This window comes from Rhinolophus ferrumequinum, chromosome 14 (genome assembly GCF_004115265.2).
Source record: "Rhinolophus ferrumequinum isolate MPI-CBG mRhiFer1 chromosome 14, mRhiFer1_v1.p, whole genome shotgun sequence".
Classification (NCBI taxonomy): Eukaryota; Metazoa; Chordata; class Mammalia; order Chiroptera; family Rhinolophidae; genus Rhinolophus; species Rhinolophus ferrumequinum.
This window is the reverse complement of record NC_046297.1, coordinates 55,093,472-55,165,560: the sequence shown is the minus strand read 5'-3', so window position 1 is coordinate 55,165,560 and position 72,089 is coordinate 55,093,472.

The window sequence follows — 72,089 nt, the reverse complement described above, 5'->3', positions numbered from 1 at the left end:
GCTACTTTTTCCTTGCCCTCTTCTGAAAATCTGTATGACATCCATTCATTTCTTCTGGTAACCAGTATAAACGTCTCTTGAAACATAGCAAATGAGTAATACATTTCATGACACGGAGCCAAACACCGTGCAGATTCTCTTACCCTCTCTCCATGGAAAGATCATTCCAAGTAACCTAGCAATTGTACCTCCTTTCTGATCTCACCTTTGCTAAACTCCCCCAAATATCGCTGCAATTCTGGTTCTCTTTCCTCTTCCCCCACTTCCAACTTTTTCAGTCTAGGGTTTTCTGAGTCAATAGCTCCCAAGCACTGCTAAGGTAAGTAAAGTTAATCTTTCTCTGCTCTTTCTGTTTCCCTCTCCATTTGTTTTCTAGCACCTACGAGAAAAATACTGAAATAAGAAGATGAAGAAGGCGCAAACATTTATGAGCTTTCTTTCTGTGTCTTCTGCCTTTGTCTCTGCCTCTCTTCCTCTCACTTGCTCTCATTTATCTACATGTATTTTGCAGGAAGTACGAATTGCAGTATTTATAACCCACCACTCCTTTTCACTTGGGTGGGCCCTGACAATTGGAAAGATTTGCCGTAGCAGAAGGCACAGTTGTTATTGAGCTTTACATGACCAAGGGTTGAAAGGTTGAGTGACACCATGACACAGTCACCTTTTTTGGCTTCTTGGTGAGGCCTCACCATAGATGCAATCACTTAGGACCACTACTGTCTTTAACTGCTTGTTTTAGAAATTAAACATTATGGTTAATTCAAAAGGAACTAAAAACACCCAAGTAAGATTTAACATCTGCCATCAACACCTCAAAAGAAAGTATCTGCTTCCTTTTTCCATGTATGGGAATGACTCACACCTCATCTCAGATGGTTGTCAGGCTGTCAATGACTATGATGAGATTGTCTGGTTTCCCAGCTGAGAAGACTTAAAGGAATTGTGATGGGGTAGCAGCCCCTCATATTACAGTGATGAGCAAGCCTACAGGGAGATTTTTATTAATTTTCTGTGCCTTGCATTATTTAACCAGCCACCTAATGTTCTTGTCATGTAGTAAATTCAGAAAATTACTATTTGCTGAAAATTTGCACTGCTTCAATTTATGCAGGGACATAAGACTGTTTCCTGAGTCTGGAGTACTTCTGAGTACAAGAGAGAGAATCTGGCTATGTTTGATTTCACGTCTATCCAGTCACATTTTTAAGCTGCCAATTTTTCTTTTCTCAATTTTGTCACTTAATGTATTGACCCAACTTTATGAGTCAGGAAGATAAATAAGGCAACCAATGATCACTTATTTTTCATGTAGAGAAACAGAGTCTGATTATCCAAATGATCTGAGGCTATAGAAGAAAGTAGAGCCAGATCTTTGAAGACAATGTGAAAATCTTCATGCCTGGAATTGCATTCGATGTTCATTGTTGCCTCACGAACCTGGTTCTTATTAATTTACTTCACAGATGAGACAAAAACTCCACAGACTAATTTTTCGCTCATTTGTTGCTTTATAGATAAATCAGCCTTAAAAATAATTTTGTTGATTCGGACAACGGTCCTATAATTGCGTTAACCTAACTCTAGTTAGTCTACATGCAGCCAGTTTTATAGCAATTCAAAATAAGCAAAGCTCTCTACAGCCAGTATTTTCTTTTTCCATTGTAATTCCTACAGTACATTGTTAATAGTTTTGTTTTATTGTGACTGCACAACCTGTGTTTACTGCTAGGGTTGCCAAATAAAATGCAAGAAGCCCAATTGAATTTAAATTTCAGATAAACCATGAATAAATTTTAGTATAAGTATGTCCCAAAAATTGTATGGGAGATAATTATACTAAAAAATTATTCATGTTTTACCTGAAATTCAAATTTAACTGAGTGTTCTGTAACTTTATTTGCTAAATATGATAACCCTACTTACTGAGTTATAATTCCATGTAATTTTGTTGTTTTCGATAAATATATAGATTTAACTTTTCTGTATGTTTTTATATAAGTAAATCAACAAATTAGGGGAAAATCTTATTTTAGGGTACGTTTTCTGAAGATGCTCCTTTTGGGACACAACCACATCTGTGCAGAAGCCCACATAGTCCACGGATGAAAGTGCGTCCTGCAGCCCCCAGGACTGCCTTCCCAGCTGATGCTGCAGGGTGTGAAAACAAGTGGATTTCACTAAGCCCTGACAAAAATGCAGATAACCATGAGCAAAATAAATATCTTTTCGTCGTTGTTTTGAGTCACAATTTAGGGTTGGTTTGTTATGCAGCAATAGAAAACTGATACACCAGATGATAATTTTCAGAAAATCTGAGTGTTTCCAAGTTCTCTATAGCAGCACATTTACCAACCATCTCTTCCAATAACACCCGTTTACATCTAGAAAATGTTATATGTTCATGTTTTAAGTTATTTTAATTTATTGTAAGGTATCACACACAACATTTTTTAAGTCACCTCGTACCTATAGGCTTTTAATACAAACTAACACTGCCTCCTTCCCTCTTATCTCTCATTTAACACCTCAGTTCTATGTCTGTCAACTCTTTGAGTTATTTCTCTTGATATTTGCCTACATATTTCTAAATAATATCTATAAACTACCATTTCTTGATTGATCAAGTGTAGTTATTTATCATTTTCTTTCCTCTATTGTCAATGAAGATCTTGCCCTGCTTACCTCATTCACCCTTTCTCAGTCTGTCCCATCCTGTCATTGTATCACAATCTGCTTTAATATATGTGCAATGTGTGCATGGTAAATAGTATTCAATATTAAACCAAGTAGTATACAATGCTTGCACATTTTATTTTGAATGGAATTACTCATTGCTTCTTCTCTTTCATTTTTTAAACTCTTAATGTCAGACAAATTCTTTTTATGCACTTCAGTAGAGGTGTTAAATGCTTCTCAGCACCAGTTTTCACAGTTTATGTGTTCTTTATTGTGTTTCTTGGAAATAGGAGTTTTGCAGCCCTAGTGTTGAACAAACAATGGTGAATGACCAGAAAGAATACACACCAGGTCCGGGACAGTGTTTATTGGGAGAAAACTTGCAGTCAGGAGCAGAAATAGGTTATGGCTCCGCTATTGGCCACTGCCTTCTGAGACCTCGCAGCAGATTCTAGGCCAGATGTCAGGCATTGGGAGAGGGAAACTGGCCTTTGAGCCTCAGTGCTTTAGCGACATGATTAGGAGAAGCCCCCGCCCCTACTGTAATCAGGTGTGATGATTCAAGCCTTAGGGTTGCAGCAACGACGTGGTTGACCGGTTGCTTTCAGCAGTGACCTGCCATCTCTGTACTCTACTAGGCTAGTACTTGGTCATCGTCAGTTTTTATGGAGTAAGTTTAGGTATCCAGTGGTCCTGTTCTGCAGGATGTCAACTTCCTCTCTGGGACACCATCCTTCACGGAATCTGTCTTAGACAAGCTAACCTTTATTTCTGTCCTGGAAACTTCCTACCTAATTATGAAGTGGTTATTCTCTAGACCTGCTGCACAGCTCACTCCATCCATGAGATTTACTTCTGATCTTATCTTGGGAATCAACTTGTCCAGTCTCCTGGGTTGGGGTGAGTGTTTCCTGGGCCTCATATCCTTTTATTTATTTATTTATTTATTTATTATTTTCCTGGATAAGTTCCTCATTTTAGTGAGATAAATTCTCCAGTAGCTTTCCAAGAAAGTTTACAGGGCAGAAAAAATTTTCTTGACCATCTAAACATTTGAAATTATCTTTTTTATACTCTTGTTTGATGGATTGACTGGCTAAGGCATTTTAGATTGATCTTTATTTCATTAGGATTTTTTTTATACATTACTCCATTATATTTTATTTTCCAATATGGCACTTGAGAAGGCAGATGTCAATCTGATTCCCTAGTTTGTGAAATGACCAGGTTTTTGTCCCTGGAAATGTATAGGATTATTTGTTAAATTTCTAATACTCTAAGACTTTATGATGATGTGAATTTCCCCCTCCCTCCCCCCCCATTTATCAGGCTTCATGTTCAGTAAGAGAGTTACATACTTCGGGTTCAAGAAATCGTTTTATATTATGCTTTGAAAATTTCCTCTTTCATCACCACTATTTCCTTTCTTCTTTGACCTGCTATTTGTTGGATGTTGGATCTCCTGGAAGGATCCTTTAATTTATTTTCTATTGTCTACTTTCTGTTTTGTTGTTCTGAGAGAGTTCTTGATTTAATGTTTATCCGCTTCAGTTGAATTACTAATTTCAGCCTTCACATTTTTAGGTTCCAATTATTAATTCTTTTCTACAATTGTTTCTTGTTGTATACTACGATATTCTTATTTCCTCGATTCAGCATTTTCTTTTTTTCTCTATTGAAGGTTATTAATTGTGCATTCTTTGAGGTTTTTCTTTTAGTCTCTACATCATCTGTTTCCCTTGAGTGCCTGGATTTTCCTGTTTATTTGTTTTGGTGTTTTGTGATAGAGCTTTCCTCAAATATCTGACCATCCTTGACTATCTATTCACATCTAAAATTGGGCACTTAAAACTATTGGTTAGCACTGTGCGCCTGTAGGGCAATCAGATGGCCTGCGTCTTTTAATTCGTTATTTTTCTCTGTGGTAGTTGGTATAATCAGAAGGGAATCCTACAGTCTTCTGTCTAAAGGGTAGGTGTGGTTGCTGCTTTCCTGGAGCTGGAATCTTTCAGTAGTACTTTCACTTTAGTCCTTTGTTTTCAGTATTGACTTTAAGTGACAACTTTGTGCCTAGGCTAGTGAGGCAGAGCTTCTCTGGTTCAATTACCCATGAGCAGTGGTTTCCAAACATTATCATACATTAGAATCACCTGGAAGGCTTGCTACACTACAGATAACTGGGTCTCACCTGCAGAGCTTCTGATTCAATAGGTCTTGGATGAGGCTGGAGAATATGCATTTCTAACAAGTTCCCAGATCTGGGGCCTAAAGACCACAGTTTGAGAAACACTTCGCTAGAGCATCATCCTCTGTTTACGCATGGAGGTGAGTGAGAAGTCCTTAACTCGTCTAATTTGTACCACTTTTAGATACTCCCTGTGTTTCACCATCTCAGACTTCACTCCCGATCTCAGTAATACCTGTGGCTTCTCATTCCTGAGGCTTTCTGGGATTCTTTAGGAGTAAATAAGGAGAATTCTATTTTGGCCTAGTCTCCCCTTGTTCTTTCCACGCACCTTACAAAAATATCGGATTGACTTACATGCTCGCTGTTAGATGATTTGTCATTTCCGCCTCCCTACCGCCCAAACCTTCCGTCTTTATATTCTGACGATAAGGCGAATGGCCTCGTTTTCATTGATGGTGAAGTCTGAGTGTCTTGGCTTTTTCTTGTTTGCGATCTTGGGGGTATATTTTGAAGGAAGTAAGCAGGAGAAACTTCTTACATCATTTAGATAGAGTGATATTTTGAGTAGAATTGGGAGAAGAAGCATTTTTGCTCCAGTCATTTTGAAACAGTTGAGCAAATCCACTATATTTTGACGCTTACTAGCTGTACTTTTAGAGGGTATTTTTGTGAGACTTGTATTTTTGGGGGCGGGGGGGGGTGTAGTATCATTTGAAAACTGGAAATTCATGGCGTATAGTAACTTCTAGTTACTACAAAATAGTCAATTGACCAGAAAAAAAACATTTACAATTGACCGAGAAATAGTTTATACTTAAGAAGTACTTAGGCTTCTGAACTGCCCTGAAAATTCCAGCTAAAACAATGATTTTGCACTTCTATTTTCTTATCAATTTTTCAGACTGTTTATTTGGTTAATGCTCATTCATAGCAAATTTCAAAACATGAAATGCTTTCTTAAATGTCTAGAGCTGTGCTATTTAATGCGGTTGCCGCTAACAATATACGACTATTTAAATTGAAATTAATTAAAATTTAGTTCTGCAGGCACATTAGCCTCATTTTTGTTAGTCACACATGGCTAGTGGCTACTATAATGAATAACTCAGATATGGAAAATTTCCATCATTGAAGAAAGTTCTATCGGACAGTACAAATATAAAGTCTCCTTTATTTACAGAAGGAAAAAAAAGGAAAAGAAAGAATGCCTGACTATGAATGAAAACACTCTTTTGTCAATCTTATACATTTTACTCAGGAGCTTTTGTTTGAAAATACTAGTGTCTTGAATGTATGTTCAAAATGGTGAAACGCTACATGTTTGGCTCGATAGTGATAATGTGGGAGATGGAAATGATTTACTCCAAAATGCTGGATGGATTTGTGTTAAATCATTCACATGCTATTAAGGTGGAGATATCCTCATGGGACGGGAAGCTCACCTCCCACCCCAGCCCACCCTATCCATTTCCCTACCTGGTTAGTGTCAGGAGATGTGTTGAAAGGCTGAGCCACTGCAGGTGTGCTTTGTCAACTGGGATTCTAACTCAGAGTTTCTCAGATCAACACAGTGTGTGGCTTATGTGCAAAGTGCCTGCTTTCAGCTGGGAAGTGTGTGCATCAAGGGTAAATGGTGGGTTCGAAGGATTCTGGCTGTATGTTTGTTGACCTTCAGATCCCAATTTAATTGTTTATTGATCAAATAAACATTAGAGGCTATTTATTGTGTCCCAATGGGGAGCTATTATCCCAGCCAAAGGGTGATAAATATGTTTGTCTTCCTGTGGGTAATTTTTGAAATGTTAAAAAAAAAAAAAAAAGTCTACTTAAACTTGCCAATGAAAATGAAACATTTCTAATAATTATTTGCTCAATAAAACATATGTACATGGAAACAAAACTGCCTTATTTCAATATTACGGAAAATATTCTTTGTAAATCAGTAGGGGGTAAATCAGAGGTAGGTAGATAGGATAGATGGATAGATAGGTAGGTAGATAGAAAGAAAATAATTAGATAAAGTGTTGATTTAGATAGAAAATAGAAGTGTTGATTTAGGTGTCAGAAACATAATTATATTAATTGTATTATTTTATTAATTACCTTAATTAATGCCATTTAGGTGTGAGGTACTTAAATTTTTTCTTTCTAGTTGCTTGCAAAGATGATCTCAGAACATTCTCTAAAACAGCTGCAGTTTTTTGTTTTTTTTTCTAATGATAGAAAACAACCTGGCTGTCCAAATTATGTTCCATACTGTTGGGTTTGTTGCAAGACTCATGATCTCTACCTTGGTTGTGAATGCCAAGGTTAAGTGTTACTATGAAGAGTCTTTGCTTAGAATGGGTAGAAACAGCTTTCCTGCTAGGTGTCTCTAAGGAGGTATACCTTCTACCTATCCCACCCCTATTTGCTGGTAAACACTCTTTTCAGTGAATGGGATAATCACATACTGCTTAGATTTAGGGGAAAAACAAACAAACAAACAAACAGGGAAGACTCATTCAAAATCACTTGGAATGTTAAAATTATACCTGCAGATAAGCTGCAAACAGCAAGGTAAATATCATGGCTGAATTACCTCTATATCTTAGTCAGGATATATGTGTCTTTTGTTTCTAGAGCCTATAGTAGTAGCAGACAAATATCAACCATAAACAGGTAGAATAGCAGTAGTGATCATTATTGAATAGTTGATATATACTAGGCACAGGGTCAGATGCAGTATGCATAATGCATTAATCGTACTTACAACTTCCAATAATCAATGTTCTTTTCCATTTTACAGAAAAGAACATTGAAACTTATTTTTAGCGTCTTACCCAATGTTCCAGCTAGTAGGTGATGGTGTCCAGGACCGAAATTTGTCTGACTCTATAGCTCATTTCCTTAGTCACTGTTTCTGGGATTCAATATAATGAATAAAATAGAATTTTGGACTGTTAGGATCATGGAGTTTGGAATACTGTGTAGATTAGAAGGTAAACACGTTTAAATGAGATTGTTTTTTAAATTCTTAGGAAAAACAGAATTTCTAGGAAATACAGTGAATCTCTGATGTATCCCAAACACCTAAAATAATGTCTGGCACACAGTGAGTGTGCAGTGAGTACGTATTGAATTAAGAAAGCATATTATTTAGGGTCACTGTATAACTGTTATAATGTGGGGAATACTAGGAGGTCTTTAAGCTGATGTATACAGATTTTTTCTTGCATGAGAAAAACATGCAAAAAACATAGCCTGGTTCATGTAATTACTACATAACTCAGAGAATCTGTTCATACACATGTGTATATCTTCCCTTATTAGCTATAAATCAGTGACTTTAGAAGCTCTCTGGAAGACAATATGTATTACATTAAAAGACAATCCTATCTTTAATTAGTAGGGACTGCTAAACTTAGAGACTGATATTGTTGAATAAAGCAAGTCCATTAGTATGAGCCTGTAATAGACACTTTAATTTTAAATGTCCTCTTTGCCTCAGGATGGTGTTTTACTTTACTTTATTTCACATAGTCTTAAAGAAGTGAACTATTCTCTAACATAAGATTGATTTCTTTCCAACTGTGACAATAAACGTCCTAAATATAACTTCCTTTTTGTTAAACTATACCTGTCAAGTTTAACATATATCTCCATGATTATTTAACAATTCTTAAACCACTTCAATATTTTACATCTTAATTTGGATAGTGGAGTAATGTCCTATGCCTGCTTTAATAGATTACCACAAATTTAGTGGCTTAAAACAACATAAATTTAGTATTTTACAGTTCTGGATATCAGAAGTATAAGAGGTAGGGTGAGGAGGAGATCTTAAGAGCTCTGTGCTTGCTAAATGGCTTTAATCCATGGGTCTCAAAGGATTAAAATCAAGATTTCGAAAGGCTATGTTGATTTCTGAAGGCTCTAAGGGAAAACCCATGTTCTTGCTTTTTTTAGCTTCTAGAGGCTGCTTACATTCCTTGCCCCCTCCCTTCCATCTTCAAAGCCAACAATGGCGAGTGGAGTTTTTCTCAGATTGTATCACTTTCATACTGATCTCTGTCTCCCTCTTCAATATTTAAGGACACTTGTGATTATATTGGGCCTGTCTGGATAATCCAAGATAGTCTCCCTAGTTTAAGGGTAGCTGATAAGTGAACTTAATTCCATCTGCTATGTTGATTTCCCTTTGTCATTTAAGATAACATATTAACATGTTCTGGAAATTACGGCATGGGCATTGTTGGAGGGCCAGTAGTCTTCCTACCATGGGTAGAAGCAAGAATATGGAGGAGTTAAGTAACAGACTTGCATTAGTTCCCAACACTGTATCAGCCATTTGATCTTGAGTGAGTTATTTAGCTTCCTTGAGTTGTCTGGAAGGCAAAACTGAGTTAATAAGCACTACTACCTGGCGATATCATGAAGATGCTCTAAGCATCAGATAATTCAGGAGCCTTTAACCCATGAAAGAGAATTATCTTGTTCACTTTGCCACCCTATTCAATCTGAAAAACCTTAAAAACATATCGTAGTCTACAGGATTTTTAGTTAGCCTTTATTTTTTTCAAATGAATGGGGTAAAATTCATCCATTTAATAACTTCTTTATAGCTCATTACCTAATCTTGTCTAAAAAATTATTGATTAATGGCTTCTTATCTGTCTTTTTATTCATCAGTTCACTATACAGATACCACATTGTTCTTGAAGAGACAAGATTAATGAACTTGCGACAATTAGAGAAAAAAATGATGGATAAATTGTGCTGACCAGGGATACAATTAAAGTTCAAGAAAGAGATGTGTAAAGAATGATCTAATTGCTGGAAACCTTAATGCAACATAGAGAGTATTAAAATAGACTTTCAAGTAAAAGGAACAGATTCAGCAAAAAATGAAAAATAATAGATGAGAGACTGAACATCATATGTGGGGGAAGGCAAGTAGAGGAAAGGAAGAGAGCTATCTGCCAGAGTAGAGGCCATGTCTGTTAAAGTCACAGTACTGTCTAACATGGCTTATGGAACTGTGTCATTAAAAAAAAAAAAAAAAGCCAGACAGGAAAGTTTAAAAGAAAAGGAAGACACTGAAAGTTCTTGATCAGGAGATGATGAAGATGAATTGGGAAAGAGATGAGCTTGTAGAAACCAGAGACAAGAATGCAGTTGAGACATTATCTTCTTCCTCCCTTTTGTTCCTAAACAAAAATTGGTATTGACCAACGCATGAATCATTAGAGCTAAATCCCTCCCTTTCTCTTTCTCTCTCCCTCATGCATTTCTGCTTATATTAGAACTTTTAGGGGAAAAAATGTGTTCCATTGGCAGACTAAGAGGTACCCTGAGACATATTAACCTTTTGTAGAAATCATTATGAGGGAGTGTGGGGAGAAGAAAGAAGAGACATTGTTAAACAAAACAAAGCAAAACTCTGCACTTATGATGAATTTGTTCTTTACAATCCGATGTGGTCTATATTTGTGAATTTTAATTCAATGATTTTACCTAGAAAGAGTATGTGTTATTAGAATTCGTCTATTACTAACCAGCGACCTTTATAAAAATAATGAACTTTGAAGAAGCCCAAATTTCTTTATTTTCACTATTAGACTCATCATACTCCTCTAATAGGGGTTTTATGAGGATTTATATAGACGACCCAGCTCCACTAGTGAGCATAGTTTCTGAAAAATTTCTGGGGAGTAAGAAGGGAACTCACTGAGAGGATATGGGGCAACTCACATGACTAAAAGGAGAGCGAGGGGGGAGGCCAGTTGGTTAGAGCATGGTCTACCGTGTTTCCCTGAAAATAAGACCTAGCCAGACAATCAGCTCTAATTCATCTTTTGGAACAAAAATTAATATAAGACCCAGTCTTAATTTAACGGTAATAATAAAATTAATATAAGACTGGGTCTTTATAATATAATATAATATAATATAATATAATATAATATAATATAATATAATATAATATAAGGCTGGGAAAAGGAAAAGTGAGAAAGTGAGATACACACACATATACACACTCACACATATACACATGAGAAGGAATGGTGGATAGGATATTATGGATAACCAAATCGAACCTGGCTCTATATCAAAAGTAAGAAAAGTTTAATACTTGTGTGATTTAAAATTTATTTAGCAAAAGTAAACAGATCTGCTCAAAATAATTAGCAAACAATTCAAAGGCAATGCAAAAGCAAGGTCAAAGTCTATATAATTGGCAACTCCATGAGCAATCCTCAGCACATCACTGCATTCAGAGTAAATAAAATCTTACTATTGCAGGCAATTTTAATCTTATACTGCATGATGCAAAGCAACAGATCTTAAAATCCTTTTTATTCATTAGTCTCCCTTAGGGCGGCATGTCTCTGTCCCCAAAGTTTCCCCAAACTGCTCTTCTTAATCTCTCCCCCACCACTTCCCTCTCCCTCTTTTTTTCTCCCTCTTACTCTCACTCTCTCCTTCCCTTTCTCCCTCTCCTTCCCTCTCTGCCTCGTGTTTGATATCTATTTGTTTCTCTTCAAAGTACTCTGTTTCTTCTCATGCAGATATTTCAAGCCTTCCTGCTTTTTCCAGTTCTGTTTTTCTACCTTTTGTTCTAAAAACAAGCAATGCTGCCTGTTCCTTGAAGTCAGAGCGGAGATGTTAGGCTGTAGGTACTTGTCCTTTTAATGATTCCGTTCCACAAATCTGAGACCATCATACAGATAGTACATGTGTATGTTGAGGAAAGTCAAGATGAAAAGTCGTATCTTGTTTATTATATCTCTTCAGCAACTACTTAACATAAGATCTGACTCAGAGTTAATATTATTAAATTGGATTGTTGAGAAACAGAATTTCAAGGTTTTAAGGACTCAGATTATTCAGCAGGTGCAAACATAGGAACTATTCTTTGAATGTGTTTGGCAGCTGTAAAGCAGTGCTAAGGTATTGCAGAAAGCTTTGCAAATTAGTGATGGAGAAAAATAGCAATTATTTAAGAAACTTTAGTAGTACCCTCACTGTCTAGTTTCCTCACATGAATGGAATATTCAAGAATCTGGCAGGAGATGGGAAAAGAGAAGAATTGAAAGTGAAGGAAGGAGAAGGAAGAGGGTTTAAATATGTCTTCCACCACCAGTGCTATCATTCCAGACTTTCCCTAAGTCTCAGGCACCAGACCAGGTCATTTCATTCCAGACTGTGTGAACAAATACCACACGTGTGGTACCATGTGCTAATGTGGCCCATCTATCTTTATGTATGTATCCATAACAAATACTATTGTAACAACAATACCATCTTATTTCAAAAGAGTATTGAGTAGTTTAGCTAAGGTTATATGGCAATCTAATTATAGAGTTTCCTTTCAGTGAAATTCTAGTAATGTGTTTTTCAAGAGACCAGATACTAAAACTCTTAAGAGGTTTGAAGAATATCCCTATGACGGGAAATAGAAAAACACATAGAGTGAACATAAAATGTAAAAGATCTGCAAAAGAAAAATTCTGAACAACTCCTTAAGATACTTTTGTGCTGCATAAATATAAAGGATTGTCCTCAGAGTATTTGCATACAATATAAAACTGATAACTAAGAGTTGAGTAGCAAGATGTTCTTCTTTCTGGAGTACTGCAAATACACCTTGGAGCATAAAAACTGAAAGGTAAAGGTGGAACACATTCCCGTAGCAGAAATGCAAAAGAACCATGGCTGGGAGCCACTGTTTCACTTTTCCAGTAGTTGTTAGAAGCTTTTGTGTGTTCTTGTCCCTGCATCAAAAGCCTGAAATCTATGAGCTCTAATGATAGATTTACACTGGGATTCAAAAGACAGCCAAAATGCAACAATGTTCTCAGGTTGCTAATCACAGGCACTAATTTAATACAATGAGAGCCAAGATCAAGATTATAAGTGTTTAAGGCCCCCAGCTACAGCCGATAGGACTAGTTAATGCAGCTTCAGTTTTGTTCACATTCAAGCTCAGGAAATTGTGTTTCATCCATTTGGAAACAACACCTTGGAAACATTAAATAAAGGGCAGGAAACCACATACCAGCTGAAGAAAAGAAGCAATTCCTGAGCAAAGTCTATGTACAGGTGATGTCTGCCGGACTCAGGTCCACCAGACGAGAGGGTCGGAGAACCTGAAAACTAATGTGAGAAACTTCAAAGCCTTACAAAGTCAGTTTCCAGTCAATTCTATGTGTTGGTATGATTCCATTTTTGCATACATTAATCACAGAACTATAATAATTTCCTGCTAGGTTTCCAAATTTAGAATCTGGTTCCGCCTTCCAGTCTGGACTAAGATCTTTCTGATGCAAGTCAAGTATTTGAAGGAGCTGACAGCACTAACCTCAACCCACCATGTTTGATCTGCTTCTTGTCTCTCATTTTCTTAAAAGCATTGCTCTCCGATTTTTCTCTCTTGCCTGCTTTAATGGTAGATCTCCCCAAAAATGTATACTCTGGGTGGCTTTGGCAAAATGCTTTTATGCTTTCTCTCTTACAGAATAGCCTGAAATTGTTAGATCTGGATTCAGTTTAAAAGGCACAAATACGGCGTGGGGGGGCGGGGGGGAGGGAAACAAAACAAAACAAAAAAATGCCAGAAGGAATTATTTTGATTTTCTCAAAGTTCATCATATATATGAACAGACATATAAGGAAGAAGAGCCTACTTTCTTGATCATTGTTCTAAATAAATATTTTAAATGCAAAAATCTGTCTTATACGAGGAAAACTTGCAATTTGCTAGCTATTTCTGAAGGCATCAACCCTAAATGTTACACAACAATTTTTTTTTATAATGCTTCATATGTCTCTATGACAGGATCAGGGACCATTAATTCGTCTCAAATCCCTCTCAAGCTGATCTCCACACCCTCATTGTTGGAGTTCCAGTTGAAGATTTGATTATTTCTTGCTGGGGTTATGACAATGGCTTCCTTGTGAATCATCTTACGTCTAGCGAGATTCTAGTGGCAGCATCTTTCTTTCCAAATAGTTGGCATGGCACCCATAGTGTTTCATGTGCTTTCCTTGCCAATACCCCAGCCTTTTTTGTACCATTGCCCCCAAACATGGCTACTTTCACTGGCTCTCTTGCCATGGTGTGGCCTCTCGTGGCAGAAACACTTCTGACTAAAATTCCATTTCGCCAAATCTCTGCTAACATTTACGTATCCCTCCAGACGTAGCTCAGTATCACCTACTCACCCAGTGAAAAATACAAAACATAGTAAAGGTTAATGGATACATATTTAGGTCAGTGATAATATTAACACTAGTCTGTTTCCTCTAGTGAGCTGTGCTTTTCCTTTTACACCAAGCTTCCTGTAGAAGCCTAAGTATTGTGTCATTTTGCACAGAAAGATGGGGTGAAATGGCACATAATAGGAATTATAATAGAAATTATAGACACTGAGACAAAGCGCCAAAATTTTAGAAAAACAGTAGATGACAGAGAGAACTATGACCCCCTAATAATTCTCTGAGAAAGGGATGTGACCTTGGAATTTTTTACAGTACGTGGGATAGGAATGCAAGTCTTACTATGTGAAGAGTAAAGAAAAGAGTGACCCCCTAAAGGTAGATGACTTGGGAAAACACAGGTGGCAGACATTTGGCTTACACATCCATCCATCTAACAATTCATCGGCTACTTATCATTTAGCTATCATTATTATTATTTGATATTTGAGGGGAAGGGACTTGTGGAAAGTTTAGTTTTTCCTCATGCTTATTAGTAATGGTTGAAAAGAGCAATTTTCCTAGGAGCCAACGCCATTGTCTTTGTTGAAATCTAAACTTTCCTTGTTGACTCCCTGAGGTCTTCCTCTTTGAACCCAAAACAGAGACCACATATTTTCCCTGGTGTTGACTCTAACTTCCCGTGTTCCTGATTCTACCAGCTTATGAGAATGTCTGTTTCCACAATTTTATTCTTAGTTAGCCAGCACCAGGCCAACCTGAAAAATGTCCCATATAATTTTCTTGTGAGTGAAAGAAATGGCTTAAGATAATGGGTGTTTGTTTACTTTCTTTTTTTTATTACTATTAATTAGTATTGGTGGGGTCCAGAAATTGGACACCCCCAGACACCACTGTTCAATGGTGAATTGGTACAAACTTTTTGGAGGAAAGGTACAATATGCTAACAATACTTCCTTTCTGTTGAATTTATCTTAATTGGTATTTAAGAATGTTTACAACAGTTGTCTCATAAACTTGTTCTTTGCATGATTTTTTGCATGTTGATTTTAACAGTAGAAACTGCAAATAACCTAAATGTTAAAAGAGAAGATTAGTGCAATAACTTGTGACACATCTATACAATGGAAAATTGGCAACTATTTTTAAAGGCTGTTGAGTGAGAGAAAAATTCTGAAATGATACATGCCAATAAAGAATATTAAATTCTTTATAGCTTATTGATGCAGTTCATGTTTTATTTATTTACTTAGTTACTTATTTGCTTACATGTATGTGTATTTTTTAATCTTTCCAAAAATGAACCTTATGTTAGTTAGCTAACAATATCTTTTAAATTTGCTTGAGTGGTGTAAAGGAAATCAAATTCACGGTGAAGCTGTCGGAGCTAAATCTAGATAAAAGTAGAATAGAAAGAAGGGCTGATTTCTGTGTCCCTGTTAACTTTTCCAGCTACATTCATATTCACAAGACATGACACCACTAGGCCAGATTTGTACATCACAACGTGAAGTGGAAAGTAAGCAAGCAATTAATTATTCTGTTCTATAAAGACAGAGAAGAGAGGAAGTGGTTTACCCAAAGCCCCTTCGGTGCTGATAACAGTCTTCATGAACAGAGTGCTAATCTGTGATTCAGTATTTGCTCAATTTTGTATTCTTTATAAAACAAGAGTGGTGTGTTTTTGTTTTTAATAGTCATCCAATTAAGGATTTGCAATCCTCTGCCTCTACTTGGCTTGTGAAAATTTGTCCTGTCACAGTTTATTAAAGACTTACACCAAATATCTTGCCCATATGTCTTGCCCTAATGTCACATCCGTTTCAGCAGACTAATAATATGTACTTAAGATCTAAGGGCTTTATGAGAATTGGCAAATGAACATTGAGTTTGAAGCAATTCTGTGCATTCCACTCTATATATGAGCATGATGTATTGCAAACTAAACATTTGACCATCATATGCAAAGTCACTAGCTAGCCTCATGTAAAAATGCCTATGAGGCTACAAAAATATAATTCTCTGAAAAGAATCCACTACCGACGTCCCATTGGATGCACCTGAATGATAATATGGAATAGATTGTAGTGGCAAAAACTATGAAGTTAACGTGGTTGAAGCTACTATAGGAATTTTTAAAGCACCTACTAGAAGTTTTGTGCACTAGAAGTCACATGTAAAACATCTTGAGGTTGTGAATCTTAATGATAGCTTTTCCAATTTAAAATTGGAACAGTCTTTTAAGGTGACTAATCGCTGACAATAGCTTGGATTGTTCATGCTTATGTGTGAATCTTGGTCATGGAATTTGGTACATCAGATGAAATTCACTGAATAATGACAAGAACTCTGTTCCACTTCAAGTTACATAAGTTTGCTCTTAGAAAACCAGCAAATGAGCCTATGTATAGAAAAGAATACACACTCACACACACACAAACACACAAAGCTAAGCTCCATGTGCGATATTTTGACAGAATACAAATATAGCATGGTCAGTGTCAACTCTGTACTTAATCTTAGTTTATTTACTTAAGCAAATATGGTAAAAGATCCAAGCACATAATGTCATGGCAAAATTTAGAAGGGAATATTGGGGTCAAAACCTCCTAAACATATTTCATCTGATTTCACACCCATGAAACACTGGTTCTGAAACCACGCACAACCATGAGAGATCAACTGTGCCTTCAAGATAAGTTTTTGGCAGTTGCTAATAAAAGAACCTGTGACCCCCTGGCTTGCAGCATGTTTACTGGAAAAACTTTTAAAGTACAAAAAGAAAGGATGGGGATACTTTCTTTTTGTCTTGTCCACTTCTGTTTCTGTAGAGTTCTGGGCGCATTTCACTGTCTTTTTTTTTTTTTTTTTTTTTTTGCTGGTCTATCATTCTTGGAGATTGACAAAAATGTTCTCTTACTGCTGGAGCCTTGTGTTTATTACCTTGGCTGAGAGAGAGAGAGAGAGAGAGAGAGAGAGAGAATAAAAGATAAAAGGCTCATTTTTTAAAAAGGAATTCTTTTGGAAGTGACTTATTGTTTGGAACTTTTAAGATCAACTTGTGATAAGAGATAAGGTGGCCAAATACACAATATAAAGTCAGGAACACCTTGCTATTCAAGAAGGATTTATTTTTTATTTTTATTTTTTTACTGTTATATAATCTTGAAATGAACACAATGCCATACAAAAGATAAAATAAAATAATGGTTGTAATACTGCATTTGGATAAACATTCACAAGAACTAAGGTCTCTGTAGTAAAAAATTACCCAGCCTTATACTATAAAGAAGGAAAGGCCCATGTAAATAGTGCCGCCTTAAAACCTGACAAAAAGTGAGTCCAAGTAAATATCAACTAAATATCAATTAAATATAAAATGTTCATATAATTCTCAGCATTCCAATAACTGGCAGAATTTTTTCTCTGCTTTACAAAATAATAGAAATTATGCAAATTTGCAAATTTGACTTGTCTCCTAGTCTTTCTGTGCTCATTTTCAGCATTCTGTCTTCCACTCTGCTCTATGACAAATCAATGCAAGCAAACTTACATTTGAACTAGGGAAGGGACTATTTCTGTTTCCGCACTTGGAAAAGGGGAAGTATTTGTTGGTTTTACCCACTTTTCCCCCCTTCATTTTGTTACATAGAATTTTTTTTTTTTTTTTTTTTTAAAGACTGGACAAGGGTATGTGTGTCCTAAGTCAGGAGAATCTGTTAAAAATGAGGCATCTGGTTACTCTAAGATCAAACCAAATCTTCTTTGGTCTCACGTGAAGAACTGTGCAGTTTGGAACTTGTTCCTAATTCAATTACAGTTCCCTTTTTATTTATTTATTTTTCTCTTAAATCGAAGTCAGAGTATAACCCAAGACAGGCAAAAAAAACAAAACAAAAACAAAAACAAAAACCAACCAACCAAACAAACAAAAAACAAAGGGAAGATCGTACCCTGTCATGTCTCAAGACATTTTTCCCTAGGCTTCCAACCCACCTACTCTAGCTACATGTGGAACATCTGAAGTCAATTTCACCCAATGATGGGGGAGAAAGTGTGGGATCCTTTGTTATGGGGACTGCACCCCAAACTGCTAAATCTGATGCTTACAGCCTTGTTCCATCTACTTTACATTTTTAAATTTCCCTGCAGCTCCCCAATCTAATTGTTCCTAGACATTAGACAGGCAGAACCTAAACCCTTTTTTGCTTCCATTATTTGATTCCCCCGCACCCCAGATGGCCTAATTCTTTATTCTTCTCAACTACCTGACTCCATTTAGATTGAAAAGAGTCACTTCCGCCAGTAGCTTGCCTTTTAAAATCTTTCTTGCACTTTCCATACAAGAACATGCTTAAGGTATACTTCTTGAATAGTGTTCATTTTATTTTTAAAGATAAAGCTATAAAATCCTAATCATCCATGCTAAACTCCTGGCATGTTTCCTGTATTTTCTTTTGCTGGGAACAGGACCCATTTGAAAGTATTTTTATACAGACACAGGGATTTTATTCAGAAAGCTTGATTAGATACTTATTATTCTCTGGATCTAGAGTCTCCAAATTTTTTTGATTGCCTACTCCATAAGTAAAAATACTAAATATCCTATAATGGACATTTATTTTTATGTTATATACATGTACTGCTATATGAAAAATACTGTAAAGCATTTACAAAAATAGAAACTGGAAACTGCTTTAAATTATATACATATATATGTATATGATATATATATATATACACATGATATGATATATCATATGTATGTGTCTTTTTTTTTGTTTATTTATTTGTTTGTACGTATCCCTCAGTAAGGACACACCACATTGGAAACCAATGCTTTAGTCTAGCAGTTTTTAAACTCCAGCACTTAGAAGCTGTTCCAATATAGATTCCAAAGCCTATACGGACCTTCTGAGTCAAGAGATCTGGGTTATCACACAGAAATTTCTAAAAACTTTCCAGATGATGGACTACACTCTGAATAATACAGCTCTGATTTATAGAAAAATTTCTTGATTGGATCATTCTAGGTCCAGGTTCATTTTTAATATAATCTTTTACAGAGACCCCCAATGTAGGACTTTGAATTCATTTGACCCAGATTGTATAGATCAGTGGACCATGATTATTCGTTCTTATTCCTCCGTCTTTGAGAGTTACTTTCACATACCTAAATAAACATGCATTAAAACTTCCCTAACTCAGACCAACTGGAGAAAAGGCTCTCTGAATTCAGTGAAAGGCGCTTCTGGAAATGCAACTTACTACCACAAAATGACTAGAGGCAACTGCTGTGGAAGGGTTATCTTGAAATAACCTACAGATTTATGAATTAGATTATAGTGCAGTGAATAGCATCATATTTAAATTCAATGTGATGCCTTCCAAGTAATTTGAAAAGATTTTGACCTTAGTGAGTTGAACATTCCCTGAAATATTGTTTACGTTTCCTGGAAACTCTTTCACACAATCAATTTGCTTTGCAAACTTTTAGGTCAAGCACAATGCAAAGGAAAATGAAAGCCTCATTGATGTGCAGAGGTAAACATAATCTGGGCTAGTTTAATTTTATACTATTCTTGACAAAGTGAACACCCTTAAATTTTATATGCCTTAAAATTTGGTAGAATATTTCTGTGCTAAAAATGATCTACTTGTTTATCCATTCATTCATTTATTCAAGAGTATCATATACCTGTAATGTGCCAGATACTGTGCTATGCAATTGACAATTAAGTTTGTGAACTCATCCTAGAAAAAAAAATGCTACTTATTTCATTGCTGAATATCACTATGGTCACCTGTGAAATATTCCCCTTGGGAGGCTATGCACCGATGCCAGTCCCGAGTCCACCCTTCAAAGCAATTTTGGAACTCTTTTTCTGGAATGGCCATCAGAACTGTCATCGTATTATCTTTAATGTTCTGAATATCATCCAAATGTCTTCCTTTCAACATTTCCTTTATCTTGAGGTAAAGAAAGAAGTCATTGGGGGCCAGAGCAGATAAGTAGGGAGGGTGTCCCAATACAGTTATTTGGTTACTGGCTAAAAACTCCCTCACAGACAATGCCTTGTGAGCTGGTACATTGTCGTGATGCAAAAGCCATGAATGATTGGAGAAAAGTTCAGGTCGTCTAACTTTTTCACGCAGCCTTTTTGGCACTTCCAAATAGTAAACTTGGTTAACTGTTAGTCCAGTTGGTACAAATTAATAATGAATAATCCCTCTGATATCAAAAGAGGTTAGCAACTTTGTTACAAGTTTGCTAACTTAATTATCCGACCTCTTATGTGTGCTAGGCAACAGTGCTATGCAAGTGTGAAAGAACTATACAGATACATGTAAAATTATAACTATTAAATGAGCTAAAAGGAAAGGTGTATGATACTATGAAAGTGTGATGGGGAAATGACTTAATTGTCCCAGAGGAGAATGTGTAGGATGTCTTTCTAACCTAGTGCCTTGCTCTTGAGTATTTGATTTATGAGAATTTGAAAGATTATCAGCAGTTGACCAAAGAACAGACCATCAGATTCAACAGACTTTCCATGGTCATCCAAGCCCACTAGATATGCTGGTTCCTAAATGGTTTCAGAAGGGCAACAAGAATAAGTAATATGGCAATGGGAGAGGCTGAGACGATGGCTGGAAACTTTGGGCCAGCAGTTGACTGGTTGCATTTAGTTTAATTATTAAGTAAAATGGTAAAAGAATGGGGTTGAATAGCTTCCTTGCCAGGCAGATCCTGAGTCTGATCGCTGTTATTGCCAGATCTGCCAGTTGTTTTTTTTTTCGGAGTGACTTGTGACCTGCCAATTTCACAAGTAAGCAAACTGTCTTCACCATTTCAAAAGGTCCCCTCTTCTCAGCATCCCTTTCCTAGTCCATATACTGATGAAGTCCTTGTTCTACACACAAGAAACCTCTTAAGGATCCTACAGGTTTGAGCCAGCTATGTGCACGGAAGGCATTATTACTCTTAATTTAATCACTGAGTAACATTTTCATACTAATCAGAGACTTGCTGGCTTTAATTACTACACATTATTCCGTGGGAAGGAAAAAAAACCACTCAAACAAATTTTAAAATAAGATGTTAGCAGGAGTGTGATAAGTGTTTCATTCTTAGCTGCTGGTCTACTAATAAAATAAATAGGTTTGTTCTGGGTATCTTGACAATATTTTCATTTGTATTCTAAACCAGACCTCAGTGCAGGACTTTTCCTATTGAAATAAATGTTTGTTGAAGTAGATTCTCTTTTTGCATCTTCTTGTAGGAAGAAAAAGATATCAATGTTGCTTTTCTTAAGAAAACCGCCCTAAAAAAACCCAATGATTTGCAGAATGTGGCTTATTCTTTAAATGCTGCCTCTTTTGGATCCCTAAGCCAAGGTCACTGTGTAATGATGATTCACCAGGTTTGGTAATATCCATCACAATAGGGATTAGCAAATTTACTCAAAACAAAGGAAATACAGAGGGTGCCCCCCAAAAAAAATGTATACACATTTTAAGGAAAAAAACCGTGTTAAAATTGTAATACAATGAATGATGCTAGCATTCATTTGATTAATGCCATCTTTTGAGCGAATGTCATGCTACACATTGCTACATAATTCAATTCAACTTTGAAAAGTAATACATAGATAATATCTCTTAAAATGTGTATACATTTTTTTGGTACCCCGGTACATTAAAGCCTGATTTATAAATGAGCAGACTTTGATTTACCCTGCTATTCTACCTTTCTTCCAGTCTAGTTCGTAAGAGGCAAAATGAAAGGCAGTCTCTTCTTTATGAAAGCTTTATTAAAAAAAATGTATAAAATTTGAGGTGTATGTATCTGCTAGATTGTCACATAACCACCGTTCTGAAACTACATCACTGAGCAAATTTTTCTGATTTAATTAATTCTAAGAAGAATAACGCTTTCTCGTTGTTGGTTTTCCCTAACAGATTCTTAAGTTAATACAATCTATAAAAAATTTTGGTAGTAATCTAAGTTCCTACAGATTTTCATCAATGGAGCCATTCTTTACTCCCCAAACCACATGGCAACTAATATTGTGGTTCAGAAATCCAGAACTACATTAATCTGGGTCATGCCACCCTGTAGTATGTACTTAAAAATAAGCCATGAATGTAAGTATTACAGTAAGGTTGTAAAGAAAGAAGAAAAATTGGCAACACCTTATATTTACTTATTTATATCCTACCTTTGGACAATTGCTATACTATATATCTCATCAGTTGACCTATTGAAATATTATAACTCAACACTTCACTATTTACTTCATTTTGTTCCAAACCTGGACATTCAACTTAAAAAAAAAAAAAAAAAAAAACCAACCTAACAAGGACCTACTATTTTCTTAGAACTGTGCTGAAATATAGAAAAGAGGAAAAAAAACATACACAATGTTATTGATGAAACAAACCATAAACCCATATAAAAAAAGAGAGTGTTAAAAAACGCCAGTAATTTGAGAAGCAAATATTATGTTATACAAGGATATGAATAATAACCATGCTTGAAATTCACCTAAAGCTTGAAGTGCTACTAAATGCAGGTCATTAGACTGGCTTTGCTGGTGTGTAAGGCCTATGTTAGATTTCACATTTCATTTGGATGTGAAGGTGTTCTTGAGAGAACATCTGTCAACACTTTGATATCCAGGATCAATATGGCTGACCTGAACGACTAGCATATCCCCACATCCTTCACTTACAGTTCTAGCCTTGCTCCTTTATGATAGCCTTATCTGAGGAAGAAAAACTATTTTTCAGTCAAGGGAACAAAAGAAGTGTACTTTAGAATTCTAATACTTTTATTGAGACACACTTTTGGAAAAGTTTGGATTTGGAATGAAAATGGGCTCTTTTTTTGTAATGTCTTGTTTTGTACTGTCTTTGGCAGAAAATAAGGCTATAGATGAGAGAAATAAAAACTGTGATTTCAGATACGTTAGCCCTCCATATAATAGGAGTTTTTGCTGCCATTGGTACTATTTCAAAACTTATAGTTAGACCAAATCCAGTTTTCTCACTAGTTCCGCATACAATGACGTGTACTTCCCACGCCCTCCGCCCCGCCCCCCGTGCGTGTTCAGGAGAAGGATCAAAACTGTAATTATAGCAACTAATGTACTGTAACAAACTGGAAAGCGAGTGGGGGACAATAGATGAGTCAACTAGGCAACTGCATGTGGGGAACCATTTGTAATCTAAGTGTGTTTATGAGAAAGTTCATTCTTCAGAAATAAATAATAATCACATAGTTGTTCACTCTGGAGTTAAGTTGGACTTTGAGCACTCACCAAAGTCCTCAGTTTCTGTCCTCATAACACTAAGACTAACCATCCACATGATTTACTTGATTTTTTTTTTTAGGTTTCATTCAGTTTTGGTGTCTCCTAGATATAAATTGTGTTAACACATGCTATAGAAGAGTAATTATAGAACTATTTAGTGGAAGATAATTTCAAGTCAGAATTTCTCCACAGATACTAGTGAGATCCTCAAGAAGAGGATATATTTGGGTCTCTGTCCATTAAAGAAACAAACTTGATGGTAGGCTTTCCTGGAAGATTTTATTAATATGATTTCATAAGCATATTTTGCCAAGTGTATAGAAACAGACATAGTCTAGCTCTCCTAATTTCATCTATGTATACAAAACATAGGCTCATCCACTAATTTACAGCTGTTGGTCATTTCACACTTGACAATGAGCCTGGACAAATCAACTTTTTATTTTCAATTGAAAAGTTCACTTAACTCTCTCAAGGTCTGGTCAATCTTACTTTCTGAAGTGTGTCCATAGCATTTAAGATTTGGGAGCTATTTTAACTTTAGATTTAATTGTAAAATTCATCATAGAATAGATGAAATATTTCATTTTTCCCTTTGACAATTGTAATTTTAGTGCTATATACACAGTAAGTTTATATATTGAAATGCAAAGTACACTTCAACTCTTCAAGAACTGTAGCAGGATTGCTATTTAGGTTTGTGGCTTCAAAAATCAATCTCAATATTTATGATGAGTTTGATTGATTTTAGTTTAAATAAAAGGTTCCACTTGAAAGTAGAATCAAAAAGGCCAACCTTCATGGAACTAAATTATTCCTTATGTAGTCCTCAAGTATAATTATTGCAATGAATATCTTTTTAAGGTTACTTTTGTAGGGTTTTATTCAGAGATACACACATGAATAGAGGTCACCATTTCTAAAATTTTTAGTTAACTCTTAGAATCTGCTGTTAAAATATCTCACCAGAAAAATAATTATTTGTATAACTCACATTGCTCACCCAATGATGGTTTGAGGAGACTCTCATTTAATATACACTAAAAAAAGTCTGAGCCTATAAGTTCTTAACTCTGAATTTAAATAATATCAAATTTAGTTTATCATAATTTGATTTTAAGGTCCACACATATTTTACTATGAAATGACAGTGAAGGGTGTAGCAGGTTTATTGAGGCATCTATTCATTGGAATATAAATAAGAAATGGTTTTAATGTCTCTCCTGTATCCTTCTGGATAACGAGCTCTTAGAAAAGGTTGTCCCAGTTTAAACTTGTCTCAGTTATTTGGTTACAAGACAATCTCATCTGGTAATTAATACTCAGTTCTCTTTATTTAAAAACATTTTTTCCCCCTTAAATCTCCAACTTAACTCAGTGCTGCTCTCCTCTCCATAGTGTGGCTGCTTGAGGAAGAGGAGGGAATGTATGTGTTTTACACCTCATCCTTCTCCCTCTTAGAAGATGCGCTCATTAGCTTTTCCAATATTGGTGGCAGGAAGAAAGGATAGGGATAGCAAAGGTCTTTGCATGGAATGTCCTTATATTAGTGGTGGGGAAATGTCCTTTCTTCTCTCACTGGTGGTCTATGATGTTCAGGTAGTCTGCATAGACTCTATGTGGAGGTTATGTTGGGGCTTTCTTCTTTAGCCCAATCCAGTCCCTTCCAACTCAGAGGGACCAGCTGTCTGTGCCTTTCGCTGCTCCAGAGGTATGTTTCCAATATTTTCTTCATGTTGAGGATTCCAATAATCCCTGGGCCTGGATAGTCCCACAGCTCCTTCCCTTTCAAGTATCTTTTCAAGTAGTTCCGCTGAAATCAGTGTGATATTTTCCTATTCCCTCTGAGAGCCACAGCGTGCTGAGATAGTCTGCAGTTTGTTCTAGTTTTATCTTAGGCTACACTATGTCATACACTATACTATACTACACTCTTTAGCTGGAAAGGGCTAGCCAGTGGGCCTAAACAAGAGGTAGGTAGGTGTTTTTATATATATTTTTATATTTAAAGGTGGCTCCCAATTTTAGGGGACATGTGTGAAGTATCCTCGTATTTGCCATCGTGGGATTAGAACTTCTGAGGACAGTGATATGCTATACCCCTAATTTCTCAGAGTACTCTTACAAGAACTGTCTCTCCACCCGCCACTCTGGGGCGCCACACAACGAGCCAGGCTTTTCAGGGAACAGCATGTTGGTGCCCTTCCTTGCAGGTACTCCTATTCATCCTGAGTGACTCTTGGAGCCTCTCTCACTTGGCCACCATAGAACTCACCCCTTCTCCTGTTCTCCCAGTATTTATGTTATATTGACTTGGATAGGAAGGGTATGTGCTCAGAAGTCAGTGGCCCTAACTAGCTCTCTGACCTTAGAATGGGGATACTTACAGCCTTTTCCCCCAGGTTCGGTATTTAACTACAATTCTGGACAATACAAAAAGTCCTGGTCAACATTCAGTTATACAAGTTTCTATAAATTAAGCATAGAAAGAAAAACTGATTACTTATTTTCAGAGAATAACAGCAATGTGAGTGCCTATCGAAGAAAATCAAATTGATCCATTTAAAAATGTTTATAGTTTTTATCTTAGTTTTTGCTGTTTCTGTGACTGGATTTTTTGCTTATCTCCACTATTAGTAAGATGTTTTCCTATGTATTTTAGGTTTTATGTTAGTTTTCTCATTCATTTCAAATTAGATTTTTTTCGTTTCATTTCGTTTTGTTTTGTGTACATAGCTGCCAACACGATTTGTTGACAAGTTTAGTCTTTCTCTGTTGAATTAGCTTGGCGCCTTTGTCAAATATCAATTGATCATATAAGTATAGGTTTATTTTCTAAATTTTCACTTCTATTTTATAATGTATTTGTCTTTCCTTATACCACTGTCTTGATTACTGTAGTTATACGGTAACTCTTAAAATCAACCTTGTATCTGCAAACTTGCTAAATGTGTAATTCGTTCTGCAGATTCCTTAGGATTTTCTACATAAACAACCCTGTATTCCACAAATTAAAGAAATACTTATCTCTTTTTCTTTTGTTTGCCTATTATCAATGTGTAGGGCTTCCTGCACAATGTTGAATATAAGTGAAAAAGAGCAGATGTCTTTGTTTTGTTCAGAGTCTTAGAAGGAACACATTTAATATTTCACCATTATATAATGTAAACTCTAGCTTTTGTAAATGCTCTAAATTGAAGATGTTCCCTTCAATTCTTAATTACTGAGTTTGTATTATGAATGGTTGGTTAATTTTATCCTATGGATTGCTCAGCTTAATTCCATAGAGTTTGGTATGTGTTTATTATTATTATTCAGCTCAATATATTTTTAATTTCCCTGTAGTTATTATTGATATCGATTTAATTTTTTTTTCTATTTTGGTCATACTCTATAAGATTCCGATCCTTAAAAATTTATTAAGACCTGTTTTATGACCCATTATATTTCTTCTTGGTAACTAATCTAGGTATACATGTATATTTTGGTAGTTATCCATTAGATCAGATTGGTTGACAGTGTTGTTCATATCTTCTTGGGGCAGCTGGGTGGCTCAGTTGGTTGGAATGCTGTGCTCCTAACACCATGGTTACCAGTTCAATTCCCACATGGGCCAGTGACCTGTGTCCTACACAATTAGACTGAGAATGATGGCTTGACTTGGAGGGGAAACACACACACACAAAAACTTCTACATCTTTATAATTTTATGTCCACTATCATTCACTGAAAAAGGAGTATTAAAATCTTCAACTATCATTGTGAATTAGTATAAATTCACATAGATAGTGATAAAAAAGTTTTTATCACATAGATAAAAGTTTTCCCTTTTGTTATCTCAGTTTGTTTTCCATTTAGTTTAAAACTCTGCTATCAGATGTATATTTAGGATTGTAGCATCTTCTTGATAAATTATCCTTTATTATTATGAAATCACCTTTTTTATCTCTGGTAATAATTTTTGTTTTGAACTGCTTTTTTTCTAATATCAATATAGGTGCATAAGCTTTTCATGCTTACTCTTTGCATAGTATACAATTTCCTACCTCTAGTTTTAAACGGTTTATATCTATTTTTAAAGTGTACCTTTTCTAAACATCATATAATTGTTCTTGGTGTATTTGAGTGAAGGTGACCATCTTTGCCTTTTAATTGGAATCATTAGCCCATTTACATTTAACATAGATAATAATACGATTTTTGTCTCTCATCTTGAATATTTTTTGTAAGATAAGTATTTTTCCACTGTTTCTTATTTGCTTCTTATTTTGGATTAAGCAGTGATATTTTAGTATTTCATTGTATCTCTTCTACTGGATTTTACCTATATTTACTTGTATTATATTCTTAGTTGTGCTCTAGTGAATAAAATATGCATTTTTTTGCTTATCACAGTCTACCTTGTATCAATACTAAATCACTTAATTACAATATCAGAACTTTACAACCGTGTCATTTTATTCACACCCCTATAATGTACTTTGAGGTACTATTTATATATTTTTACTTTTGAATGTTATAATCTCTCAAATACATTTTAATTTTTACTTTAAGTAGTAAGTTGACATTAAAGTAATTTATGAAAAGAAAAAAATTAGTCTGTTATGTTAAACCACATACTCTTAAACCATTTACTCTTTATTTTTCTTTAGATCTAAATTTCTGTCAGATTTTATTGCTTTTATCCTAAAGAACTTCCTTTATTATTTATAATAGTGCAGATATGCTAGCAACTGTAACTCAGCTTTGTTTTTTTTCTCAAAATATCTTTATTTCAACTTCAAGTTTAAAAGGTATTTTTGTTGGATTTAGAATTCTTGTTTAACAAAATTTATTTTTTTAATTTTTCATCACTTTAAAGTTGTCATCCCATTATATTCTGCTTTCCATTATGTCTGATGAGAAGTTATCTGTCTTTTTATTGTTGTTCCTCTTGTATAACGTTATCTCCCTCATTTCAATCCTTTGTCTGTATTTATTTATTTATTTATTTATTTATTAGATTTATCCTTTGTCAGGCAACCTACTGATAATGGGGGAAGATATTTGCAAAGCATCCATTGGATAAGGGGTTAGTATCCAAAACATGTAAAGAACTCAACTCATGCAATTCAACAATAATAATAATTAAAAAAAAAATCAAACAACCCAATCAATAAATGGGTAGGGTGTCTGAATAGATATTTTTCTAAAGAAGAGATGCAGACAGCCAATGTACACATGAAATGATGCTCAACGTCACTCATTATTAGGGAAATGCAAATGAAATCCACAATGAGATACCACCTCACACCTGTTAGAATGGCTATTATCAAAAAGAGAAGAAATAACAAGTGTTGGTGAAGATGTGAAGAAAAGGAAACCCTTCTACGTTGTCGGTGGGACTGTAAATTGGTGCAGCCACTATGGAAAACAGTATGGAAATTCCTCAAAAAAATTTAAAACAGAACTGCCATATGATCCAACAAAACTACTTCTGGGTATTTACCCAAAGCATAGAAAACCACAAATTCAAAAAGGTATATACATCTTTATGTTCGTTGCAGCCTTACTTACAATAGCTAAGATATGGAAGCCTTGTAAGTGTCCATGTATAAATGAATGGGTAAAGAAGATATGGTACATAATCAATGCGATATTGCTCAGTCATAGACAAGAATGAAATCTTGCCATTTTGACAGCATGGATGGACCTGCAGGGTATTATGCTAAGTGAAAAAAGTCAAACAGAGAAGGCCAAATACCATACGCTTTCACTTATATTTGAAATCTGAAAAACAAAACAAACAAAACAGAAAGAGACTCAACGATACAGAAACAAATTGGTAGTTGCCAGAGGGGAGGGTTTAGAGGTATGGACAAAATAGGTGAAGGGGAATAAGAGTTTCCAGTTATAAATAAATAGTTAAAGGAGATGTAATGTACAACATAGGGAATATAGTGAATAATATTGCAATAAATTTGTATGGTGATAGATGGTAACTAGACTTATCATGGTTATCATTTCGTGATGTAGAAAAATATCACATCACTATGTTGTATACCTGAAACTAATATAATATGATATGTCAACTATAATCTAATTTAAAAAACTTACCCACTGGTTACTGAGGTCCAAAAATCTCACTAAGAGGTTTGTAAAGCTTAAAATTATAGTTACAATGTTAGTAAGTTAAAAACATAACATCTTACTCATGAGTCTCTAATTCTAATTCAGGATAATTCAGTCACACCTGGTTTCATTCTGTCACTTTAAGCTTAAACCAGTCTTTCAGGGGCAGGTAGCTTTTCAGAGATTTGCTCTCCTTTCTTCCCTTGTTCCAGATAGAATCTGGTTCTGGCAAGGTTAACATACAACATGGCACTTGGGACACACAGTGTCCTCTAGTTTTCCATATTCTCTTCTGACTTGGTCTTTGAGAATCTGCCTCTGTCCTTGCTGCTCCCACTGCTGATGGCACAGTCTGTTCTCTTGGCATGAGCAGTGCAGGGCAATTGCGCCCTGCAATCAGGCAACTTTTCCTGCTGACCGCACTGGCCCTGCAGGTAACATGAAGTCAATTTATGACTCCCGTACCCTCTCACGCTGGAGTTTTCCACTCTGCTACCCTCTGCTGTGCAGCAACTTGGCCTCCAGTGCCCTGGAGAGCTCCCAGCTGGCATTCCCAGCTCAATCTAAACTCCCCACGGAAGGTTGTAGCACTCTCTGGGTCTCTGCAATGCCATACAGTTGCTGAGGGAGAGTCCATCCTGGAAAGGGTCTAGCTGGGAATCTCTTTCTTAATCTCCCATTCTCTTCCTTCGCACTGTATCAACTCACGTCCTTTTAAATGGGAAATTGCTATTAATATCACATCATGCTATCCTGATTTTTGTTTTGTTTTTGTGTTTGTTTTCAAATGCTTATAAGAGACAAAACAAGTATTTTTCATTTCTGAGGGCTGAACTTAAGAGACAAAGAGTTTTTCTTTGAATTCCAACAAAGATTTGGCCTGGGAGATGAATAACCAAACCTGGAAGACTCAAGACATAGAGTAAACTGTAAAGAAGGGTGCTGCAGACCTGTTCAACAGGAATAACTCTCAGAGCGCCATTTGAGAGTCTCAGGGAGGAGATGTATGAGTGGGAAAATTTCTCTAAAATAAGAGGAAGCCATGCATCTTGGGCACCCATCCCTTTTAATGCATGAGGAAACCCAAGCATTATAAATTAGTGTGGGTAGAAGGATTAAACAGTGATGTAGAAATTCCATAACCAGATAAGATATTATTATTATTAAATTTTTTAAAATACAGCATAGTAGACACACCTGTTTACATTGGCTTTCAATAAATCTGGCCTTTGTTTTCTGGGGCAGATTTTGGAAGGCTGCTTATCATGACTTGACAATAAGTAAAGGGTTAGGATGAAGACATTTAATTAAAGGGTTTAGCTATTTCTTTTAGATTTACGTGAATGAAATGTAACTTACCTTCATTTCTCTAGGTTAGAAATACATTTCATAAAACATAAGTGACAAAATGATAAATATTAATGGACACAGTGGAAACTTCCTGCTTTTGTCAATAAATATCTTCTTAATGTGTGCCAGCTTATTTTTAACCACTTGGTTAAACAGTCATTAACCGACTGTTGACAAAAACATACGCCCTCAAAAGTATCAACAGGTAGTAATGTAAGAGAACATAAGATAGGGGTGTTAGCAACTAGGTCCTTCCTGTTTTATGACTGGTTTCTCAAGTAGAAAAGCCAATATAAAGTCTTGGATTTCAAAGGGCTTAGATATATAATTGATAAATAAACACGTAATTTTTTTCCCTATAGAGGATAAACTCAATCAAGGGTAGTAATATGATATTATAGGCTAATATATATACATTACAATTGCTTCCTTCCCTGTGGTTCAAAGGAGGGTGTATTGTGCGAGACATAGACATAGATACTAGTGTCACAGGAAGTGAAATAGTTCACATTTATTACAAAAAACAATGTGTAGGGAGTTTCTGTGTACCCTGCTTTCAGTGTTCCCCAATGGTAACATAATGAAAAACAATATTAAAATTGGGAAATTGACATTGGTAGAGTTGACAAAACTTTATTTACATTTCATCAGTTGTGTGTGTGTGTGTGTGTGTGTTTGTGTGTGTAGATCTATGTGCACATGTGTAGATTTGTGTAACTATCATCACAATCAAGAAACAAAACTGTAGCCACACTCATCCATTTCACTCTCCCCATCCCAAACCCTTGGCAACCACTAACTTGTTGTCCATCTCTATAACTGTATTATTTGAAATATGTTATAGAAATCATACAGTAAGTAACCTTTTGAGGCTGATGTTTTTTTTCTTTTTTTACTCAGCGTAGTTTCCTAGAGATCCATCCAAGTTGTTGTGTGTGTTAATTGTTTCTTCTTTTGTACTGCTGAGTAATATTCCATGGTATGGATGTACCACAGTTTAACTATTTACCCATTAAAAGACTTTTTTTTTTTTTTGGAGGGGTGGGGGGAAGGGGAACAGGACTTTTTTGGGGAACAGTGTGTACTTCCAGGCCTGTTTTTCCAAGTCAAGTTGTTGTCCTTTTCAATCTTAGTTGTGGAGGGTGCCGTTCAGCTTCAAGTTGTCCTTTCAGTCTTAGTTGTGGAGGGCACAGCTCAGCTCCAGGTCCAGTTGCCGTTGCTAGTTGCAGGGGGCACAGCCCACCATCCCTTGCGGGAGTTGAACCGGCAACCTTGTGGTTGAGAGGATGCGCTCCAACCAACTGAGCCATCTGGGAGGTAGCTCAGCTCAACGTGACGTGTTCAATCTTAGTTACAGGGGGCGGAGCCCACCATCCCTTGCGGGACTCGAGGAATCGAACTAGCAACCTTGTGGTTGAGAGCCCACTGACCCATGTGGGAATCGAACCGGCAGCCTTCGGAGTTAGGAGCACAGAGCTCCAACCGCCTGAGCCACTGGGCTGGCCCCCTGAAAGTCTTTTTTGTTGTTTCTAGTTTGGGTTATTATGAATAAAGCTGCTGTGAACATTTGTGTACAGGTATTTGTGTGGACATAAATCTTCATTTCTCTGGGATAAATGCCCAAGATTGAAACTTTTGAGACATAGAATAGTTTCATGTTTAGTTTTGTAAAAAACTGTCCTATTCCTTCTCAAAGTGACTATACTATTTTACGTTTTTACCAGCAATGTATAGTGATCCAATTTTACAGTATTCTTATCAACATTTGGTGTTTATCACTATTTTTTATTTTAGCTATTTTAGTAAGTGTGTAGTGATATCTCACTGTGCTTTTCATTTGTATTCCCCTAATGGCTAATGACATTGAATACCTTTTCATGTGCTTATTTGCCATCTATATATCTCTTTGGGGAAATGTATTTTCATATTTTCTGCCTTGTTTCTAATTTGGATTTTTTAAACTGTTAAGTTTTAAGCGCTTAAGAGTTCTTTTTATAGTCTATATACTAGTCTTTTGTCAGGTATCTACTTTGCAAATATCTTCTTTAAATCTGTAGCTTTTCTTTTTTGGTTACATCATAGATCTTATGCAGAGCAAAGTGTTTTAATTCTGTTGAGTCCAAATTATCAATTTGTTCTTTTGTGGATCATGCTTTCGGGGTCAAGTCTAAAATCTCTTTGCCTAGCCCTAGATCACAAAGATTTTCTCCCATTTTTTTTTCCTGAAAGTTTTACCTATAAGTCCATGATCCATTTTAAGTTCATTTTTGTACAAGGTGTGAGATTTAGATTGACTTTTTAGATTGATTTTTTATTATTTATTTATTTATTTATTTATTTATTTGCCAATGGCTATCCAATTGCTCCAGCACCATTTGTTGAAAAGATTGTCCTTTTATTGAATAACTTGCACTTTTGTCAAAAATTAGTTGGTCGTACTTATATGCATGTATTTCTGGGTTCTCTATTCATTTTCATTGTTCTATGTGTCTATCTCTCTACTATGTTGTCTTTTATTTTCTGAAGCTATATCGCGTTATCATCAGGAAGAGTGGTTCGTCCAATTTCTAAAATTGTTTTAACGATTCTAGATCATTTACTTTTTCGTATAAATTTCAGAATTAGCTTGTCAATGTCTACAAAAATCTTGCTGGAGCCATTAGGTTTTTAAATTCATACAGAGACGAACAGCAGACGAAGTCCTTTGTTAAAAGCACATAACCAGCAAGTAACAGAACTGGTATTTGGACTCATTCAGTCTGATGCGGAGCTCATGCTGTCAACAACTCTCTCTCCATGTCATATTATTCCCAAAGACCAAGTGCATGACAAGTGCCTATACTGTAGAGTTGAGTACTCTGTGTAAGGATTGTGGGTGGTTGGGTGGGGGGCGGGCAGGGAGTTGTGTAAATCTGCAAATAATTGGTTGTGTTCTACAAAATGCAAACAAAAGTGAGAAATAACACTTTGTCCATACCACTTGCAAGACACTTTTTATCCATTCAAAATTCCCCTTTAAGCAATGACCATTTCATTTACAAGAGCCCACACTGTGAAGTTAAAAGGAGCATAATGCTAAACCATGTTTTGCCTTAGGATGGACTTGGGCTGTAAGTCATTTTTAGTGCTAAGTGTCTGCCAATATCTTAGAAGATAATTTCTACTTATAATATGAGTTAAACGTTTCATCACTAAGAATATCACCACCAAAACTAAAGAACTTGTTTTCCTGTAAATATTTAATTTTGTATTTCCCCAAAGCTAATCCCTATAAACCTTTCTTTCCATGGCTTGCAGAGCAGACCTTTTTGTGAGTTTAATCATGTAGCAAATAGCTTGTAATAAAAGGACTTGGTGATGGCTTGAAGTCTGGAGCTTTTGTCTCAGGATACAGCCAGCCTGCAGGAAGCAGGGGTTTCCAGTGGAAGAGTTAAATAAGCACTGTCCATTTCACTGGGTTGAGTGACGCAGGCACTGGAACAGAAGTTAGCAGTAGTGCATGTACTTGGCAGGGATGGTGTGTGTATGTGCATGCAAATGATCCAGCAGTTGGGACTTTTTACAGCTCATACTTTCACCCATTGTTGTATAAACAATGGAGCTCACACTCAGGTTTTTATAGATTACAAATTTATGAGTATTTTTTTTCTGTGCAAAAATTGAGTTTGGACATTGGCATCAGAGGATGTTTGAATTCTATCCAGTATGGCTAGATTGCCTTAGGCCAGTGGTTAGAATCTATAAGCTAGCTTCACTTTTCTTTTTCTTAGTGGGGTGTTTGGAGCCTACCATTTTTACTCCCCTCCTGCCGCTTCCTGCTTTGTGTCTGACATTTCACTATGCACCTTTGAGCATGGGTTGGTTAGGATAATGCTATGTGCTGTAACAACCATCCAAATCTCAATGACTTGCCACAGTCAAATTTATGTCTCACAATCAAATATACTCCAGAATGGGTGTTCCTTGTGGGGCAGCTTTTTTTTTGCTGCAGGGCTTCTCAGAGCCTTTAATGTGCTAAATGTGAATCTTCAGTCTCCCAGAGGGAGGTGTCCTGAATTTCACTTTCAATGGTAAGATGCACTGATAGTCTATATTCCGCTGAGAAGGAAAAGAATGCTAATTGAATTGTGACACATCATGGAGAATGAGATGCATCTCAACTTCAGAGATAGAAATTAAAAAAGAACAACAACAAAAAAAACACCACATGTCTTAGAATCAATGGAATATAGCGGTATTTACCCTTTTCCACCTAATCGATTATGGGTCCCCCCCTTTTCTGTAAGGCTTCTGAGGAGAGGTCTGATTCCCCCCAAAATCACTGCAGGAGTTTCCGGACTTGATACCTTCTGGCTGCTCACCTCCAACCTTGCACCATCTGATCTTAAATTCCCTCTGTGAACTAGCAAGGCCCTAATTGCCAGTGACTTAAACCTGTTTCACCCTGATCTCACCTCCCAGAGATAGGACCTCTTAACAGTGTGGAATCCATCTTTCTAGAACCTTCTCATACACATACAAATGCATACATGTTTAAAACATGGAGAAACAGGGTCATATTACATATGTTCTCATAACTTGTGATTTCTTCACTTACTGGATATTTGCTTTCTCACACAAAGAGCCAGGAATGCCTAAGAATTTAATTTTCCCCACCCTATTCTAGAAGACCCTTAAATCAATGGCTGCACATGCCAGCGTAGAAATACTAGAGATCTCTGTGCAAGACAACAATGAGGTGTACCTATGCTGTCTACTGGTGTGCCCGGGGGAATGGAGTCCAGGTTTTTTTTTTTTTTGTCCTAGACACTTGGGAAGAAAAGTTTTGAGTGGAGTGTTGCGGACAAAAGCTTGTCTGGAGTGAGTTTGAGAAAGGCTGGGTGGTGAGAAAATGAGAAGCAGTGACGGACAACTCACACAGAGCATTTGGCTATAAAATGGAGCAGAGAAATCAAACAGCACTTGGGGAGAAAAGTGGAGGCAAAGAGCTTTTCTTTTTTTAAGATAAGAGCTATTGTAGCATGTTTGTATGCTGACAGGAATGATTCAGTAATGAGAGATAAAATATGGAGAGAGAGAGAGAGGATGTATGCTCAGAGCAGCGAAGTCCTTGAGTCTGTGAGAAACAGATTTGATTCACAGGTGGAGAGGTAGCTTTATACTGGAGTGTCAATGTTTCCTCCATTAATTATGAAATACCTCTGGAGAATCCAAGACTGTTCTGTCATCGCTCACATTTTATTAGCCCCTAAGTTCTACCAGTGCTCTCCTCCAAATATTTTTCCAAACTGCCTGCCCTTTCTCAACATCCTTCCTCTCACTGCCTTAGTTGGAGCGCTCGTAATCTGTCACCTCCATTTTTGCAGTGTCTTCCCACAGACCCGTGCTTCCAGGTTTGCCCATCAAATCCATTCTCCCACGCTTCAATAGACATCTTTGTAAGATGCAAGTCTGAACATCTCACTCCTCTGCTCAAAGTCCTTCACTTTGTATTCATTGGCTCAACGCACAAAACCTTTGGTGGTGAGTGTCCTGCTTACAGATCCCCTTTCTTCCCCTGATACTCATCCTGGAGCCCTTTCCCGTCGGTAATCATGAGCTCCCTATAGTTCCTTGAAAAGTACCATACACTTGTACTCCCATCTCTTTGGATGTTTTGTCCCTTTTTCTCAAAACACTTGTCTTCCACTTGCCTGTCTGGCCAACTCTTATATGCCCTTCATATGTCAGTTCAAGCATTACTCCTACTGTTCGGTAAGTGAATACAATTATGATCGAATGCATTAATAAGTGTTAATTATGACAACTCGCCCAAATGCTCGATTCTCTGTGGTCAAACCACATTTTCCACTTTTGGGTTTGAAAAATTTGTCCCATAGAATGATAGGCGATTACTTCATGTCAAGGTGTAAATCAGGCTTCAGTTTACCAGGGATCATTGACATTTTCTCAAAGGAGTTTGAAAACTAAGTACAAAAGGGTATTGAGGCGTGCTTACCATATTTAACTTTCTGCCAAGGGGTGGAATCCATTGACCCAACAAGTCTTAGAAAGACGTCCATCACATTTGGAAGTCGGCCTTCTGAGGGGAAGAGAGTAATCATTAGAGAGAATGGTGGTGGCGTAACGTCCCATCTGACACTGAGATTGCTATAATATCTACCAATGACTTATTCTGGCAAACACAGAACCAGGAACGTTCTACCTCTTCTTACCAGCACCCCCTGCAGCTGTGTAAAGTGAGATCCAGAATAATAATCACTATGACAAAAAGGAAGTGTTATGTAGCTTAAGAGAGCCAAGTCAGAATAACTCCTGAGATCGCTTTAGTTTAAATGGCGTTGGGGTCAAACTCCATTAAGAATCTTGGGGCTGGGGTGGCCATGGGTTAACAACAACGGAGCTGCTGCCCAAAGGGAAAGGTAGCATACAGTTCTGGGCATGACTGGGGATGGGCAGAGCATGCAAGGGTGAGGAAAACAAGGAGGAAGAAGAGGCATGTTGAGGAAGCACCCAGACCACTACAAACTTCACCAACTGCCACCAAAAGTGACAAGTATAATATGTGAACTTGTAAATGTTACAGGGGGAAACAGTTATGATTTGTTTGAAAAAGCTTTTGCCAAACAGTAACATTTTTATAAAGAGGTTATGAAGCAACCTCTGTAATGATTGTTCTTTCCTGTACTTTTTTTTTTTTTTTAAATGTGTTTTTTAAAGTTCTCAAGGCTTTGGTTTTTCAGCTTCTTTGCCTTCTAATGGTTGGCCGTGACTGCCTCTTTAAGAAATGTTTTTGCTGTTACTGCTCCATTTTAATCTTTCACTTTGTATTAACAAAATCAAAACCAGCACAATTAGATACCTCCTGATTCTGATTTGTGTTAATACTAAGAGAATGTTTGAAATGGCACAAGCAGTGGGGGAAATACTTCAAGCCGTGCTGGTGGCTGCAACATTGGAGTTCCAGAGGCAAACATCAAAAGATAGCTTGAAAGAAAGACCAAAAGCATCTAAACCAATAATTCTTTACATTTGTGTTTTTATTTTATTGTAGTCTTTACAATGAAAGCAAGAGGATCTGGTAGAGAAAAAAAAGGATGCTTATAAGCTCATTTTAATCCTGCAATTTAAAATGAAGTCAAAAGGACTTTCTCCTTTGCTTTCAGAACGGACAATCAAGCCGTGTATCTATAACAAAAAAAAAAAAAAATTAGCGACTAGAATATACACACAACAGTCAGTGCCCAACTGTCTCATTTTGTTAGAATAAATGAAAAAGAAAATAAGCAAGAATCAGAAAGCAGGATTATAATTAGGCTGCATCGATCCAAACACCCACATCTTCTGTTTATATATTGGACATCCTGAGTAAGATTGAAATGCTAGAAATAAAACCAAAGAAAGGCCTGCAAGTGATAGTAATTTGGCCACGGAGGGAGATAAATGCATAAATGGGCCTTTGAAACAATACAGCGGTCAGAATTAGCAAGCAATGGTTGCAGTTGTACTCATGTGGATGGCAGTATCAGAGTTATGAAACATCTCATGACTTGATTACTCATTCCTTTTATTATTACTATTATTTTTAAGTCTCCTAGCAATAACATTTTGGAGCTTAGAAATGTTACCTTTGTTCCTATTCCATTTTAAATCTGGCAGTTCAGTAGAAATTCTACTGTTACACAGCCCTAGTGCCTGTTTTTATGTGAAATTTAGGTGGCTATAGTATATTAGCGTTTTCTCTCACCATTCATTTAGGTAGATTTTCAGTTGATTGAAACACAATAAAGGTTTGGTTTCTTGTAAAAGGCTCTGATATATCTTTTCTTAAAGAGAAAAAGAGAATAACCCCTGAACGTGATAGAAAATTTTGAATTCTGTGCTCTGGGTAATAAAATAGGGAATTGAAATGTATCAAACTTTAGCCACCCATTCCTTCCTTTCACATCTCAGTTCATTGCTCTGTGTTCTCTGCTCCTCATCTTCAGATATATATGTGGGGGGTGTGATAGACAAAGAGGAGAGAGAGAGAGAGAGCGAGAGAGAGGCAGACACAAACAAATAAATAGAATAAAGTTTATAAAGAGACATGTTGCCTTAGAGTCACTGAGTTCACAGTGGTCCTGGAAATTGTGTTCTATATCAAAAGACATTTTCATTTATACTGTATGTACTATAGACAGATCCAAGAATTGCCCTCTGGCAGAGCTCCCTCCTACTGTATTTCCCCGAAAATAAGACCTAGTCAGACAATCAGCTCTAATGTGTCTTTTGGAGCAAAATTTAATATAAGACCTGGTATCATATCATATCATATCATATATCATATCATATCATATCATATATCATATTATATAAGACCAGGTCTTATATTATAGTAAAATAAGACCTGGAATTATATTAATTTTTGCTCCAAAAGACACATTAGAGGTGATTGTCCGGTTAGGTCTTATTTTGGGGGAAACACGGTATTTATTCTATTGAAGTATCAGAGTGAAAGGAGGTACCTGAATTTCTACTGATCTAATAGGACAAACCCCCACTCCCTGCTCCCTCCCTCCCAGCCCCTATCATCCAACGCCTGTATGAATTAGGCAGCTGAAAATGTCTGGGTGAAGGGAATAATTTTTCTGTTTCATATTATTAAATCCAGAATCTTTTTGTTTGAGTTTTATTAAAAGACTGGAGGGAGCATTTCCTTTAAAAGGTTCCAGAATGGGCCAGTTTGAATGTCAAAACCTTTCTCTGCTTATCAAGCATTTTAACCATGATAAAGAAAGGTTCTGCTTTTATGTCCCTGAGCCAGCAATACCTCAGTGACACTCAGGGGCTTCAAATAGCAGGAAAATAATCTTCCAGTACCAGTGACACAAAGTTTCCAAAAGAGAAAATGGGAATATAGCCGACTGATATGATAGCGGCTCTGAGTGAGCTGGAGAGAGGAAGAAAAACTAACAATAGAAGTATATGACCACGAAGAAGCCTAGCTGTTTCTACAGAAAAAGACTAGCCAGAAAGCATTTGGCTCAGAATTTCCAAAGGTTAAATTACTGTGGCACCTTTTCTCTACTACAAATGTATGGATTTTTTATATTGTTCAGGAGATTTTCTATCATTAATTCTCAGCTGACCATACAGTTTAGGGTGTACTGGGGCGGTGTCTACTTAGGAGCACGGGGAGTTCCTTCATGCTTTTAAAGTGGTTCCCTGAAAATGCACATGTATCACCTTTCATACAGTGTGTTTGTGAAAACCATTATTGTCCAGGAAAGCATTTGATTTCTCACCAAGCGAAGCAAAATGTATAAAACTTAGCAACCACTAAGATTAGATATCGCTAGAGTTTCACAGGCTTGGAAATTTGAATACTTTTAAACATCATATCGTTTTTCTTTTAAAATGTCACATCTTCTCAACTATAGAGTGAAGTAGAGAGACAGCTTTAAAATTCAGCACTAAATTATCCTATTATGTATTTTTATTTAAATATTGAGTACTTTCATTTACAAAGGCTAGAATATGAAAAGCTGTCTTCACTTACTGGGGCTTCTTCCCATGTGCCCAGTACTGTTTGGCACTTTATATCCATTGGGTAGATATTATGATGCCTATTTTATAGATAAGAAACTGAGTTTGGCAAAATTTGAGCAACTTGCTCAGCCTAAATGATTCAGAATCCAAACTTGGATCCATCTCTGCTTTTCTGCCAGAACGGAACCTCTTACAAAAGAGTTCCTAGTAAAACTCCTTTTAGCTAAGAGACTCACCTCGTTGGATCCTTGAGAAACTTTGTTACCCCCCTCCCCTTTGTCTTGATTTGCTTAGCTGTGAAGAACTCAAACAGGACAGCCAACAAAACAGTGTCTAGGTCATTTATTGGCAGCTGCGATTTGGGTTTACTGCTTCCTGCTACTTACCCTTCAGCTTCTCTAAAGGCAGCCAGTGGGTTCTGGCACTCACTCTTCTTTCCCAGTGGCTCTGAGGCTCTGTGATTGAAACTAGCAGCTCCATGGTGACCAGGAAAAACAAACGAGCCTCACAGCCCATACCCGTCCTAGGAGCACTTTCGGAACAGATTTTTGAAAAGGAGTGAACCCAGGATAGCTCCAGAGTTCCATCTGGAAATTGGCACCGAGAGTCATATTCGCAGCGTGTCCTGCCTGACTCCCACCCAAGGATTTTGTAGCACCAGGCAAATGTTCAGTTGCTCTGGACTTCTCTCAGAAACACATGAGCATTTCGATATGAGGAGGCTTATTTTACTGATGGAAACTCCCAGGCTCACAGAGAGAGGTTACGATGCACCAATTCCCATCTCAGGGTCAGTCAACCGCAGAGCAGAATTAGAAGGGCATTCTTTCCTCAAAAATCTACCCAATTTAAGAGAGCTTCTGATGGTTTCGAGAATCTAGATTTGGCTTAAGGGAATTTGAAAGCCTCAGCTAAAAGAACAAGGAAATAGGAAAGCCTGTTAGACTATGCTATTAATTTGGATCTTTATTCAAAAAAGAAAAGTGGTGGCTCAGAATAAAAATATCAGTGTATCTTATTTTTATTGAACGATATTATTCCCATTAGCCTGAGAGCACATAGACACAAAAAACATACTATGCAAAGCCTTATGAGCTTTATAAAAGAGAGAATAAATAAATTATTCTCGTGTAGATTTGAAAGGAGCAAGCATAGGATCCCTCGCTCTAGATGCATAGATCACTCCCTCAATCCATCAAGTAATCAGAAGATAGATGGAGATAAGTTTCTAAGAATAAACAAAGAATTTTGAAATGCTGCTGGCCCCACAAATCTATTGTCCTGGTACAATTTTATGAAGGGAATTTTTATTTTTCAGTGCTATTTCCTTCATTATCTAGAGATGCGTTCAGGCTTTGTGATCCCGAATTCCCTTTGGCTCTGGCCAGCTTCCCAGTGGCCTGGCAGGAAGTGGGTAAAAGATTAAATGATCTTGTGACACCTTTGGAAACTAGACTTAAAGGACTAAGTTCTAGAAGATGGGGGGAGATGAATAATAAATGTTCTGCTTTTTCAGTGTTTACTAACAAATTGAGTAAACTCAAATGACATGTTAATGATTTCTTTATTTTACCTGGGAATAAATTATCCATATGTTAAAAATTTTTTCCAGGTTCCATTGAAATTGTTTTCCTCTTTCTGCCATTAACTTAGAGACCCCAGAAATGAAAAGTTCATGCACTTAGTGGTTTCCAAATGTTTTCCATTAAGTGCTGCATCCTCAAAAATTTTCAATGAGGTACCCCTTAACTTTTGCATATTTATAAATAAATAATGTGCAGTCAGAACAAAAGAAAAATTAAGGAGATGACAAATGCTTTAAGATAATTTTATTTTACTTATTAATGGGGCAATTGTTAATGATGGTCGATATCAATTTCCAATAGACAACTTCTTTGGCCTCTGCCTTCTCATCAGCTGTTACCATTTTAATGACAATGTAGGAGGCAAGCAGGAGCTCATATAAAGAATAGGTGATATGCCAGTGCTGCCATATTCTTGAACTTGTGCATTTTTCATACCAAATTCAATTCATAGTTTCTTTGCCGAAATCCTCTCAAGCCACTTGTTTATTTTGTGAGTTGTTTTTGAAGACCACATCTCAACAGTTTATAACATGCATACTCTGAGTTCCAGACGTCCCACTTTGGAGACCTCCACCAAATGTAACAAAAATAATGACACTAGCAGTAGTGTATATAAAAATTATAACTACTGTTTAATGAACACTTACTAAGTGCCACACTGTCCTTGGCAAGTACATATTTTCAATTCTTACAATAGTTCCAGGTAGTGATTTTAACTGAGGCTTAAAAAGAAAAAAATAGCCCAGAGTGATTGAGTGATTCACCAAAGGACACACAGTATTTAGTAGAAAAGTAGCACCAAAATATATGTATTCTCTGAGACCCCATATTCTTTCTGAGCAAAAGAGAGTTTAGCAGAAAATATGCCACTTCCCTACATAGAATTCTCTTGAATGGAGGGTCAGCTTTATGTGATGTCTGAGTCAGGAATCCTGACTCTTTTAAATCTGCCCAATATACCTGTTGCTGTTGGAATTCCTTGAACAGAAATTAAACTTTTACTTTCAAAATTAAATGAATGGTAACACCCAGAGTTATTCGTTTATATTAGCTTGTAAATGAGAGATACCTGACCCTATCTTCCATTGAGAACAGAGTTAAAGGGGGAAACAGAAGGCTCTTGGGTAGTGAAAGTTTGGAGAAAGTGCTAGAAAGTCTAACTGGGCACAAAATGGAAGACTTGGAGACCTGCATACAGTCTCTGCCTATTTCCCACTTTTGCCTCAAGCCAAGTCTACAAAACAAATATGTTGTAAATTTTATGTTCTTTTATATCCGCCTTCTTGCCCTATGTTATTTGTTTTTCTGTGTAAACCTCTGGTCACCATGGACTCTTGATTCCTCTATCTCCTTTATCAAAAAGCCATCAGCCTGCTAGCTTCTGTGGTTCCGTGGTTTTGCCACTGTGTGTTCATCAAATTCGTTTTGCCCTTTTTGTCCCCTTGTCATCTGTCCATGGGAAGGGTTCTTCTAATTTTGGATTCAAATTAATTTACATTTCCCACAAACCTGATTTCTGTCTCAACTTCTCTTATAAATTATTTACACTAGAAAAGCTGAATCATCAAGCTGAAGCTAAAAATAAGGTTATTTTCATGTGCTGATTTTTAAACTGATGCGTAGACCATATTTTACTCCTTTCATATGTATTTTTTTCCCCTCAGTTTGCTTTTGCCCAGGTGTCTCCCTAGTCTTTGTCTACGATTGGAAAGAGCTGGTCTTCTTCACATCATTTACCAGTCACAGTCATTTTTAAAATTCAATAACTAGTCTTTAAATGGTCTTCTATGGGTCAGTGTCTGGTAGACTGTAAAGAACATAAAAAAGAAAAGGAAAACTCCCTGCATTCTAGGACTTTTCTAGAGGTGACGATATACAAGCCTATCACTATAACACAAAGCAAAGTTTGCTGAGGGTTGTAGAAAATGATAAAGTGCTTAGTTTCTGGGAAGGTAGCAATCACATTTGATTGGGGAGATTGCATGAAGGTAGGATGGATATACTAAAGGTATGGCATACTCTTGGTATGGCAGCCTAGCTCTCCACAGCACTCCCCAAACACAAACGGCTACCATTTTGTACATCGTCAGTAACCCTGGCTCTTTCTCTTAGAAACTTGATCTAGTGGTGGATGGACACCTGATCCAAGCTAGAGCCATAAGCATCCCTTCTTCCAAATTTTGTATTTTTGAACTGAGCAGGAGAACCTAGGAGTTGTTTGAAAGGGAACCATGATGTCCTGTGGTTGTTTATGTGCTTGAGTTCTCATATCATTTTGACTAAATCCAATGCCTTTTTCTGCTACTGACTGGCAATGCAGTCTTGGGAAATTTATTTAACCTTTTCGTCTTTAATTGGAAACAGGAAAAAATAATGTGAACTTTTCTCATACAGTGGCTCTGAAATACAGATAAGAAAATTCATTTAAAGTGTTGCATACTATATATTCAATAGATGTTAGCTCTTAAGATTATTATGACTGCCATTAATTACTATTAAAGAGATAACTTACAAAGACCACCAATAGGAGCCTGAAGCAAAGCTGAGACCTCCTTTCATCAGGGATGGGTTAATCATCAGCTTCTTTTAAGGTCTCTAAATATCCTTCTCCACTTAAAAAATAAATAAATAAATAAATATATATGTGTGTGTGTATATATATATATATATATATACACTTTTTTTGCTAAAGTTACTTTGGGCTGAGTTTTTGTTATTTGAAACTACTACTAATAAAAAAACCTAAATCTATAAATCTAGTAAGGTAGTAGATTCATTATTGTTATTCCTTATGGTTATTTTCAGTACATTAAAAAAATTTTTTGGAAAAATTCAAGTTTCCCCACATTTTTTGCATATGTCTTATCAAAATTTGTTAACTATGTAAACTTGGTGACACAGATGGCAAAATGAAAACAAAAACAAACAGCTATAGATGACCTAAATCTGTAATGGAAATTTACATATGTATTTATGTATATGTGACCACATTCTATATACCATTCAAAATTAGAAATTTCCTTATGTTACACTTTCATAGACGTCCTGTATTATTCAGAAACAGAAATACATAGAATCAGAGTTATCCACATATGACTGCCTTTGAAAAGGAGTGAGGAGATATAGCTAGCTATATGACGAAAAATACCAGATTAAAAAAATAGTTGATTTACATAAACATGCACACATGTGCACATATGCACCAGTAATCAAATGAAATCAACCTCATTGCTATTCTGATGTAATTATGTTGAAATCAGTGGTTACTATACTCGGTCCAGATTTTTGCCCTAAAAAGCACACCTTCAACAGTTAACAATAGTTTCATAGAATCTTATAAGTAGAAACCGTACTCTAGTTGAGGGGATATGAATCAACCATGTTTTATTATTTTATGTGTTACCTTTTCTAAGGAATTATGGAATTCCTTTACGAAATAATCCAGTTCTGGCTTTATCACAGTCTGACCCATGATTTGATTGATTGATTGATTGCTCATTTATTTTTTGAGTCCTGACTTCAGTCTTTATCAAACAACAAAATAATAACAAAAAATAAAAAACTACAAACATGGAATTTACATTTATCAATAGATAATTCTCTTATCCGTCACCAGAATTCCCTGTACCTCTGCTCTGCTGTCTCATTTGCCAGAGTTAGCCTGAACTCCTGCAGTTATTTCAGCTCCCTGGGTTCCTGCTGCATTGGCCAGAGTAAGATGTTGTCTGACAAAGGGCTGGGCAGGGAAAGAAGCTGCGGGGTGAAATGCTGTGACAGAGATAAATGGCTTGTGCCTTAAGTTTCCTTTTTGCCATTCTTTTTCTTTTTTTTTTTTTTTTTGGTTCCATAAATATGTGGAGATCATGCATTAAAAATAGCTGCCATTTGTCAAATGCTTACTCAAACTCAAGCAGGGTGTTAGGTCTGTGGGGTGCCTGTGGGGGTTCATTAGAATGAAAAGGGGATCTGCCCTAAGAGGAATTCAAACAGAGAAGCCAGGGGTTGATCCTTCCTCTGGACCTGGACCGAGGAAGGTCAATGAAGATGATCCAGATTTCAAGGTTGTTGGCGGGGTTTCTATCACATTGTGTCTACAACTCTCTTCTCCAACCATTTTCCCAGAAGAGACTCAAGTCGTATCTTTGTTACTGTCTCCACAAGTTTCTATAGCAAAACCTGTATATAACCCATTAAGAAAGTAATGAGAAAGCTAACAATAATAATTTATTAACCTTTTAAATTTCCATCCCCTAAAGGGAAGTTTATTGATGGCAATCTATGATATCATAGTTTACATTAGATTGCATAGCTTTTAATTACAGGTTTCAAAATTTAATGTTTTGTTTTCAAACAAGTGAGATATATTTTTTGAAACACAAATGTATTACATACTGGCCAAACACTCAACTTGTTGTAGTCAAAGTTCCACAAGTTATGTGTAACTAAAAGAAAAGAAATCCTTCCAGAATGCATTTTAAACGGAATGTTGGAACCATTCAACAAACATAAAGTAGCATGTTTTTGCTAAAAAGTAAAAATATTTTCATTCGGTAAGGATGCGGTTACCCTGGAACACACAGATATCTTATCTTAGACAACACTTACTCATGAAGAAAATTTAGAGGGAAATCTTTTACTTCATGAAAAAAATATTCAGATTAAATTACTTCAACCAAAGGAAGTTTCTTCAAGTTAGCTAAACTCAAAGCATTCCGCTCAGAAGATGATTAATTTTATAAAAGAAACCACTTCTCTTTATAAGGGATTCCTTCTGCATACACATTCAGGGCTTCAAAGGAACAATTTTGACTACATGAACTGATCAGTAGCATTTTTCTCTGTGTGAATATATCTTTACGCTAGGAAAAAAAAAAATGTATCCCTCCCCCAAGGAATTTGGAACTACATTAAAATTCAAAATTCTTGATTTAGGACTGTCTGCCTTTTTAAACTGTCAAGTATTTCTTACCTTAAAACAACAATGTGATATATGAGAAAGATGAAAGCCAAACCAAGGGCAGCCTTGCTATGCAGAAATTTAAATATTCAGCAACATTAAACGGTGGTAATCTGTCTAACTGGTATATTATCCCACTTTTAGGACCATTCTTTTCAGCCTCTTGTACTAGGCTGCACAGTTGTATAGAGTGACGTTGTAGGCTGGGTTTCTTGCATGGCAGTGTCATCTCACTGAGATACAAATGTATTGCATGGTCAGAGAGGCTGCAGGAACCTAGTTGAATATGTTATATTCTAACCTGATAGTAATAAAATAATAATAAATGAGAAGATAACAAATATTCACGAATTTCCTAAATTTATTTCCTGGTCATGAGTTGCAAGTGCTAGATTGTCAGAATAATTTAATTTATAACTTATTCTGGCTTCATTCGATACTCCTTCCCCCCTTACTCAGCTGTCCCTATTTCCACCCCCAACAAACTGACCACAGGAAGGGCTAAGATTTGCTATAAATATAATACTGATTATAGTCAAATACAAGAATGGCTTGTTGGGTATCCTTTATTATCATGCCGTGTAATACTAAGGATGTACTAACCATGGGTCAGATGAACTTTGCTGTAGGTTATATTTGGATATGAAATAAAAATTGTTCATGCCTACCCTAAGTTGGTAGTTCCTCATCTGCATAGATCTGTTAATGAGTGACCACTTTAATAAATTAGAAGAGACCAATATAAACTTAAATGTTCATTGGCTCGATGTTCGTAACTTTATAAGCATTAGAATGTAAGCTCCCACAGGGTATTTTTGTCTGTTTTGCTACTGCCATGTCCTCGAAACTGAACAGTGCCCTGCCCATAGTAGGTGCTCAATAAATATAGGTTGAATGAATGAATGAGTAAAAGAGCTACATTTAAGAATTCTTTTAGCAAGACCCATGTGGAAAAGAATTGCGAGTTGATGCTAGAAAAGTGCCTTCCTTAAAGGTTGGTTACAAAATATGCTGGATTGAAGACAAAACATGGGTTTCATTTCATTTACCAAACCTGACTGATTAATAGTGACTTTCTTGAGCATTATGTTGAGAATTCTGTGGCTCATCCAAGCTTGAGTGGGAAAGAGTACCATAATCAATTGATGGTATCTGCTATGGGGGCAAAGGTGGCCTACATGACAAATACTTGCTGTTCCTGGGGTACCTCACCACCTTGCTGGGTATATACGAGTTCTGACAATTAAGTTCACAAACTTGTTGCAGTGATGTTGCTAACCTTTTTTTGATATCAGAGGGGTTATTTATTATGAATTTATACCAGTGGGACCAACAGTTAACCAAGTTTACTATTTGGAAGTGTTGAAAAGACTGTGTGAAAAAGTTAGATGACCTGAACTTTTCACCAACAATTCATGGCTCTTGCATCTCAACAATGCACCAGCTCACACGACACTGTCTGTGAGGGAGTTTTTAGCCAGTAAACAAATAACTGTATTGGAACAACCTCCCTACTCACCTGATTTGGCCGACAATTACTTCTTTCTTTATCCAAAGATAAAAGAAATATTGAAAGGAAGACATTTTGATGACATTAAGGACATTAAGGATAATACGATGACAGCTCTGATGGCCATTCCAAAAAAAAGAGTTCCAAAATTGCTTTGAAGGGTGGGCTAGGTGCTGGCATTGGTGCTTAGCTTCCCAAGGGGAGAACTTCAAAGGTGACTGTAGTGATACTCAGCAATGAGGTATGTAGCACTTTTTCTAGGATTAGTTCGCAAACTTAATTGTCTGACCACGTGCTGTCTAGACTTTGCCATTCTTAGGTTAGTTTCTCATCTGGTTAAATGTATACTATCCATTATAGATGCATGTTGATGCTAATGATTTATACAGGAATTTAATTCAATTTCTTTTTCTCTACAAGATTCCATCATGCTGACATAGTGCCAGAACAAAAATCTCTTTTTAAGAATCCTATCTGCTCTTCAGAAACCGGCATTCTATTCAAGGGTGCAAGGGTGTATATGTTTCCATTTTGCGCTACCAGCTCCAGGAAAATATTAATGTGACACTCTCACCTATAACACAGTCCCAGGGCTCTAATCTCATTTCAGTATAAAGGTTCCAGGGTAGTTGTCCAAGTCTGTTGAAACACGCTCTCTTATAATGCATTTTTTCTGTTTTTCTTTGTTTTTGCCAGAATGAACAAAACTGATTTTTGTCAGCTGTCAAGTGGAGCAAGATGTTAGAGGGAGGAAAGGGTTTTCTATACTTTAAATTCTTGTAACAAAAACAAACGATTAGGCCATGGGGTGTCTGCTCTGGGAGAGGTTTATGTTTCCAATATTGCATAGCACATTCATATCTAAGCAGATTGGAAACAGTGCTAAGGTCAAAAGGAAGGTTGGCAATCTTGCTTAATTCAGATGGAGCCAATAAGCTATTGGCACCTTGGGAACAGCAGTCTGAAAATCCTACATCCTTTAGAAATGTGGCCTCCCTTTTAGGTGGTATCGAGTGATTCTAATAGGCTTTCTTGGCACTTCCAGACATGTTGTGGGATGTGCCGTTGTTAAATCCTCAGGTCATGCTAGTGAGTGCAACACACACAGAGCCTGTGTATCCCTCTGCAGAACTTGTTCTGCCAACACATCTTAGCTTTGACCTGCTAAGTGATTCAGACTCTTTATTTAGTCACTGGGTTGAGTCTCCCTTAAGTTAGAAAACTACCACTTAGGCAAAATATGGCAGATTGCAGAGTGGTTTGTAACCATCTTAGCCTGTAAATTCAAACTGATATATATATATTTGTTTTTATCAGAATTAGATCAGTCCTGCCAGCTCAACTTTCCCTTAGCAAATGTTATTTCTGTGACACTCTAAGTGTTTGTATTTCCACTGAAATGGACTCAGACTACATAAGGCTACGGTACATCTGCACACTTTTGATGTGAAGAGTATTTTTCCTATCTTTTTTATGATCTATATTTAATTTGTATTTTAATTATACCATGTATAAATATGACTTCAGTCTCCAGAATGCTCTCCTTCCCTCCACCACCCACAAGAACAAAGATGGCCTGTGAGAAATTCAATGGATCCAACTGGTAAAAAGATTAACCTGGAAACAAAGGCAGCCTGGTCTATTGCTATTTCACTGGCTCGTATTTGCAACAGCTCATAATGTTTATCTGAAAAAAATTGGCACCCTGCATCTCGCCAATCAGATATATTGACTGTGAAACTCATGCCTTTTACTGCCCCAATAAGGTAGCTCCAGGCACTGGGGCCTGTAGTATATAAGTGAATACTCCTTATGAGTCAACCTGAATTCAGGTGTTTCATTGGGAGGTGGCTCCACATTCTTTTCTGCTCTGACCTGTCAAAGCGGCACCCAGCTAACTTTCCCAGTTGTTGATAGAATGCTGCTGTGCTTCAGAATTTTCTGGGTGCTTAATCGGAAATGCAGCGGGTTGATCCTCACCACACCCCAGTACTGCCTTATAGGTACATAGCTGCTGCCTTTCGTGCAGCTGCCTTGGCCCTTAATTGTAGAAAGCCCAAACAGGAAGACCCAGCTGCTCCTTTACCTGGTATAAACCAATACTTGGACTTGTTTTACACGTGGGATTGGCATTCTGCCTTCATGCACAGGTATAGCTAAACAAGCTGATAACATATCAAAATACTTTCAACCGAGTTGCTAAATAGCCACTTGCTGGAGTCCTCTGAGTATCCTATTTACACACCAGCCCCTCCACTGAACCCCTGAGGCCTCTGTCCTCCCTATAATCTACCAACTACAGGGTTAATGCCAGGCACAGCAGTTTCCTTCGAATTCTTAGCTTTTCTCACTGTGTGCCCTCTTGGGCGATTTTATCCTTATGGCTGTAGCAATCAAATCTTTGGTGGCTAATCATCAATTCCCGTCTTCTGGTCATGTCTCCGGAGCTTATTGCTCAGCTGCAAATATCTAACTGCCTGCCTGGTGGGTGTTTCATTGGCATGTCCATAGCTAACAAAAACACAACTGTGTCAAATAACAAATTCATCATTTTTCTGCCTAAATTCAGTTTCTCCTTCCAACTTCTATCCTGATCCCTGACTCTTATTCATTCTGCCACCATTTGCCCTGTCAATTAAGCATGAAACTGAGTCATTTTTGACTCTTTGCTCTCTCCATCCAATTAGTCATCCAATTAGTTGAATTTTACTCTAAAATTTATCTTGCATTCATCATTTCCTTTCCATTGCAACTGCCACCACTTCACTGAAGACTCATTGCCTCACTTCTAGAGAAATAATAATTTCCTTACTTACCCCAGTCTTTCCCTTTATGCCACCTCCAGATGAATCCTCTTAAAACATCATTTTGATCATGTCAAATTTCTAGTCAACTCCCCTCAGTGGCTTACTTGCAAAAAAGAGAAAAGCCAATGCCTCAGACTGGCATGGAAAAATTGTACAATTTTTTTTCAGAAGCAAATCTGTTTTAGACCTCTCTAGCCTGGCCTTTTGTGGCAGATATTATATTAAATTTTATATATTTTAACTACAACGCTATCTGCATATAAGAGATGAATTTCCAGCAGGAAAGTGCTCAAGTGATGCAGTCAGGATAATTCAGTTTTCCTGACTCCTTCCCCTACGTTCCAGCCAAGTTCCTACGCCATGTTCCAGTCAAGCCCTTCATAGGAACTCCAGGACTAGCTTTGGCAAACACCCTCTCTGATTTCTACCCCTTGCTGTGTTTCTCTAATGGATGATGCATTGATGGTTTTCTTCCCTTCCCACTATTGCTTTTCTGAAGCCTTGTTCTGATTCAGTTCTGCCTTAATCTTTCTTTCTCTCATTATATCAGGGACCTCAGGTCACCCTTAGTTACCTAGTTGAAATTGGATTAGTGTCTTTTGTATATCACCTGAAACCACAATAGTTTCTTTTCCATCGTCTTAGCTGAAGACTTTGCTTCCTATTCCACTGGAAGACTTAGAGCAATCATCAGAGGACTTGTATTTTACAGTGGTTCTCTGGGATACACCCTAGAATCTCCTGTATACTAAAGCAAATAAAAACAAAACAAGCAAGCAAATAAAAACCCCCAAACAAAAACCTAGTCTGGGACCCAAACCAATGAAATAAAAAACTCAGGGTGTTGACTTGGGGTGGGGGGGAACTAGGCATTAATATTTTAGAATATTATGCCGACTATTCTAATGTACAAAGATGAGAACCGCTGCTCTACAGATTTCCATCAGGTTTATCTACCTACGTACCTGTATCAGTTCTTACATACTCTGCCTTCTCTTTGGATGAGCTCTGTACTCATAGTTCCCATCATCCCTTCCACTTGTACATAAGAATTACCCCCTCTCATCTATTCATGGATACCACCTCAATATCTATCCATCCTCCTTCATTCTTATCAACATACAACTCTGCTATGGCTTCTCCTATTTGGAAACATAGTAAATGAATGAACTAAACCTCTCTTGACATCAACGCCTCCTAGCCATCACCCTATTTCTCTACTCTTCTTTGCTACAAATCTTCTCCACATCCCTACATGAGAATTAGTCTTTTCATTGTCTGATACCCACCTTGCTAAACCCTATGATATTTTTTAGTCCTTATCCTACTTGTCTTAATATGAGTTATTCAATTCACTTAATCACATTTTTTGCCTTGATATACGTGCTATCCTTGGTTTATAAATCCATCACTCATGCTTAGATGTCCTATTACCTTATGGATTGTTCCTTTTCAGGCCACTTTGATCATTATTCCTCATCTTCCCATCTCTAATCCTTAAGGTACAACAAGGACCAGCCTTGGACTTTTGCTAATCTTTATTAACACTCATTCTCTTGGTGATCTCATTCAGATTTTTTTTTTAACTTTATTGGAGTTCAGCTGAAGTCAAATAAACTGCACCTATATGAAGTGCATAATATGATCAGTTTTGACATGTGTATATACCTGTGAAATGATCACCACCACAATCTAGATAACTAGCATTTCCATCTGCCCTCAAAAGTTTGTTTCCCTTTGTAACCTTTGTGTTCTTTCACTCCAATCCACAGGCAACCATTGATCTGATTTCTGTCACTAGAGATTAATTTCTATTTTCTAGAATTTTATATAAATGGAATCATATAATATGTACTCCTTTGTGTGTGTGTGTGTGTGTGTGTGTGCGTGTGTGTGCGCGCGCGCCCTGGTTTCTTTTATTCAACATAATGATTTTAGATTCATCCATGTTGGTGTATAGCCTGTTATCATTTATTGCTGAGTAACATTCCATTGTATGGAGATGCTATAATTTATCCATTTAACTTTTGTTGGACCATTGGGTTATTTCTGGTTTTTGGCCTAACGTCCTTTGCACTAAATTTTTGCATATGTTGTGAGGTCAGGGTTAGTATTCACTTATTTCCATATGGATATCCAGTTGATCCAGCAAGATTTGTTGAAAAATCTTTCCTTTCCCAATTGAATTAACTTAACGACTCTGTCAAAACTCAGTAGATGTAGGTGTAAGTCACTCTACTTCATTTAATTGATACGTATGTCTATCTCTTGGCTATTACCAAACTGTCCTAATTATGGTGGCTTCATAATAAACTTTAAAATCAAATGGGGTTCTTTTATTCTAAAACTGCTTTGTTATTCTATATCCTTTGGATTTCCATATATGGTTTGGAATATTTTGTCTTTTTTATTTTTTTAATACCCAAAAAATAGAGTGCTGAAATTCTGACTGGTATTGTATTGACTCCACATTACAAATTTTGGGAGAATTGCCATCCTAAAAATTTTGAATCTTCCAATCCATGAATGTAGTGTATATTTTCATTTATTTAGGCCATCTATAGTTTCTCCCAGCAATATTTGTTTATTTTCCAATACAGAAATTATGGATGTCTTTTATTAGACTTATTCCTAAGTAAACAGCATAAGAGTATTTTTTGTCATTATTGTAACTTATATTATTTTCAAAATTCCATTTTTTCCAATTGTTTATTTCGCATATGTAATTTTTTTTGCATATTAACTTTGTATCTTGTGAACTTTCTGTTTTCACTTACTAATTCTAGTTTTTGTTTTGAAGATTCCTTGGGATTTTCTATTTTGAAAATTCATATCATCTGCAGATAAAATTTTGCTTCTTAGTTTTTGATCTTTATGGTTTAAATTTCCTTTTCTTATTTCCTTGCAATAGCTGGAATGTGAGTACACTGTTGAATAGAAGTGGTAAAGTGTAGCTTCCTTTTAATTCACTTGAGAATGTTCCGTGGTATACCTAGTTTGCTTAGAGAAAGCTATGGAGGAAGAAAAAAAGTGGGAGAGTTTGATGGCAAAGAATAAAATAACAAGAAAGATGCCATCTCTTACCAGTTCTACTTCCAAGTTTCAAAATGCCTCTTCTGGAGTAACTCTTTCTCCAATTCCTTTTCCTACTCTCTGTCTTGCTACCATTTTTTACCAAATTTCTAAACTAACTTATTTTATCAAAACAAAGGCAGTGCAGATTTTCAGACTGCCCATCCGTGTTTCAGCCAGCAACTTGTAGGATCCAAATTAGTTGTAATTTTTTTCTCTTCTAAAAGGTTTAAACACTCCAGTGATGTGGTTCCCTTAAAGCTTTTGTTGTACAAGATTATTCTACACAGAGTACATTGTAACTAAATCAACAAAGACTTCTTTGAAGGATTTGATAAGAAACCATAACTCTTCCATTGACAGGAATAGTTCCAGGTAATAAAGCTTCTCCTAAAATGTATTATATCATCACTTTATTCTAGTAACAGAACATCTTTCGTTTTTTTTACCACTTACCTTTTCTGGGCTTATAACTTCCAGAAAGATTGATGTTAGGTGTTTCAAAGTGCTGTGTTTATCAGATCCGTGTTCCCAAGAACTGAGTTGTTTAAATGTATTTGAATTTGACTTTCATATCTGTAAATAAACTTAAGCTAATAAGAGCATCTATAAGAATTCAGGAATAAGGAAAAGTAGTAAAAAGTACTGTGGCTAAGTTAGCTGAGCCTTTCATTTTTGTTTAAAATGAAAAGATTATAGATTTGGGGATTGGGATCAAAGATGAACCATCATTTGGGGTTGGTTTCTTTTGATTGTAGAAATGTGGATCCTCCATTCTAAAATCTACAAATCATTTTGAACTTTTATGTAGATATAGCCTATGTTATAGTAATTGAATGTTCTTCTTATAAATTTTTTTTCAAGATTTAAACAGTACAGTTTTATTGTAAAGCGCAAGAGAAAAGGTCTCTGGGAGAGAGAGGTGATCCAAAAATAGAATGCCCCCCGAATTATAGACGTTTATAGACAAAAAACTTGGCTAATTAAAAGAATTCAGTCTAATAATCTTGCTTTATTTAAGGTCAAGGGATTAAAAATTAATATAATATAATATACAGTTTCATTTATGTACAATGAAATAGAAGATAGTTTATGATAAAAATTCTATATAATGTTTGATGCCTAATATATTTAAATCAGAGAACTAACTTTACAATACATATAGGTATATTATATATATATATTTATATTTATATATATGGCTTTTGAAGTAAAACCTTATTACCTTGGAACTATAAGAGATTACTATACAGATCTCTAATATTTAGAAAAAATAACATGTATTAGGCAAACTGTATAATTTTTATATTATTAACTTTTAATGTTTTATAAAAATGTTCTTATTAAAATATTGATTTTTGTTTAGTGATAGCAATGAAGACAGAGACATGAAAATGGGATCAGTTACATTTTGAAGACAGAATTACATAATTTGTGATGGATTATATCTAGAAGGAGGTGATAGTGAGAGCTGATAAAGAATATCTATCTAGGTTCTGGCTACATATTTGACTAGATGGTAATGCCATTTAATTATTAATAGATGGGAAGAACCAAGGAAGAATAGTTTAATGCTAGGAAAGTTAGAGACTAACTGAATAAAATTAAAGAAAGGTCAAGAAATAAATTTAAATCTAATGATTTTAGTGATCAGACTATCTGCCATTTGTTATCCACTGTACTAAGTATTTTACATCCACCATCTTTTTCAATGATGTCAATAAACCTGTGAGTTGATGATGTTTATTTTATAAAAGAGAACATCACGGCTTAGAGAGATAAAATAACTTTCCTGAGACTAGTAAATGGTGGAGCAGGATTCGCATTCAAATTTGGTTATCACCAAAGTCTATCTTCTTTATAATTATGCAATAACAAATAACACACTACAGAAAAGGGAACATGTTACTCACCTATACAATTTTAGTTCAGCGATTATAAAGATAAACGTAGTAACTAATTCATGAAAAAGGAAATAAAGTTTTTTCATGACAAAGAAGGATTTTCACGGTAATTCTGGGTAGGAGATACCACCAATGACTATTTTAATACATAAAGAAAATTTAATTGACACCAGTTGCAGATCCCGTGTTACAACTAGTAAAAAAAGAAAAAGAAAAAGAACATAAATCAAAGAATTATGTTGGCTATCCTTGATTAGATCAACTGTCATGGTTAGGCTTTAATATTATTCACCAGCAATTCATTTTAATATGTCCCTTGATAAAGCTCTGTAAGTGTTCTGAGTGCAATTCTGAAATATTAAGAAAATAATCATTTCAAAATTCACTGGAATAGAGTCATGAAGCCAGATTGACAAATCTCTGGCCAACAGATCTGACATTCAGCTCTTTGCTAAAACTAATAAACAAATTTGCTGAAACTGAAAAAGCAACATGGAACATTGAGAAGCATCTTGGCCTGGTGAAATGATAGACCTGAGCTGGCCCCTGAATCTGTTAATTATTGGCTGTGAGACTTCGGACAATTTACCTCTTTGAGCCTCCACTAAATTTTTGGTAAAATAGGATGATAACTCTTGCAGGTGTCTGTGAGGATTAAAGAAATATAGTCATAATTAATTCTTTGTGACAATAATGATAACAATAATGATACAAATGGCACTAATATTGTTAGATTTCAGTAGAAATGTGGTTAGGAGCATGGACTCTGGAGTTAGAGAGTCTTTCATTCACAACTCATTTTTGGCACTTACCAGAACATCTATAAAGTGATAATAATAGCCCCTACTTCACAGGATTATTTTAAAGATTATGTTGAATTAATATGCAGTGATTAGCATTGTTTCTGACATTTAGAAAATACTCAATAAATGTTGCTGTTGCTATTTATTGTGGTATTAGAATAGGCATAATAGTGTTAGCAGTAATAAATCTTAATAGAAAAGAGCAAGTCCTGTAACAAGCTCTGTTGGTGCAAATGCTAAATTTCTTAAAGAGAGATCTTAGCATAACCTCTTAAACATGCCTCACTAGTGTTGGTGAATCTGCCTCAGTTTCCGTTTCAGTAACTAACTTTATTTTCATGTTTCTTAGTTTCCACATTTATTTTTATTTATCTTTAATGAATTTATATTAAGGAATACATGTGAAAGAGCCTTTGATGCCATAAAGGACAGCGTAAATATAAATATCATTAAAGTAAGGTTAATAATTATGGTGAAACATCCTAAAATCCATAATCTATCACCTATCTATAATCTATCTATTTACCTACTTACCTACCTATTTATCCATCATTTTTTCATCTTTAAAGTCACTTTCATATAGTATGTTATTTTGTGTTTGAAATAATGTTATAAGTAGGCAATAATTATTATCCCCATTTTATAGATAAAATATGAGGCACAAGAAATAGAATACCCATATTTAGAAAACTTACTTCATGACAAAATGTTATATGCAAATCCAGATCTCTCACTCACTTTTTATTAGAGTGGACATGCTTTAATCCATATTTTGCATCTAGTTTGAGCCTTCAACATATTCTACTCATTCACTCATTCATTTATTTAGTCATTCTGTTATTTTATTCACTCTGTTCATTCAACAAATATGCGCTGGTGCCACCTGGTACACCCAAACCATCACAGACGTGGAAACACTTATAAAGAACAATGGAATAGAAACCAGAAGACCTGGGTACAATAACTGGCTCTGTCATTAACTATCTGTCTGATATGGGTCTTCTCCACCTGGATGGCCCACTAGCATCTTCTCACTTACATGCTACCTCCTCCTTTGTGAAACCGTCCAAGATCATCCTACATAAACAATCCCATGCTTCCATAGCACTTTGCTTCTTTTGCTGATTTCATTTATCACCCATTTCATGTTGTCTTGCATAATCGTATTTGTCTTGAGTGAGCTGGATTTTCACAACAGAGAATTAGGAGAATGAGAAGGGAATAGGCAGGGGGGAGAAAAGTCACACCTGATAGGAGAATATTATGAGTAATTATGTGGAAGTCAGACAATATATGCCAAGACTTTCCGTTTTTAGTTGCACTAGGAGCAATACCGTCTTGTGGTTGCAAAAAGTGGAAACTCACTCAAGATTTTTTGAGTAATGTGAAGATTATTCTAAGGATGTAGGTTGTGTGTAAGCAAAACGATGGTCCCCTAGGATGTTCACATCTTAAACAGAAGAAACCGTTTATGTGATATTGCATAGCAAAGGGAAATTAAGGCTGCCTCCTAATTAGGGAAATTAAAGGAGATTGAAATGGAGTAAGTTTGTTAATCAGTTGATCTTGAGATGGGGAGATGGTTCTAGATTTTCTGCATGAGTTCAATGTAATCACAGGGACCTTATAAGTGAAAGAAAGAGGCACAAGACGGTCAGAGACAGAGAAATTTGAAGATGCGACGCTGGCTTTGCAGAAGTAGGAAGAGGCTATGAGCCAAGAAATGTGAGCTGCCTCTAGAAGCTGAAAAAGTCAAGGAAACAAAATTCCCTACAGCGTGCAGAAGAAAAACAGCCCTGTTGACAACTTGATTTTAGTATACTGAAGCCCATTTTGGACTTCTGACCCCCCCAAAAGAGTAAGATAATAAATTTGTGTTCTTTTAAACCACCAAGTTGGTGATAGTTTGTTACAGTAGCAATAGGAAATGAATACAGGTAATAATAAGACTACAACTATCTAAGTCATACATACAAGCATCATAGAAACCCAAGAACAGTGGTATGGCCCAGCCTCACAGGAAAACCAGTCTCCCTACGGCTTGAATGTGGAACAATTTATTCAGCAACTAAAAGATACTTTGAGATCCAGCTTTGCTCTAGGTTTCAGCTTATCTATTGACTTTACTATAGGAAGATTGTGTTTATACTTACTCTCAGTTTATCAGTAATATGAGTCAGCCCTTCTGTGTTTCGACTTTTCTCTATATTTGTTCCAGTTCTACTCCCAGTGCCAACTGGCTACCCCACCCTTTCCTCTGCTTGCTCATTGATTGTGTTGGTGACAGGCCTTTGCTGTCTGCTTTCCTCTGTGTGTTTTCAATTTTTGCCCTTCCCTATCAATAGCTCCATCTCTGTCCATGTGACTCTCATGAACTGAGAAAATTCTCTCTACTGAGAGAATTTTATGGATTTAGTTAATCAATATCAGCCATAGATGTCAGAATTCTGGTACCAGGCAATTTCAGTGGATGCTGGCTAGACTGTATTGGCTCCTCTTGAATCAGGCATCTACCACTGGTGCAATAATTTTGGCAGACAGGGAAGTGCTATGTGTTACAAAACATGGCCACTGAGGGAGTTTACCCAATAGCGACTGTGTGTGTGTGTGTGTGTGTGTGTGTGTGTGTGTGTTTAACACTTAGAGCAAAACAGACCTTCTTTTTCTATTACAGAGGTTACAAATATGGGTTTGGGAATCAAATGCCCTGTTCAAATCTTGGTGCAGCTGTGAGATTTAGGACAAACTGATTAACCACTGTGAGTTCGTTTCTGCATTTATAGAATGGAGATAGCTTTAGTATCTGTATCATAGTTGTGAGGATTAGATGAAATCCAATTAAGATGCTCGGCATATGATAAGCCCTCAATAAATATCAGATGTTATTTTTTGTGTGGCATATAGTTCTTGTGGGAATAAAATGAACACGTTTATGTTCTTTACTGCTATATGTGAAAAGACCTTGTCTCCTGAGTAGAGCAGGCGATCCTTGGAAATGGAAGATGGTATCTTCTACTGATTTGGAATCACTCAAATTTTGTTATATACATGTTACACAATGTAGTCCCCAATTCAGTCAGTACTCTGAGCATCCATTTCGTGCAAGACTCTGTTACTGGACATGGAGATACAAAGAATAATAGGATGTAATATCTGGCCTCAGGGGACTCCTCAGTGATCAGGCTGATAGGGAGTAAAAAAAGGGGGTGCGATTTGTGGAGATGTATGGGAGGTAAACAGAATAAACCCAACCACTGACCACTTGAACTTTGGGAGAGAAGAAAGAGAAGCAACCAAGATGTAATGACCTTACAGATCTTCAAATCCTACACTTTCATTTTAAATATGATGACACTGAGTTCATGGACAAACAAATCTTTCCCTCAAGGAAAGCTCTGGGCCACTTCTCCACAGTGAATCCAGCAGTGTATGAGGCCCTTCCGTTGGTTTAGTAGCAATTGCCTGAGTTTGCCTTGTGAATATCTGTCAGAGTTCAAAGCATTGCACCTTATTAAATATCTGTTTGCCAGAGAATCCAGCATGGGTGGTCTTCCAAGTGGCTGAAATTATGAGAGGCCAGTATTCAATGCTTTGAAAGCTCTGAGATCAAATTCGATACATTGTTGTCTTTTCTGTAAGAAGATGCTATAAATCGTAAACATTTCCCAAGTCTTACTAAAGAAATTGGTACATAACCATCATGGCATTCCTCAGTTTAGCACATGGACAGTATAGCATAACCATTCTTCATTCTATCTCCAGGGTATCAATCTATCACACTCCCAGAGTGTTCATAACAGTATAATTGGGTTTTGGGGATTTTTTGTTTGTTTGTTTTTGGTCAATTGTAAAAGTCTCCATTCATTCTTTTGAAACTATATTTTTCAAAATCAGGATGCTCATTCCGATGGTCATACTTAAGAACATTTGATATTACCAATTAATTCAAATTGTCTGAATAATACAAATTTCAGCAAAGGCTTTGCATTTCCTTGCGCACCAAATTGTTCAAAACGCCACGTGTCATACCTCCCATAACCTCGCATAAGTTCTGTGCTCCCATAGCACCCTATGCATTTCTTTATCATTGCATTGACAACACAGTAACAAATAATTTGTTGTATATTAGTGTCATGAGAGATTGTGAACCCTTTGACAGCAGAATACCTCTCTTCTCCATATTATGCATGTGACACTATATAAATATGTGACTCTCTCTCTCTCTCTCTCTCTCTCTCTCTCTCTCTCTCTCTCTATATATATATATATATATATATATATATATATATATATATATATGTAATATGGAGATATATAATATAGTGTTCGTATATTCAGTCCTTACTGGGATCTAGCGTTAGGGAGGGTGTTAAGTGCTTGCTGAATTGAAAGGAATATGTTAGTCTTAATCATTCATTCAACAAATATCTTTATGCACCTATCGTGCCTGGTACTGGTTTATGTGGGGAAGATATATTGATTTATAAGCAACACCTAATCATTGTATTTATGGAACTTACATCTAGCAATTTATTTTTAATGAAGCCTTATAATAATAGTGCCATTTTCCAAATAAATCTTATTTATATTATTTCTTTTTCATACCAAATAGCCATGAATTCAGAAATTTTCTATTCACACAATGTTTCTAATCAAACCAAGTTAATAACTATTTCAAAGATGGCTTCCAATTCTAGCAAGGTTCATTGTAGTCTTTGGAACTCCATGTCTACTATTTTTAATGGCTTTTTGCCCAAAGCAACTTAGCCTGATTGGGAAGGGAAGTGTTCTTTCCTTGATAAGAGAATAACTCTCATGAATGATAATAGGAGTTATGTGTGAACATGAAGAAAAACTTGACTCCTAATACTGTGGATTGCATAACAGCTTTCCAGAGATTGCTTTTATGATTGATCGTCTCTCCCTAAATGGCTTCCATCTATCAATATGATTTAAGGGGAAAAAAATTACTTTTTTATCCTGGGTAAGTTTCTCAAAACAAAGACCAACTAATTATTCAAAAATTCCAAAATACACTTTAGGATAGTGTTACAGAGTGAAAACACTTCCATTTGGATATCCCATAGGAGCTGCCATTCATTAATGTTTAAAACAGATGCTTCAGTGAGCAACATATTTAATTAAATCCAAACCTGTTGTTATTATTCCAGAAAATATTATTATTAGCACAAGTTCCAAATGGAACTCATAGCAACTTCTGGTTGGAGTTCAGGGAAAATATTTTAATTTCTGAAAGAATTTACTTTAAGTAGAAATCACCGCAGTTATCTAGATACATCTTTTTTAACTCAAGACCATGATAGTTGCAAGAGTTAATTGCTACTTCGATACAGTAATTGAGCAGGCTAACGGGCTGGACAGCCCACATGCATCATTATAAAATGCTGGAATATGCACATGAAGTATCTGCCTCTGCTTCTAAAAAAGGAGACAGGAAAAGGAAAAATGTCTTCAAATTTTATAAGATGGACTTATTAGATTGGCAGATGTGTCACTAATTACCTAATTGCTATCTTATGTGGTACCAATAAAATTATTTGAAGCTCCAAAAATGTCTAACAGTGAATTATTTAATTTAATACAGAGTTATAATAAAAATAATTAGTATTTACTTAAAACTCTAAATTGTCAACCAAAAACCTCAAGTAATTATTTCTGTAGTGCTGCATAATGAAATAAATGTGCAATTAGTGACAGATGGGGCATTTTAAATTTTAAAACATAGAAAAAATTATATCACCTGTTTTGATTATTTTTTTTACATGAGTGAAATTATAATTTGTGAGAATGAGGTACAAAGAGAATTAAAAGAATTAACTCTATTTAAATGAATGCAACGGTCCTTGTGCATGTTTCTCAGGAGCCCACGATCCTTCTTAAAATGTCTTTGGTTTTGAAGCCTGAAGACAGGTTTGAGCCATGTCCTGCCAACTGTTTCACACGGTTTTTAAGTGAACAACTTTAAGGCAAAGACCTCTTCGATTTTAGAAGCGCTATTTTATTTGAGGTCAAGTTTGAATAGTAGGATGAAGTTTTAGGCTGAGTTACCAGAACTTACTTGTTTCTCCAGTCTTTCCAATGTCTTTTTCTGTGCAGAATGGTGACACACATCTTTCTGTGGCCTATGAAATGGCCTTAACCATCGCTAAAATAGTCAGTATGGTCTCATCCTGTCAGTCTATAAGATGAGCACAGCTCACTATGGTTCTGTTGATTATGTTATGGCCTTTATTAAATATGAATGTCTACATCTTATCAGCACTCACTAGCAAATGGCGATGCATTTTTATCATCTTATTTTTGATGTTATTTAGATAATGATGTGCTCAACCAAAGAGCTCTTCTTCTCATTTTCTCTGTCTCGTTTATCTCCCTCTTTTTGGCCATAGGACTCTGCAGCTCACCCCAGCACTTGCACTCCCATCATTACTAAGTTAGGTGCTGTGGCAATGATCATAAATAAATGAGTCCTGCCTTTGATGAGTTCTCATTTATAGGTTCAGTCCTTTTTTAAAGAAATGCACTATGCAACTAGACACCAGACCAATAATTGCAAATATAAACTTACACTACTAAGCTGTGACCTCCTGGAAGTACTGGATCACGTCTTATTTATTTATTCATTCATTCATTCATTTATTATTTATTATTTTTTAAATAATTACAGCTAATTTTTTTATTAGTATTTTTTTTTATTTATTGGGGTGACAATTGTTAGTAAAATTACATATATTTCAGGTGTACAATTCTATATTACATCATCTATAAATCCCACTGTGTGTTCACCACCCAGAGGCAGTTCTCCTTCCATCACCATATATTTGATCCCCCTTACCCTCATCTCCCACCCCCTCACCCCCCTTACCTCTGGTAACCACTAAACTATTGTCTGTGTCTATGAGTTTTTGTTTCTCATTTGTTTGTCTTGTTCTTTTGTTGTTTTTGGTTTATATACCACATATCAGTGAAATCATATGGTTCTCTGCTTTTTCTGTCTGACTTATTTCACTTAGCATCATACTCTCAAGATCCATCCATGTTGTCACAAATGTTCCTATATCATCTTTTCTTACCGCCGAATAGTATTCCATTGTGTATATATACCACAACTTCTTTATCCATTCATCTATCGAAGGACATTTTGGTTGTTTCCATGTCTTGGCCACCATAAACAAAGCTGCAATGAACATTGGAGCACATGTGTCTTTATGGATAAATGTTTTCAGATTTTTTGGGTAGATACCCAGGAGAGGGATTGCTGGGTCATATGTTAATTCTATTCAGAATTTTATGAAGAACCTCCACACTGCCTTCCATAGTAGCTGCACCAGTCTGCATTCCCACCAACAGTGTATGAGGATTCCTTTTTCTCCACAGCCTCTCCAACACTTGTTCCTATTTGTCTTGTTGATGACAGCCATTCTGACTGGGGTGAGGAGAGATCTCATTGTGGTTTTTATTTGCATTTCTCTAATGAATAGTGATGTTGAGCATTTTTTCATATGTCTATTTGCCATTTATGTGTCCTCTTTGGAGAAACATCTCTTCAGGTCCTCTGCCCATTTTTCAATTGGGTTGTTTGTTTTTTTGTTGTTGAGTTGCACGAGTTTCTTGTATATTTTGGATATTAGCCCCTTATCAGAGGCACTGTTTGCAAAAATCTTCTCCCATTCAGTTGGTTGCCTCTTTATTTTGTTGATGGTTTCTTTTGCTGTGCAGAAGCTTTTAAGTTTCATATAGTCCCATTTGTTTATTTTAGCTTTTACTTCCATTGCCTTTGGAGTCAACTTCATAAAATGCTCTTTGAACCCAAGGTCCATAAGTTTAGTACCTATGTTTTCTTCTATGCAGTTTGTTGCGTCAGGACTTATGCTTAAGTTTTTGATCCATTTTGAATTAATTTTGGTACATGGTGACAGATAGCAGTCCAGTTTCATTCTTTTGCACGTGGCTATCCAATTCACCCAGCACCATTTATTGAAGAGGCTGTCGTTCCTCCATTGTATGTTTTTAGCTTCTTTGTCAAAAATTATCTGTCTATATTTATGTGGTTTTATTAGTATTTTTTTTTTAATTGGGGAATACTGGGGAACAGTGTGTCTCTCCAGAGCCCAGCAGCTCCAAGTCACCGTTCCTCAACCCAGCTATGGAGGGCACAGCTCAGCTCCAAGTCCAGTTGCCAGTTTCAAACTTAGTTGCAGGGGGTACAACCCACCATCGCATGCAGGAATTGAACAGGCAACCTTGTTGTTGAGAGCTCGCACTCCAACCAACCGAGGCATCTGCCACCCCTCTGGCAGGTCAGCGTCTTCATTTTATTTGTGGAGGGCACAGATCACTGGCCCATGTGGGACTCGAACTGGCAACCCTGCTGTCCAGAGCCTGTGCTCCAACCAACTGAGCCATCCGGCCGCCCCTCATTTATTTTTTTTATCTCTAAAACCAGGCATCATGGTAAATTAATAGGTGCTCAATAAATGTTTGTTGGATTGTATATTAGCCTATGTCACAGATCGGGAGGGTAAAAGAAAAGGATCTCTTACTTCATGTTAAGAAATGCAAAGACATAGTAAATCTTGGGTATTTGAAAGGTCCCAATAAGTAACGTTGCTTTCTTAGCTGAATTTGGAACCACCTGAGAGAAATACACACGAATCAGACGAATCTCGAAATATCAGTTTTATTATTGAGAAACCTGTGCAAAGTTACTTGTGAAGCTAAATGGATTTTCTAACAATGGATTGAGATAATCTTACACCCCAAATTGTAGTCTACTTCCACAGGGATAGACCTCTTTCTGCATGGAGGAAAGCAGACCAGAAGGTTTCTTCTTTACTGGTAGATAGGTCCTAAAGGCCTAGAAGTGGCAATGCCATCTATGTTAAGTCTATACTACCAAACTCGCCCTATAGTTAAGTGAATCAATGTTCCTTCTGTGGAGAATGAGGATGTGGGGAAAGATTAGAAGTAACGTGTGAAGGAGTTTTCTCAGCTTGAAAACCTGACCAATGGAAGTAAGACTTTTTCTCAATGCTCTCCACTCATTTTTATTTTTCCTATCGACAGAGATGTGGCTTTCCTATCAAAGTAGTCAACTTATTAAGAGTTAGGAGTCAGAAAAATGGCAATGAAATTATCTTAATTATTGACAAAATCTAGGTCTTCGGAACATGACTTAGATTTGTGGTCTTACAATACTCTCCTGAACCAAACTTTCTCCAAAACTGTAGGCTCTCCCATAGAGGCAGTGCCTTACTGCATGGCAGGATAGCAGCTCAGAATGTACCCTCTTCAAAGTCATGTGGGAATTCAGAAAGTGCTGATTCTTTCAAGAACATTTCCTTTGTCAAAATTCAGCAGAGAGGTCATGAATCACTCCTCATCTCTTAGTAATAAGTGAGAGAGGGTTAGAGATTAGCCAGAAGTGTGGTGCTAGATTACGTTCTGTCACAAGAAAACATGAGGAGTAGGATATAAGTCTTTGCAGCAGGAGTCAAAGGAAAGTTTTTTTGTTTTGTTTTTTAATTAAAATTTATTGGGATGACTATAGTTAGGAAAATTACATAGGTTTCAAGTGTACAATTCTGTAATACATCATATCTATATGTGTGTGTGTATATATATATATATATATATACACACATATATGTGTGTGTGTGTGTGTGTGTGTGTGTGTGTATATCACATTGTGTGTTTACCACCCAGAGTCAGTTCTCCTTCCATCACCGTATAGTTGACCCTATTTACCCTCGTCTACCACCCCTCTATCCTCTTATCTTCTGGTAACCACTAAACTATTGTCTGTGTCTATGAGATTTTGTTTCTTTATTTGTTTGTCTTATTCCTTTGTTGCTTTCAGTTTTATATCCCACATATGGTCATACTGTTCTCGACTTTTTCTGTCTGACTTATTTCGCTTAACATAATAATCTTAACATCCATCCATTTTGTCACAAATGGCACTATTTCATCTTTTCTTATGGCACAGTAGTATTCCATGTGTATATATACCACATCTTCTTTATCCAATCTCCTGTCAAAGGACACTTTGGTTGGTTGTTTCTATGTCTTGGCCACCATAAATAAAGCTGCAGTGAACATCGGAGAACATACATTTTTATGGATAAATGTTTTCACATTCTTTTGGTATATACCCAGGAGAGGGATTGCAGTGTCATATGGTAATTCTATTCTTAATTTTTTGAGGAACCTCCACACTGTCTTCCATAGTGGCTGCACCAGTCTGCATTCCCACCAACAGTGTATGAGGGTTCCTTTTTCTCCACAGCCTCTCCAACACTTGTTCCTATTTGTCTTGTTGATGATAGCCATTCTATCTGGGGTGAGGTGATATCTCATTGTGGTTTTTATTTGCATTTCTCTGATTAGTGATGTTGAGCATCCTTTCATATGTCTATTGGCCATCTGTATGTCCTCTTTGGAGAAATGTCTATTCAGTTCCTCTGCCCACTTTTTAATTGGATTGTCTATCTTTTTGTTGTTGAGTTGTATAAGTTCCTTATCTATTTTGGATATTAGCCATTTATCAGCGGTGTTGTTTGCAAAAATCTTCTCCCATTCGGTTGGTTGCCTCTTTGTTTTATCGATGGTTTCTTTGCTGTGCAGAAGCTTCTCAGTTTGATATAGTCCCATTCATTTATTTTAGCTTTTACTTCCCTTGCCTTTGAGGTCAAATTCATGCAATCCTCATTGAACTCAAGGTCCATAAATTTAGTGCCTATATTTTCTTCTATGCAGATTTTTGTTTCGGGTTTTAAGCATGATCACAACTGGTTTGCAGAAAGATCATTCTGAAGAATGTATTCCGATTAGGCAGTACTGAACACGTGACTGAAATCTCAGGATTAGATATCACTCAGGGAGAGTGTGTGGAGAAAGAAATGAATAAAGTAGAAGAAAAGAGAGTGGAAGATGAATCCTCAAGAAATGCAAAATTTACCAGATAGCTAAGGAAAGAGAAGCCCAAGGAAGTTTAGGAAAAGCATCCAAGGGAGTCTGAAGAAAAAAAACTGGAAGGGGTTTGCCTAAAAGCAGGGTGTGGCCCAGTAGTGCAGAAACCTTCAATGGTCAAATGAGATAAGGATTGGCAAGTCTCCCTGGGGTTAAGCAACAGGGAGAGAATTGGGAACATCTGTAAAAAGGGTGTCACCAGAATTATTGGATCAGAAGCCACATTGCCTTGAATTAAGAAGTGCATGGGGGTTGAGGAAGTAGAGTTGGTTTCTAGAAACCTGACGACAAATGCAAAAGAAAATATGATAGTTAGATGAGGACTTCAAGCCCAGTTGGCCAGAGTCCTAAGCCACATTCCCTAACAGTTTAACCACAAATTGAGATGATTTTTGCATTCTGCATGATTTTGGTATCTATCTCTCAATTAGCTCCCAACTGTGGTGGGGTCTAGGTAGTGGGAGAACAGTGGTTTTATTTATTAGGCATTTCCAAACTCCGACAAAAGAAAGAAGAAGATAGATTGAAATAATGTGTGTGTGGGAAGATGCTGAGGAAGGAGTAGAGTTCCAGCCGGAAGGTTCCTATCTTTTTGTTGTTGTTGTTGTTTTTGAAGTAGGCGACAAAATAGCTAGTGGTAGGGGGCAGGAGAGAAGTAGTAGGTAGGAGGCTAAAGGACAGTGATAAAGGTTCAGAAGAGATTCTATATGACATGGGAATCTGAGAATAAACAGATTGTTGTGAGTGCATAATTAAAAGGTTTTTTCTTTAAGTTTTTAAAATTTTTAGTGGAACCTATGTGCATGAATTGGGAAATGACTCCAAACTCAGTCAACTTTCCAAGAAGAAAATAATTTTGCAATTGAGACTCTTGGTTTCTGAGAAGCTAGTTATTCCTGGTTCTTTTACCATTATGAACACTATTCTCAGTTCTCTTGTTCTCTAATTTTAAGTGGTGATGTGCCCCTGGGGACTCATCATTGACCTTTTTCTCTTTTTTTTTTTTGCTTCTACACTCTCTCATTAGTAGATCTCATCCACTCCCATGGCCTCAACCTAAATGCAAACAAACACCATCAAAACTCAAACTTAGCATTCTGACCACACTGATCTGTTGTCACCCAGGCACCTGAAAGTCAACAATTTAAATGACAAAGCTACCAAAAACCCCGTACTTGTTTCCCAACTCAGTCCCTGACCTTAGATGTCTTCTTTATCTCTCATAGGGCAGAGTACTAAGTACATCATGTTAGATGGCTTTCTAAGCCAGGGCAAAACAATAATTTGCAGGGTCTGGCTGGCATTCTGGAGTCAAATATAAATGATTCATATTTACCTACTGGGTGGATGATCCACGTTGCTGCTCCCTTCCTAATTCCGGTGTTTGTCTAGATCTGCACATATCCAATGTGATAGCAACTAGCCACACGTGGCTATTAAGCACTTGAACTGTGGATAACATATTGGGATGCACTGAAAGAGAAAAATACACACCAAATTCCAAAGCTTAATACTGAAAAAGAATGTAAAAATATCCCATTAATAATTTTACAGTGATTAAATGTTAAAATAATATTTTGAACGTAGTAGGTTAAATGTTATTAAAATTAATTTTAAGGGTGTACTTTTTCAATGTAGCTACTAGAAAGTAAAAATTACATATATTGCTCACTATTTATTTCTATTGTACTGCACTGGTCTGAATGTTACGACTTCTTCTGTATTCCAGTTGAATCCATTTATACATCCACTATTGCACTTAGTATATTATATTAACATTATACTGGATGTGTATAATGCTTTTTGGTAATTCATTATCTGAACTCTCTTCGTATAGTAGGTGAATTTCTTGATACACAGATTTAATTTGAGGCCTCCCTCCAAAGCAAGTGTAATTACTAGCTACGTACTTTCTTGGTTAGGGAGTTGGTACTTGACAAGGCTCAGCCAATCAGAGACCCCTTCCCTAGATTTGGAACTGGAAGTTGGTGAGGCAAAGAAGCATGGGACATAAGGTCTTTGTTCTGGTGTTAGACAAAGCAGAGTGACTCCACAAGGAAGCTAATGGAAAAGAAAATACCCCAGCCTTACTCATATGCCTTTGTCTGACCACCAGCTAACTCATTGACTGAATTCAACTTAAAGCAACAGTACCACTGAGTTTCCACCATCCACAGCTGGCTGTGGTGTGAGCTCTGGTGTCCATGTAAGGTGAAACATGTCAAAGTAGAGACGCTGTCAGGGGTAAAAGCATGAGGATGTTACATACTATGCTGGAAGGTTATTCTGTAGATGATGATGGACCACTGGAATAGGTGAAGCAGGAAAACAGCAAGGTCATATTTGCAATAGATTACTCCGTTAGTTAGGAACGAGTTAGTTGCAGATAAAGAAAACCCGATTAATAGAAGTTTAACCTCAAGTGAACATTTTGCATTCCTCACAAGAAGCCTAAATGCAGTCAGTATAAGGCAGTACCATCATCAAAGCCCAAGCCCTTGACATTCTTCTCCCCTTCACCTTCCTCTGTGTGCTGGCCTTATCCTCAGGTTGATGTGTCATGGTCACATATTGGTCACTCCACTCACCATGGATTTACCCCAAACATCTAAATTGATAAAGGAATGAAAAGGATAAGCTGCTATACTGCCATCCCCAATTCCTTATTTGATGTTGCCTTAAATTTCATTGAAGAGAATCTAATCACCTGACCACTACTTCCTGAAATGGAGGCTGAGAAAATGAAGATCTGTCCAGGACAAAACAAACAGAAGAAACCCTATGCATCATTCAGAAAAAAAAAAAAAATGGCACACTCAAAATGGGTAATTTAAGGAGAATTTAACAAAGGCACTATTTACAGAGAGGTACTTGAAGAATAGAAAAGCCACAGAGACAGTACATTCACTGGGGGCTGTTAAGAGCAGGGGTTACACTCTCACCTTGCCCTGAAGGGACAAATGGAGGAAGCGGTTATTGAAACTGGAGACAGAGAGTTATGTGGAGAGGAAGAATTGATGGGAGTTATAGCCTTTGATATGATGATATAGCCAAAACACAGGGAAGGAACTCCACAAGGAAGGAACTAGAAAACACCCTAGTCTTATCCATGCCCTCTGTCTGACCACCAGCTAGTTCATTGGCTAAATCCAACTCAAAACCAGATGACAAAAGAGTCCATTGATATTGTCCACAGTGGTCAACCTTGTGGTGTAGAGAACAGTGTGACAAAGTAGAGAGAAGAGATTTGGATAGGTAGATGGAAGCTCTCTAGTTCAATTTTCTCTGCTTAGTTTAATCATTTGTAGATGGACACTTTGCTGCCAGAACAGATTGAGGTCCTGCTAGAAGGAAGAAGGAAAATATCTGTGGTGCTGGCGACCAATACTATCTGTCATATGCACCCTTATGACAGTTTGGAGATAGATTTAAGATGGGAAATTTATCACAACACTCCCTCTCTGGAGATGATGGGAGAAAGTCACTGTCTAAGGAGGAGTTTACATGAGATTATAACCTGATTATTTCTTGATCAAGATATACCTTTATAAATGTAAATGTATGCTAGATTTAGAGAGTTTCCTTACATTTCAGATAAGTACATACTGGTCTGCCGTAATTAGATTTTTTAAATTTGAAAGTGCTTTGCATTGCAATAGCACCAATCAATCATACAGATTGTGTTAACTGGTAAAAAGAAGAGTGAATTGAAAATAAAGTTAACTGGGTACTCCTCAGAGACAATTTAGTTGTTTAACAGGGGGAAGAGTCTGAACTGCACTTTTTGTCATCTGTAAGTCTAGGACATCATATCAGACTGATCTCCTTGCTAATATGTATATCTTTAGGTTCTAATTCATTACCTGCATATAAGCACCCCTACCTTCTTCCCACTCCCCTACCCTCATTCTTAATCCCTGACAACCACTAATTTGCACTGCATTTCTAAAATTGTGTTATTTCAAAATGTTATATAAATGGAATCACAATATGTTACCTTTTTAGGATTGGCTCTTTTCATTCAGCATAATTCCCTAGCGATACATCCAATTTGTGTGCGGGTCAATCGTTCGTTCCTTTT